The 70,653-nt window shown below is 38.7% G+C and overlaps 7 protein-coding genes across 19 annotated transcripts in view; 2 read left to right on the forward strand and 5 right to left on the reverse strand.

Moving 5' to 3' along the window:
• Positions 1–404: 404 nt before the first annotated feature.
• IVD (isovaleryl-CoA-dehydrogenase) lies at positions 405–16,887 on the forward strand. Of its 3 annotated transcripts, XR_005514569.3 has the most exons (16): positions 411–634; positions 1,858–1,941; positions 2,014–2,071; positions 2,893–3,017; positions 3,109–3,153; positions 5,015–5,063; positions 5,188–5,297; positions 7,658–7,734; positions 8,031–8,081; positions 8,173–8,237; positions 9,387–9,541; positions 9,662–9,702; positions 9,797–9,851; positions 12,594–12,650; positions 15,747–16,053; positions 16,157–16,887. XR_005514569.3 is itself a non-coding variant. In XM_008790848.6 (15 exons), the coding sequence occupies exons 1-15, from the start codon at positions 527–529 to the stop codon at positions 15,891–15,893; spliced, it is 1,227 nt and encodes a 408-aa protein (XP_008789070.4). In that variant the 5' UTR covers positions 405–526; the 3' UTR covers positions 15,894–16,077. The 3 variants fall into 3 exon arrangements, 1 of the variants encoding a protein (XP_008789070.4); XM_008790848.6 differs by lacking the exon at positions 16,157–16,887 and having other exon boundaries at positions 405–634; positions 15,747–16,077; XR_604006.6 differs by lacking the exon at positions 16,157–16,887 and having other exon boundaries at positions 12,585–12,650; positions 15,747–16,077.
• A 4,391-nt stretch (positions 16,888–21,278) lies between these two features.
• On the reverse strand, positions 21,279–26,844 carry LOC103706664 (L-type lectin-domain containing receptor kinase VIII.1-like). Its single transcript, XM_088713822.2, has 2 exons — positions 24,475–26,844; positions 21,279–21,939 (listed from the first exon to the last, which is right to left on the reverse strand). Exon 1 carries the CDS (start codon positions 26,694–26,696, stop codon positions 24,495–24,497), a length of 2,202 nt encoding a protein of 733 aa, XP_088569948.2. The 5' UTR covers positions 26,697–26,844; the 3' UTR covers positions 21,279–21,939; positions 24,475–24,494.
• Positions 26,845–28,740: 1,896 nt separating this feature from the next.
• Positions 28,741–40,634, reverse strand: LOC103706663 (Pseudouridine synthase family protein). Of its 9 annotated transcripts, none has more exons than XR_015974494.2 (16): positions 40,305–40,614; positions 40,105–40,162; positions 39,977–40,004; positions 39,838–39,884; positions 39,315–39,405; positions 38,221–38,401; positions 36,633–36,720; positions 36,439–36,517; positions 35,462–35,537; positions 35,230–35,297; positions 34,625–34,694; positions 32,149–32,227; positions 30,755–30,848; positions 29,417–29,586; positions 29,070–29,158; positions 28,741–28,954 (listed from the first exon to the last, which is right to left on the reverse strand). XR_015974494.2 is itself a non-coding variant. In XM_026804502.4 (14 exons), exons 1-14 carry the CDS (start codon positions 40,609–40,611, stop codon positions 29,683–29,685), a joined length of 1,353 nt encoding a protein of 450 aa, XP_026660303.4. In that variant the 5' UTR covers positions 40,612–40,634; the 3' UTR covers positions 29,221–29,682. The 9 variants fall into 9 exon arrangements, 2 of the variants coding, with proteins under 2 accessions (XP_026660303.4, XP_008789068.4); XR_016398810.1 differs by having other exon boundaries at positions 28,741–29,185; positions 40,305–40,391; positions 40,425–40,613; XR_015974493.2 differs by having other exon boundaries at positions 29,070–29,185; positions 40,305–40,613.
• A 4,644-nt stretch (positions 40,635–45,278) lies between these two features.
• Positions 45,279–46,694, forward strand: LOC103706736 (uncharacterized). Its single transcript, XM_017842689.4, has one exon. The coding sequence runs from the start codon at positions 45,419–45,421 to the stop codon at positions 46,511–46,513; it is 1,095 nt and encodes a 364-aa protein (XP_017698178.4). The 5' UTR covers positions 45,279–45,418; the 3' UTR covers positions 46,514–46,694.
• A 1,932-nt stretch (positions 46,695–48,626) lies between these two features.
• LOC103706662 (small ribosomal subunit protein eS26-like) lies at positions 48,627–53,776 on the reverse strand. Its single transcript, XM_008790844.6, has 5 exons — positions 53,636–53,776; positions 53,457–53,549; positions 53,046–53,130; positions 52,808–52,938; positions 48,627–48,910 (listed from the first exon to the last, which is right to left on the reverse strand). The coding sequence occupies exons 1-5, from the start codon at positions 53,636–53,638 to the stop codon at positions 48,845–48,847; spliced, it is 378 nt and encodes a 125-aa protein (XP_008789066.1). The 5' UTR covers positions 53,639–53,776; the 3' UTR covers positions 48,627–48,844.
• Positions 53,777–55,306: 1,530 nt separating this feature from the next.
• LOC103706661 (PLAC8 family protein) lies at positions 55,307–57,388 on the reverse strand. Its single transcript, XM_008790843.6, has 3 exons — positions 57,093–57,388; positions 56,295–56,497; positions 55,307–55,825 (listed from the first exon to the last, which is right to left on the reverse strand). Exons 1-3 carry the CDS (start codon positions 57,340–57,342, stop codon positions 55,586–55,588), a joined length of 693 nt encoding a protein of 230 aa, XP_008789065.3. The 5' UTR covers positions 57,343–57,388; the 3' UTR covers positions 55,307–55,585.
• A 1,923-nt stretch (positions 57,389–59,311) lies between these two features.
• The window catches only part of SIZ1 (DNA-binding protein with MIZ/SP-RING zinc finger, PHD-finger and SAP domain-containing protein), a 20,321-nt gene continuing 8,979 nt past the window's right edge, over positions 59,312–70,653 (reverse strand). The window contains exons 7-17 of one of the 3 annotated variants that reach the window (XR_005514572.3): positions 69,715–69,783; positions 68,881–68,968; positions 67,025–67,100; positions 66,723–66,796; positions 66,378–66,485; positions 63,553–63,714; positions 62,683–62,787; positions 62,524–62,604; positions 61,228–62,431; positions 59,741–60,039; positions 59,312–59,661 (exon numbers count right to left, since the gene is read on the reverse strand). Coding sequence is in view for 2 of the 3 variants with exons in the window: in XM_008790842.6 (XP_008789064.4) it covers positions 59,900–60,039; positions 61,228–62,431; positions 62,524–62,604; positions 62,683–62,787; positions 63,553–63,714; positions 66,378–66,485; positions 66,723–66,796; positions 67,025–67,100; positions 68,881–68,968; positions 69,715–69,783 (2,107 nt within the window). In the remaining variant the exon portion in view is untranslated. Of the gene's footprint in view, positions 60,040–61,192; positions 62,432–62,523; positions 62,605–62,682; positions 62,788–63,552; positions 63,715–66,377; positions 66,486–66,722; positions 66,797–67,024; positions 67,101–68,880; positions 68,969–69,714; positions 69,784–70,653 lie in introns of all 3 variants that reach the window. The other 2 variants (XM_008790842.6, XM_088713821.2) reach the window with 2 other exon arrangements.

The raw sequence follows: 70,653 nt of genomic DNA on the forward strand, positions 1-70,653 counted from the left end.
CAGATTAGTGGGTGTAAATTTGGGCCCGCATCTGGCATACTGGTGTAGGTCCGACTGTTTAATCACACCAATCATTGGTGCTCAGCGGATTCCGGACACCCGTTGCCGTGGGATCCTAATCCAACGGTTCAACACGTCCGACTGATCAACTGGACTCGGAGCTTAGCGTCCACAGCTGCGTTTCTCAGTCCCGCACGTCACCCCAAGCTCTCGGAACTCAAAAATCGACTGAATTAATCGCGCGGTTACCTACGCGGACACGTCGATGCTTAATATCCACGCGCGACTCGAGATATAACCGTTGGATCCCTAACAGCGTAGAATGTACGGTGCCTGCATTAGCTGGCACCCGCGAGGTAAAGCTCCTAAAAATAAAGTTATAAATAACCTTGTCCTGTTGTCCGTTCCGACGTCACTTCGTTGTTATCCACTGAAGATTCGGCAACTCCTGTATGCTCCTTCAAAACAGCGACGAAATAATTCCCAAATCTCTCCGCTTCTCTTGGGTCCTCTACGTCGTTCAGATATGCAGAGGTTTTCCGCTGCGAGACGCGTCGTAGCTCTTCTCCAGAATCGGAGCCGGCAAAGGGCTTCGTTCTCCACCTCGCTCCTCTTCGATGATACCCAGAAACAGGTCGTCTTCTTTACTAGTTATTAGTTTTTTTTTTTCTTTCATTCCATTCATCTAAATGATCTTGGAGGTTTATGGAAATCTAGGAGTAGGTTTTCGTTAATAGATTACGAATTAGGTAGTGCATTCTTGATTTAGTGGTATTCTTTATTTGTTATTGTTTTTTTTCCTTTTTAATGCCTCTTAATTCGAATCTTTTTTGGCTATTAAGGAAAGTAGGAGTAGGGTTTCATCAATGGATTAAGAGTTAGGTGGTTGGTTCTTGATCTGAGGGAGATTGGTGCAATTCTTGCTAATATTATTTTCGGGTGTTATATTGCCGGTTGCTCACTATTCAGCCCTCGAATTTAAAGTGTTCTCGCTTCTGGGATTATGGTTGCTATGATCGCCGGCTTTTATTCTTGGCGAGGGAAGGAATTGAGGATTGAAGTGATTTTATATATTCTTGATAAATATATTGAGCAGGGAGTTGATAAATGTCGTCCTATTTGCAGACAGATTAACTGACTTGTATCCAGTGATTTGATCACATACTTTAACTACTCTAGTGCTGGAATACAGAAACTAGTATCTGGTGTTGATTTTAAGATTCAGGATGAAATATAGTGACACATCGTTGTCCAACTTTTAATATTCTTGTTGCAATTTTTCAAGAGCTGATATGGATAAAGATATCTTGTAATGCACTTTGTCTTTAAAAAGAAAGAAAGAGGCATCTCTCGCTGAAAAACATGAAAACGTGCTACTAATATTAGTTTCTGAAATATGTGTCATAGATTTTTGATAGGTGCTAGTTCAGAAACCCTATATTTGAATGTAATGTTATTTCAATCTGAAATCCAAGACCTGCAGCTTCAAGAATGATGCAGATTCTGTTAGGAAACCTAGAACAGTTATGTTTACTTATTAAACCTTAGCAAGCAACAATCTGACTTGGTATCAGTGATATATTTTTGTACATTATTTTGGCAACATGCAACAAAATTTCTTATATTTCTCACTGTAACTTCATAATATTTTTTTCACAGCTTTCTTTGTACATTGATAATCTGGCTCAATATAAGCACTAACCTGCTTTAATAAAATGGAAGTATCCATTTATGTGATTATTGCTATTGTAGATCCTTTCTATGCTCTAGCAAGGTCTATCAGCAAATGTGAAAAGTTTCTCCTGTTTATTTGTTGCATGACTGTCCTTTGACAACTTTTTGTTGTGATTTTCATAGTTTAAGGAGAGCGTCTATCAATTTGCACAAGAAACCATTGCCCCACATGCCGCAACCATTGATGCAACAAACTGCTTTCCGAAGGTCACAAGATTTATCAGCTATTTGATTCATTGAAAGCTTATATTATGGCATCTAACCTTTGTTATGTTCTAGGATGTTAACTTGTGGAAACTCATGGGAGATTTCAATCTCCATGGCATCACTGCACCAGGTAAAACCACAAGGATAACTAGGATCAAATAATTTCTTTTGTATGTGCATTCGATTTCATATTAAATTATGAGATTATAAGCCATTATTTTTCCCGTTTAAATAAACTTTATATAATTAGAAAGATGGGTATCTGCTAATAGCAAGTTTGTATTTCTCATAATCGCATGTTGAACAAACTAATATCTATAAAAAGGAAACACATTCTGTTTATTCAATGAAAAAAATGGGAATGCTGAAAAGTCTGACTAATAGGTTAAGGTAAAGAACAAAAATAAATGGTGATAAAGTTGACTCTTGTTGACTGTGCTATGTTTAACAAACTAGACTAATAGACTAGGTTTTGGCTAAAGCACAAGCAAATGGTTTTTGCATGAAGTCCTTTTACAGCTTGAAGTAGACTGGGGAGAGCCTATTGGGTGAAGCACTTGCATTAATGTAGCAGGCATTATGTTTGATCCCTTAAGGTTCAAGCCATCATATGGATGATGGCACACAGAATAATTGGTACTTTCTTGTCCTTTCTTTCTTTTTTTGTGTTAACATGAGTGCTGCCTTCTAAAGGATTAATAGATTTATATTTTTCCTTTCCAAGAATGTATAACCTCTTTTCTCTTCATACGTTATCTTATCCCTAAACATGACTGTTTATGCTTCTTAACTTTTAATAATATCTTCCTTGCCAGTTTCTCCGGTGATGATGATTCTTTGCAATACTGAGATGTTTCATGAGCATTGAGCACCTGCTGTTTCATTTTATATTTTGGAAATAAAAATCAGTCTATTTTTTCTGATGTGCCATAACTCATTATTTCATTGTAGAGGAATATGGAGGACTTGGTATTGGTTACTTATACCACTGTATAGCAATGGAGGAAATAAGTCGTGCTTCTGGATCTGTTGGCCTTTCTTATGGTGCTCATTCAAACCTTTGCATTAATCAATTGGTACATGGGCATGCTGTGACTATGAATTGTACTATTGTGTGCCAAATATCTAAAACAAATATGTAAAATGAATATCATAACCTTTTTGTAGGTGCGACATGGGAGCTCTGCACAAAAGCAGAAGTATTTGCCAAAGGTTTTTCTTTATCCCCTCTTGTAGTTAGTATTCTCCTTCATGGAAACCTAGGTTTTTTCTTAACATTTGGTCAAAACATTTTATTTAAATGGAGATCACTAAGAGTAGAACTAGATTTGTCATGTTATCATATTTGCTCTAATTGCAGCAAGTTTTGCAAACAAAGCTACTACTAGTTGCAGGCACTGCATCAACACAGTTTAGTTATTTGATAATGCTTTCTCTCTTTCTTGGAGTTTTGCCCTTTTTGCTGTCTTTCAAGTAGTTTGACTGTAGTTTATCTCATGATATGCCATACCGGCCTGAACTGGACGATACAGGGCGTACCGTACCATATCAATTTGGTATCGGTATCTGGTACAAGTGGCGAACCGATACTTGGCACGAAAAAAAATTTTGTACTGTACCAACCAAGGTACACAGAATCGACCGAACTGACGTACTAGTGAAGACTGGTACCGGTTGGAACCGATACCGAACCGGTTCCATTTTATTAAAAAAAAGGCGCAGATGCACGTGCGTCCATGTTCAGCCACAGAGTGGCATGAAAAGCGGGGCTCGCTGCCCCGCGCGAAAAGCCCGTGCGGGGAACCGCATGCGTGGTCAGCGGTTTGCACCGCGCGGACGTGCACAGGCGCGAGTCAAGGACGTGTTTCGCGCTGCCTCGCGCGCGGGCCTCTTTCCGTTTTTTTTCCCTTCTCTTGTTCTCCTTCCCAACCCTTCTCCTCCTCTCCTTTCTTCCCCTCTCTTCTCTTCTCTTCTCCTCTCTTTCTCCCTTTCTCCCGCGAGCAAAGAAGAGGCCGGAACCGCACCGGAGAATGGGCGATCCTCGTCAGCCCGAGGGAGGAGGTAAGCTTCTTCTTCTTCTCCTCTCTCTTCTTCTTTCTCTTCTTCTTCCTCTTTTTTCCTCTTCTTCCTCTTTTTCTTCCCCGGTGTCGGTACCGGTACTGGGAAGGAGCTGTTCAAAGGGGACGGAACCGAATTCTGTGGCTGTACCATATCGGTGCTAGCCGGCACCTGTACGGTATAGGCTAAACCGGTCGGTTCCGACCGATTCAGCAGACCTTGCAACACTGTGCTAGTGTGATACCGGTATGAGGTCCGGTACCGAGACGGCAAATCTTAGTCTATCCTTTATATGCAATGATTATCATAAGCTTATTAGGCTACATGTATTGGTAGGTTTCCAGTTTGGTGCTTCATGCTGGTTGTTTTCCACTTAGTGCTTGAGAATTTTTCTTTCTGGCTCATTATTCCATTTATAAAATCAACTCATGAGCTGAGTTATGAGTTTATGATGGTATGACCTTTAAGAAGTGAAATGAGTTCTCAGAAAAGTTGAAGGTGAACATAAGCTTCTATAAATTCAACCTGAACTCCAATGTAAAAGATGCTAGCTTACTAGCTTAGAATTGGAAATAGAAATTTAATTTTTCATGCACAGTGTACAGCTGCTGTTTGCAATGGCATCATTGCACCCTCATCCTAATATATATTGTTTTGTATCATAAATTATTGGTACTAATGCATGTATGACTATAACATTTGATTTTACTTACTTTCATGAATCAACTTAAATATGAACATCATCAAGAATTTCTTCTAAGAGTTTTTTTGTTAGAATATATCAACATGTATTCTGTAGTTGCCTATTGTTGTATTCGTTGGTCTCATTCTATAGTGGTTCTTCTGCCGGTTTTTGCTTTACATGATACTGAAAAAAAAAAACAGTTGTTGATATCTTTTCATCAATTGTGTGATGGATAATATTCAGTTGCATTTAGCCTATTATAAGGCTCCTTTGAGGTCCTTTCTTTCCTATTCTCGCTGTGCTAATTATGTTTTCGGCTTTTATATGAAGCTAATCAGTGGGGAGCATGTAGGGGCATTGGCTATGAGTGAATCCAATGGTAAATAAAACTGAATTGGTGCTTCAATTTTTCATTTCTGCCTGGTCTTTGAGACTAGTGAAAATTTCACATGATGTCTTCTCATGTTCTGTACATTATTTATTGTGTCTGTCCAATGCTTCAGCTGGTTCCGATGTTGTCAGTATGAAATGCAAAGCTGATCGAGTTGATGGTGGTTATGTCATAAACGGGAATAAGATGTGGTGTACAAATGGGCCGGTTGCTCAAACTTTGGTATTCTCTTGTTAATTATGTTTCTTTTCTACATTGTATCTATCTGCATCATCAATCTTCTCCTGTGAACTTTGTTTTTTTATTCTAAGTTATATGCTATTGCAGTTATTTTCGCATTATGTAAATAACTTTGGGGTGATAATGGTTAACCAACCTCATCAAAACAAAATGTTAGTCGAAATGGCAGTTTTTTTCCATGGGTAAAGATAAGTTCCTAACTTCCTATCCATAATTAACGTTTGACATATGAACTGCAGAAATGTTCTTGTACCTGAACAATAATGAACAACAATCCAGTTCAAACACATTGAGGAGCTTCTCCCTTGATATCCATCAAATGTTTAGAAGTAACATGGTATTTGCATTAGGGTTTTCCTTTTTGAGGGATTACCATTGAAAGAGGTGGAAGAAATAAATTATATTCCTGAAATTAAGTCTGCCTATTCCTTATAGACCATGAAATGCTCTTTCTACATTTGGTGGTCTCTATTCACCAAGGTGTTTTTCAATTTTTTCACCTATACAAAACAATTGTGAAAATTCATACTTTGACGCATGCATCTAAATTTTTAGGGTTACTCTGTAGCTAGCATTCTGCATTCTGCAAATGATATACATTATACAGTATTTTGGATTACTATAATATATAAATCCATCCCTTTCATTCATGTGCTGAAAGATTACCCGTCAGAATATTATCAGTTTGCGATGTTGAAGGATAAAGCATCATGATTTGATGATGGAAGGAGCTGTAGGGACCGGTAGAATAGTTACCATTTCCATGGCATGCAGGGTGGCATCCCCAAGGAGTTTTGAACTCTGGGGAGGAAGTAGGGCAAGAGTTATTATACAGGATACGGCTAAATACTCATATGCTTATAATGACAGTGATCGACTATTTAAGAATACAAGAGTATGGATATTTCCATTTTCTTGAGGACTTCCAGAGTTTGCAAGCAAAGAGGACAAGCATTGTTTTTAATGAACATGGTCAGGCTTTGCCAAACCTTTCTTCAAAAAAAAAGAAGGAAAAAAGATGACAGCCATTCTTTGTCTTCTTGAGAAATTTTTGCACCCCCTTAGAATGATCTGCATAGAGAATGCTTGACCCTTCTTAAATCTTCCTATATATAATGACTTCAAAATCCTTGAGAGGCCAACACTTGAAAAGCACCATTGGTTGAGCGTGGAGTGGTCAAGTTCCAAGCGGAGTTGCTTTTCTTTGTTGATTAGCATTATTTATGAAGAACTTCATGAGTGTATGTTTGAAGCTGCAATTGACATCAAGTATTTACCCTACAATCCATGTGATGTATAGACTATAGAATGTAGATCTGGCAATCATCTAATTAATCTAAAAGTGGCAAGCACTATGTACTATGATATGCTACTTTTAAAAGGTGCGAATTTAGAACATTGCATATGCTATTATCCATATGTTATGTCAATTACAAACAGTCAGACCTGGATCTTTCTGGAAGAGGGGGTACATAACCTCCAGGATCTTGATTTGTACTAGCAGGGGCAATTAAGATTAAGGTTCTTTTCTTGGATGCAAGGTTTCACATTGTTATGTTGGGTTGAGTTATCCTCTTCATGCATCAATTTATATTGGGCCTATTGGTTCTATGAACTTTTATTTTCTCAATCAAAGATTTGTTTCATTGTATGGCCTCCTATTTACCATCATTTGGCATCTACCCTTCACATAAGATGTAAAACTAGTAACCCTATTGGATTTCACTGCCTTTTGTGATTTTGAAATTAAACCATGTTATTTGGTATTCTGGAATCTGGACCCATGGGTATTCATATATAGGTTAGTGATGCTGAAATTGTGATTAAATTTTTGCTTTTGAGCCAGATAAGGTTGACCTTAAATAAATGGAGGAAAAGCTCAGAAATTAAATTCTGTGAAGAATTCTCATGAATGTTTCAGAAGTCTGAGGAATTCTATTACTTTGGACTAGAAGCAGGTACTGTGAGTATTCGCTTCTCATTTTCTCATAGGTGTTGAAGATTTGGCATTACAGTTAGTTGCATCTAGTGGGCAGCCCATGAATTTGCTGGTGAACTTACCGAAGGAGCTGGGTGAGAGAGCCGTCCCTAGTAATTCCCTAACTTAATGGATAACAATGTTTCGGGATATGATTCACGATTTCTGTGTGGGTCCTAGCAAGTCTTGGTTTTTCATGTTCTTTGCCTGCAAGAAAATATACCGTTTAATGGTCATTCTGAGGTAGAGCAAGGCACTGACAATCTATTATTTTTCTTTAAGTTCTTCTTTACTTGTCTGGATTCAATCCAGCATGATTCTCTGATCATCTTTAACTCATTACTGAAACGTGATTTTGCAACAGGTAGTGTATGCAAAAACAGATGTCCATGCTGGATCAAAAGGAATTACTGCATTTATAATTGAGAAAGGGATGCCGGGGTATTTATATTTTATTCACTTCTATTTTACTTATACATGTCAATCTAGGCTTTTGCAAAATTCTTCTCGATCTTTCCATGCAAACTTCAGAGCACAATATGTTACTTATTTATCAGATTTAATTGCTATCATGGGTAATAGAGAATCTTTTACCATATTTTGAATCATAGAATAATTTTGTACTTTTTGAAATTGAGAATCAAAATTCTAGTATAGTGTGCTATCATCTTCAAATTTTAAACATGCTGCAATTCTTTGAAGGTCTCTGTAGTTATGGCTGTTTTTGCTTCTTGCAGTTTCAGTATTGCGCAGAAATTGGACAAACTTGGCATGAGAGGAAGTGATACGTATGCTGTTCTTGTTTATCAGGATGTTCTATCAAAAGCTTAACCATTGGAAACAAGCTTTTTATAACTAACTGAAGGAATATTTTTTCAGATGTGAGCTTGTGTTTGACAATTGCTTTATTCCTGAAGAAAATATACTTGGTCAAGTGGGAAAAGGTATATAAACATCCCTAAACTTTACTAAGGATACAAAGAATTTTTGCCGAGGGAAATTTATTTTTTGAGAAAGAGGAGAAAAGTTTATTTGTCTAGTCATATTTGCTTCTCTTTATTTAGGCTTTAACTTCAGAAATATGCTGCTAAAAGAGTAGCCACATTTTTCTCTGGAAGTTTATACATCATTCTTTTTCATTATGGCTAACACACTAGGAATTTGTGGTCTTCAACCAGGAAGTCAAACTTTTCTTACTTATCAACATGGCTTTCTTAGAAAACTATGAAGTTTAAACAGAAATTATATTTAACATATATATACATACATATATTACACACACACACATATAGTTGGACTTCTTGGAAAAGGGGTTAACAATTCAAAATCAATGATAGACTATCTAAATTTAACATAAAAGAGGGCAGCCTAGTGCATGAGGTTCTGGCCATTGTAAAGTTTAGGGATGATCTAGGAGGATCATCGACTCGATGTGGATCACCATGACGCCTGAATGAGAACTTTTTTTCTTTTAAATTGGGTAACTTTTCGAGATCTATAACAAAGCTCTAGCTCCTAAAAGATGCGGCACAACTAGCCATTAGGCCCGAATTCCATCGTTTGAGCCTTAAAATGGGTTGGTTAAACCAAAAATTTTCTTTTTGGGAAAGACTTTAACTGAGCATATTGCACAATCTATGAAGAATTAGGTAAAGTGACAAAAGGCAAAGTCGATGCAGGAGTTGAGATCTACCCCCTTTGGAAATTAACTAGTGTCAATTGGTAAATGGGTTCAAGTATTTGTCGAACTGTATATTTTATAAGACATGTTTGTTTGAGATAGGAAATGTTTTAGAGTTTTTTTTCTTTTGCATTCTCTTCCTTGAGTTAATTATATATTTTTCTGATTTTTTGTAAATGAGAATCTCTTCTCATGTACCTCTTAGAAACTTGTCTTGTTGGAAATCTTCTTTGTCATTTGTTATAAAATTTCATCTTCTTTTCTTCTTTTTAGAAAGCGTGCATATTCTGTATGACATGAAAGAATAATATTTGGCTGTCTTAATATTTGATAAGGTTCATAAATCTCTTAACAATCTTAAAACTTGAAATGATACCGCACTGTGTTTATTTATTTACTTATTTGTTAACAGGAGTCTATGTCATGATGTCTGGGCTAGATTTGGAAAGGCTTGTTTTAGCTGCTGGTCCCCTTGGTCTTATGCAGGCATGCCTTGATGCAGCTATTCCTTATGTTCGCCAGCGGGAACAGTTTGGCCATCCGATTGGGGAATTTCAATTTATACAGGTTTGGATTTACAACTGAAATATGTACATAACATCTCTCACCCTTCCTAAATATGTACATAATAAAGATGCATTCTAAAAATTCTTGCTACTTACATCATGAATTGTCACCAAATTTCAGGGAAAGTTGGCTGACATGTATACATCTGTGCAGTCATCAAGGTTAGGAGAACTCATAAGACTGTACTTTGAATTTTGCCTACAATTTTATTGGACAACAGCTGATCTCCTTTTTACTTTTTTTTTTTTTTTCAAGAGCATTTGTGTATTCTGTTGCTAGGGACTGTGATAATGGAAAAATTGACCGGAAGGTATTCCTCCCAACATTAGTCTTTGTTTATGTTGTGCACCATCCTGTTATATTGTTCCATATATTTTATATATTAAATGTTCATTCTAATTCTATATCCATTTGTTATGGAGGCGTGTTTCATATGCACATGTTTGCAGGTTTTTGTCATGACTGCATGAATTGCATTATTCTCCTATTCATGAGTGTGGCATATTAATTGTCAGTTTAATATTTAAAAAAACCATATCTTGAAATTGTCTACAGGTGGATATTTAAGAGAAGACTTAAAATTCGTTGGCTCATCTCTTATTATAATTATGCTTTTAGGTACGAATGTCGATCGTGCTATAGTCACGAAAGGATTCCACTTGAACATAGTTGTCAAGTCAAAAATATGGTACTGGATGACCATTTTCTGATTTGTCAAGTTTTTAGCCAATTAGGATTTTTGAGTCTATTGGGGATTGCTTCTAAGGTGAGTTTTCATAAACCTTTTAATTACCAGGATCTAACATTGTTTCTGATTTGAAGACTGATTATTAAGATTGTGGATTTGACAGTGGTTAGCGAACCTTAGTGACTGGCAGTGAGTTAGAAGATTTCAATCTTAACATAAGCCAAACATCTCTTATACCAATGCTTACGCTTTTGTATTCCAACCATTCTCAATTATCATGCATGACATCCAATAGTGGGATCATATTATAAAATAGTCTTATATTGACAAAATATTGCATACTAAAGACCCTAAACTTGAGATCATATTTGAAGTGCCAGCTTACCAAGCTGGTGAAGTCTTTGGTAGGTATACCAAGTGACTCAGAATTATATATGTGCCTATTGAATACTGCCTTCACTCAGTATCGGGGGGTTAGGGGTATTGAGGAAGGGCTATCGTTGTTGTGTAGCCCATTGCCATCTATCAAAAAAAAAAAGAAGAAAAAATTACTGTTCATCTTCATTTTTTTTGGGGGAATTACTTATTTGGGCTTAACCAGAGTTGTTTAGACTAATGGTTATCTTTAGGATCAATTAGGTGTCTGAAGGAGTTAGGTGCTAGCAAACTGAAGAGCTGAGAATACCAAGTGATATATGTTACTAGATTGAGAAATGACACATGGCACCCAAAGGCACTGGTTCGTGATTGAACTTCACCAAACCACCCTTGTCATGCTGCCCAATAACACTCAAAATGGCTAAGTGCACCTTTTTTTAATCAATAGGTACCAACTGTGCCCCATGCTGGTACAGCATGCGCTAGCTGATGACTGTTAAGGGTATAGGTGCCATTATTTAAATCCTAGGTGCCATTATTTAAATCCTGGGCAGTATTGATATATTTACTACAGAAAACTGCATGTCTATAGTTTGGAAATCCAAGTTGTGTAGCTCAGATCCTTCTTTTTTGGGTATTTAAGAGGCAAATTTTGGGCATGTTAAAATTACTGAAGCAGTCTGTCTTCAAAGAGTTGTTAGGCTTGTAGTGCTTGTACATTGAAGTGGGCTTATCCTAGCAATTTTGTTAGTTTGTTCTAGATATCTTTGATTCTTTTGCATGTTCCTATGGCCAAGATTTCTAATAATCTGGTCGCTGTAAAATCTACGGTTATGCACTATGAAGGAATGAAGTTTGATCAATGAATGACTTGTTCTCCTTGCAAGCATGGGTGGTACATCTTCAAATCTGTCAGTGGTGCTACTCCATTATCCTTGATTAGTCCAATCTTAGTCATGTTGGTGTTGAAATTTCATCTTTAGGCTCGGTCAGGAATATGGTGATTGGTGAGACTCTCTCTCTCTTAAGGAATAAGGAGGTAAATTTTCCTAGTCATCCCTATAGTGCAGGATACCTGTGACCATGACAATGAGTGCAATTTTCTAAAGGTTCTTTAATAAAAACAAAGGGCTTAAGATGGATTGGATACAGACTATTGGTGTATCTGTATCTGTATCTGTTTTCTATTCAGCAGATATGAATACAAATATGGATATTAAATGTATACTAGAACTCGTATCTGTAATTGTTTTAAGGGGAAATGGACATGAGTTGGATGATAATTATATTGACAATTATAATGAACGGATTCTTTGGATACAAATCAAATTCATTGCACTATGGCCTGGAAGTTTTGCATTTTGTGGTAGCCCCGATAACTCCAAAGTCATTTATGGTGGAGATAAAAAAACATGGAACTGGCAAAATACGTTACAAGCTCATGTTTTCTATGAACTGCAGATGAACGCTAAAAAAATTACATTTTTTTTTTGCTAGTCTGTATTAGATTTATTTATATTTGGTTACTCAATTGTAATTCTTGCCTGTTTAAGTGCATCATCAGTTAAAGCTGATGAATGCTTCGGTTTCATGCATATCCCAGCGACACCAATTGAAGATTTTATTGACAATTAAACGTCTCTAAGCTGGGTTTGTTTGAAAAATATTTAAGGTTCATCTTGTACAATAGCTCCGCCATTCTAAAATTGGATTAAAAATCACTACCTGAATTTTCTTCATGGATCTTTGTTATTCATTGAAAATTATTTGAGCTGGATGGAAACATAATATGGTAAGCTCCTGCTTGTATGATGAGTTGTGCATCCCAAAGTATGACCTCAATGATCATTATGTTATTTTGTCCCTTGTAATAATTCATCTTTATGGTGAATTATGCCACTGGGATCAGATGTTCTTTTTTTTATTATTTATTTTGTAACTACGCTTTTGATGCATCTTGACCTGTATGAATGCTAGTTGTTATAGGATTGTGCGGGAGTAATTCTTCTAGCTGCTGAGAAGGCCACCCAAGTTGCTCTTCAGGTAAAATCTCACTCTTAATTTCACTTTCCTGTATTGTAGTTATTGTGGAACATGTATCCCACCCAACTTAGAGGTCCTTAGAAAATGCGTGAAATGAGTTCAACTCTGTTTTTCAAGATTGGAAAGATGCTGGAATGTGAATGAAAATGCAAGTAAAACTAGCATTGAAACTTTGTTGATGCTTAGAAAATGACTAAGAAACAGTGGGGAAACCATCGCTGACCAGTTTTTAAGCAGCTTTCACTCTTTCCTGTATTTTTCCCATTTGAACTTGTTATTTTCTGTTTCTTGCTTCTGGGAATTTTCTAGTTTTTATGCAGCTTTCCCATATCTTTCCTGCATGTTTGCCCGTGTTTCTCCTTATTTTCTCTTTCTTGCTTCTGGAAATTTTTCTGGCCAGTCCCCTACTTCTTGCTTGCTGCTTACCACATCTTTATATTTCTTGGTTTTAACCTGATTCAAATAAGTTTCTTGCGTTCAGTGATCTTAGTAGATAAGATTTCTGTTTAAAGTAAATGAAACTAGTGTTGCTGTCTCCTGCTGAAGATTTAGGGATCAATCTTTCTAAAGGTGAAATGTGAAATTCTTGTCTGATAACAAAGCTGGTACAAAAATACAAAAGTAGTGCTGGACTAACTGATGTAGCCTATAGGGTAGATTGCAGAAATTGGGTCCCAAAAAACCCAGTTCGGAAAGGTGGGTCAGCCACCCAGAGAGCAGGATACCTGCAGATTTGAATTTAAAACCTGGAACAGGATTAATTTTTCTAGATATTGGGTGGTGGGAAGATTCTTTCATATGGTTGGCAAGGTGAATAAGCTTAGGGCTAAGGTGTAGGATTAAGTTAAATGAACTGATGATCTTAGGCTGATATCTGTAGCAAACAGCAAGACCTCTGAACTGATCTGATTAATTTGGGTTCAGATCTGTACACTTTTTTTTTTTTTTATTTTAGGGTTGGAGGGTGTGGGAAGGTGGGGGGAGAGCGCTGTAGTTTTTTCTTCATCCATCAATCTCCTCTATTGTAAATACTATGGCTTGTCTCCTTCTCCTTAGTTGCACCAAATCAGATAGCATTCAAATAAAACTACAATAGGTATTCCTCTCTGTCGGGCCTAAACCTGGAATATGTATATATATAGAAAGATGACTTCTCTGATTTTTCTCCGAAAATCATTGCCATTTTGCTCTTGTTGGGCTGTTAGCCAGAATCAAAAGGCAATGATCTCGTATTTTCAACGTAGGGCCCATAATAGGTTGAAGCCAAGACCTTCTTGCCTTCCCCAACAGCTAGCTTCAATCACCATGACACAAAAATCCACTTCGGATATTCGCTTCATCACCCATGACTTAAAAATCCACTTCGGATATTCTAATGTTTCAGGGCCATCACCTCTGCACTGCAAGACTGATATTCAATACTGTTACAGAACGAAAATATGTAAGGCTAGATATGTTCTTTGTTGACTTCCCTTAAATGTTCTGGATCATGCATTTGTTAGAGAAACATAATCCATTGTGTGTGTGTGTGTGTGTGTGTGTTTGTGCAGTGTGCCCAACAACTAGAAGTCACACATGGACATACATGCCATATTTTAAAATTTAGAATTTCATTCTTGTTCTTTTTATTTTTCTTTATACTAAATAATTTTAAGTTTCTATATTTGATTTTTTTGAAGTAATGGTTTGCAGCTCCTTTATCAGATCTTGAAGTGACTTTTCTTTTTGATTGGCTTTTCAAGTAGTGCACTTATTTCCTTGTATGTGTGGATGCACTTTTTTTTATCGCTTTCAATATCATATCAAAAACTGTCGATCTCAAATTACAGTTTTCTACCCCTGCTAATGCTTCAGAAATTTCTTAGTTGCTTTCCCGTTAAATTCTACATCTTTTGCTTAATTCTCTCCATATTATTTACTGCATTTTGCATGAGCTCCCAAGGATAATGTCACAATCCATGCTGTTTGTTCTTGCCTTCTTTAGAAAACTATCCACTTTTGACGAAACTTTATGTTCCTTTAATGCAATCACAATCAAGGTATGCTGAATCAATATTGGGGCTTGTATTGGCCAGCAACCTGTTTGGATGGTATTGATCTGTATCATACCGCTCCAGGGCATGTCGAAATAGGGAGAGTTGAAGAGGGAGGGGAAGAGGGAGAAGGAGAGAGAGGAAGAGAGACGGAGGGAGAAGGGCAGGGAGAGAAAGGGAGAGGGATGAAGTAGTTGAGAGAGGTTCAAGCCTTCACGGGGGAGCTTCGAGAGCTTTGGATCCGGCAATGTGGACCGAGAGAGGGTGGAGGTAGAAGGAGATTGGTTTGAGCCATTATGGGGGAGCTTCGAAAGCTCCAGATCCAACTATGGGGATTGAGAGATAGAGAGAGAGACTTACCTGGTTGGAGACCTCATCAACATCGTCGTTGTGCGGCGTTGTCATTGATTCGACGGGGATGAAGGGCTCGATGGATTAGGGCTTCAAAACTGACCGAGGGAGAGAAGCTCGAATAGGGGAGGGGAAGCCTTTATATCCCAAATTGATAGGCTGAATTGAGTTGGTAACCCACTGGTCCGGTTCAGCACGTCCCAAGCTGGTTGGTTTGGCCATGGTTTGGCTAACCTCGATCACAATGCTAATTTCCTTTTCAAAAAAAATATTGGCTATATCAGAAGCCACCATCCTTAAGATTCATACCTTGCAGTCCAGCACGCACTTTAAGGCATCATGTTCCTTCCTGACATTCATGGTTCATGCCTCCAACTAATGCTCCCTGCATTGCCCAAAATTGCATTTTTGCTTTTCATCTAGTCCTAGTGTTGCATTTGCAGTAACAACATCAGTACTCTCTAGATCTAGTGTTTCCATTATGTCTAATTCATAATCGTAAGTGTCAACCCTTTGGTGAAAGAAGGCACATAAAGCGGACTACAAATAGTTAGGAAAAGGCTAAATAGTAATGGTTATGGTTATTGTTAACCCGCCTTTTTTCTAAAACTGACAATCTCCTCGGCTTTACTCTAGTGCAACTTATCCAAGTGACTGATTGTTTCTGCTGCATTGCAAGACTTTGAATCACCCTACATGTTTGACACTGCAGGCAATTCAATGTCTTGGTGGCAATGGGTACGTGAATGAGTACCCAACAGGTCGTCTTCTGAGAGATGCAAAACTATTTGAGATTGGTGCTGGGACTAGCGAAATCAGACGAATGATCATTGGTCGTGAACTTTTCAAACAAGGCTAAGAAGAAGATGATTTCCATATGATTATTATGAACGTACTCTGTAGAATCACTGCTTGGAGCAGCAGGTGACAAGGGAGATGCAATGCAGGGTATTGTTGATCAAAATCAGTTGATCTGTCCACCAGCCTGACTTGTATCAACACATTATCTCTTCTACATAGTAATAAAGAAGTTTGATTTGACATTTACTTTCTAGAAATGCTATTGGTGAGTTATTGTACAAGATGTACAATTGCAAAGAACTAACTTGGCTTGGGCTGCAGATTGGGCGGCCACCCACGTGGCTAACCACGCCGGCAGTATTGTGTGGATAAGGGATGAGGAGCTGCCTCGGGAGCTCTATGATATTTTGGTTTTTGACTTTATTGAGTATATTTGTACACGTGTTGTATGAATTACCTGTCGTAGTGGGAAAAAAAAAAATAACTTGACTTGCAACAATTTGGCATGGGACCTGAGTGGCAGTGGCCGGTGCTGGTGGAACAATAATCTCCTGCTGGAGCCCAGTAATTTTTGGTGAGAGATTGGCTGTGGTGCTTCCCACCTTAGGCTGGGATGGATGTTCATTGTCCGGGATGTCTGTTGAATTGCAGGCTGAAACTCTTATGCTTTGTTCGATTGGTTGCTGGGCGACTAATCCAAATTCAGTGTATATGGTATTACAGAAAGTATCGTGCCTGTCGTTAGCAGAAGACAACAACAGGCAGCGGAATAAATTTAAAAAGCTGTTAGTGGATAAATTATGGGAATGATTGGACCAAAAAGCTGTTAGTGGATAAATTATGGGAATGATGCCCTTGGCTCTCTCACAAATTTGATAATTGGAGCTGAAGCATTCTTCACTCGGAGCATCTCTAAATGTATTTTACTGATCAAATAAAAGCTAGCAACTGGTTTCATGGAGTAGCCTTGGACATGGAGTAGCCTCGGACATTCTCAATTCAACTAAATGTGTTCTTGAAATAAAAGTTTTGACCCTTTTGAAATGGCTAACTATACATGTGTCACACCCCTAACCTGGGATCGCGAGTTGAGAGTCACGGCCATATACTTATAGAAAACTCTCCTATAAGTATGTAAGGCACCTCATCTCGATAGTATAAACAAGCAGCGGAATAAATTTAAATAACTAGTGTTCAAATCTTCATTTAAATAACGAGAATCAAATTTTAATATCTCATAGAACCAATAAAATGTATCAAACTCTAGTTAAATTTTGATCTAAATTAAAGGTTAAATTCAGCTCAGTTACTTTTTTGATTATAACTCCGTACCATCTTAGTTCTCAGAATTTATAAAAACAGTAAGATATGGAATATAGAGACAGACAACTTAATAAGCAATGAACACTTTAGCTAGATAAATTAGGCAATAAATTAAATAATTATTTTAAAAAATGAATATATGAAACTTATCAATCTAAAACCAAATCTAGATATGCAGCATTATCGAAATATTACGCATGCCAAACTTAATTTTTTCAAAATCTAAATGCCGTTCATAAATCCATTTTTTTTCAAATCATTAAATTTAACTCGATAGCTAAGAACTATGACCACATCAAAGTACCATCGCATAACCCTTAGTAGCAGGATATCAAAGTGCCAACGTACAACCCCCATTAGCAGGATATTGGAATGCGAATGTACAACCTCCACGGCTAGGGTATTGAAATACCAACATACAACTCTCACTGGCAGGATATCGAAATGCCAACGTACAACCCCTACTAGCAGGGGTATCGAAGTATAATTTGGCTGCGAGTCCAAATCTATTTCGAATCAAAACTTTTTTTCTTAAAAGTATGTTCAATGCTTCAAATTGTAAGATATATAAAATCATACGACATCGAAATCAATCGAGTATGATCCATATTAAAACCAATACGTTCGATCAAACATCATACAATATTCTAAAAAAAGACATATAATAATATACTATGCATCAAGTTCATAAATCAAGAATAATTCGATTCAAATAATATTTATAATTTATCAATAAATTTTAAAATGAGTTACATTATTTATCTTATGAGCGAAATCAAACTACGGATCCACATAATTTTGACAATTCCTCTTAAAATCTAAGACTTTAACGAACGCTCACTGAAATCTCCAGTGAGCACGATGAGCCGATACTGTTGAAAGTTGGAAGTCAAAAAGAGAAAAAGGAACTAACGATGGTCTAGCGGTGGTGATCGGCAAAATAATGAGGCAAAAGGAAGTATGGATCTTTAAATAGCTGATGGAGGCTAGGTTTCGTATCTCCTATAGAAAACCGAAATTGAGTAAGAATTCGCCTCCTACCTCAAGTCGAACAGTACTCTTATCTTTTTTCTTTTTCAATCTCCTACTCCAAATCGAGCAAAGCTCTATTTTTTTTTCTCCGTCTCCTAATCCAACTCCTATATCTAGGTCAGTTAAGTAAATTAAGCCCAATTCCTTATTAGCTAAACGGATGTTATAACATGAATGATGGACGGAAAGGGCCGAATCATCTCTTATAGGTTACCAGCCTATATCTATGATTACCACTTTTGATTTCCTAATGTATTGGTAATCTCATTCAATACTTTACAGTGAATTGCATGGCCTGTAACTTTTACCTATGATGCATCTCCTGATGACAGAATTCTATATATCAAATCATTAAGCCATATACGTGCATGGTGCTTGTTACAGAAAAATGGATTACATTTAAAAAAAAAAATGTTACCCCGTTGTTTTGCATGAAAAAAATGCTGAGAATTTGAAAAGAATGAGCATTATGAAATTACAATATCAAATTCGGATGATCTATATTCCAACAAACCAGTTTCTTGCTGGGCACCCAGGGTAATATGAACACCATCGGATGGCGTGCCATTGAAAGCGCTCTCCACATCTTGCATTTCACAAGGTCCACTATCCTTTTCAAATAATAAAAATAAGACTGAATGGTTATGGTTATAATAAAAAGTATTATAACTACCGCTAATTTATCCGCAGATGCTAATATAAGTTGCTTGCCCATGTCATAAGCTTATTTCGAAAAATAACTGCCTCTTAATTAAGCCTGCACCACGTCATAAAACTACATTTGCTTGGGTAAGGTGAGGCTCTTCCTAGGTCTTCCTACTCCAATTTTAAATGCCAATGCATCATTCTACAAACTTATATTACTTGTCGATGTATTTTACATTGAAAATTATGAAAAAATTATGTTTATTTCATCAATAAATACTAGACATGAGTATGAAAATGTAACAATCCAAGACCTCATCCAAAATAGCTAGCTGGAAGGTATTATTTGGGTTCCTTGATCCTGTATAAGTATCCAAGATCTACTCAGCGAATAACCAATGTAGGATTAAATACACGTCCGCACGGATCCTCACATACTCCCTCCATTCAAGCCCTGACGTTCTCCTCAGGCTAAGGGTTTAAATCTATTCAAATCTAATCACAAACACCACGATTGGCCCGGGGTCAGCTCCAATAGATCCGTGCTGCAGTGTCCCCTAGTCCACATAGGTTATGGGCCAGGTTCGCTCTGATACCATTTGTAACAACCCAAGACCTCATCCAAAATAGCTAGCAGGAAGGTATTATTTGGGTTTCTTAATTCTGTATAAGTACCCAAAATCTACCCTGCGAATAACCGATGTGGGACTAAACACATGCCTGCATGGGTCCTCACAAAAAACATACAACCACCTATGCTTGCAACATGAAGCCTGACTCATGAAAGTTCGAATCCTCTTTATTCATGTCATGAAATGGATGGTCCAAATTCAGTTATCCACCACCATCCATTCATCAATTAGTAACAGAAGCTTGAACAGAGATACCATATATGGCCTACCTTCATTAATCCGTGATTGAACCCGACAATTTGGATTGAATCTGCAGTGAATGAATTGGGCAGTGGTCCACACTAGACCTTCATTTTCATAGTTGCAGCCACCCTACTGAGCCTTAATCATATTGCTGCTACATTATTATGGTCATCCTTCCATCCGATTCTTAAAGCTAGCCAGACTAGGTGGAGGGTCGATCCTAGATCCTTGTAGTCTGATTGGCCCATGATGGGTTTATAATGGCCACAAGATGAATGTGGAGTCAAATTTTCAATAGGAGATCACTTACAAAGCAACATACATCCTAAAGCTAATATGAGATTGCCTTTGAAGATCAAGCATATGGATGACTATAATATGGCTGGTTTGCCTTGCATTGGTTGATTTATTTTTCACTTGCACACTATTCTTCATCTATTGCATGTGCTACGATTGTATAAAAGGAGTGCTGAGAGAGTTTTCAATCTAAATCAAGTTGTTGCATAACCAAATCAATAGAATAAATACCCATGCGAACATGTAAGATTAAGTTTATCCGGTATGAATTTCTTTTGATGGCCAAATTTTAGCAGTCAGTGCTATACGAGGTGTTCCTACCTTAAAGGTTGTGTTGATTTTTCTATGGAGGTTTCTACTACATGCTATATGTAAACCTTACTTATATTCTGATACTACTTCCTGTCCTAATTCTATTAGAGACTATAGAAACTACAGCATGATGGAATTTCTCTTTCATGGACAAGAAAAGCAGGCAGTTTCCCCTCACTCCTCTGCCTTTTGCTTCTGATTGCTCGAGAACAAGGTTTGTTATGATTACTGAGATGAGAATGCTAAGTGAAAATGGCATCATTCCATCGCAAGGATGTGAGAGCTAACTTGAAGATATTAACATGTAATAATAAGCCAGAAATAGACTGCCCTAATGCACACCTGCTAACAAACGCGCTGTAAGCATGCAAGTACGAACACTGTTTTGGGTTAGCGATACCAAGTTAGCAAGTTTAAATGGAGAAACTACTGGGGAAAATGGAAGGATAAATCAAAGCATCTTTTTGATGGAATAGTATCATCCATGTTTATCTCAGTTAATTGGGTTAATAAAATAAAAAGTGGGCACTGACTACTGCCAAGTTTTGTGAATCACTGGTGCACTCCCTCAAACTTCTCGAACGCATGCACGAAAAAATTATAAAAAGGTTCATCTAATTAAGCAGAGTTAAAGGGGTTTATAGTGCGTAAACCTCAAGCGAGTTAGCCTAAATGTAATTAAACTTTCTTCATTGGTATAACTGTGCACCATCCTCTTGCCATCACATTACCACTGTCTCGTTCAATCAACTTACATTAAGTTGATTGCGTAACCATCATCGATTCTACTACATGTTTTGGCATGCAGAAATCACGAAATCTCTCACGCTCACCATGGACTTCGATGTATGACAAGGCAGCAACCCCACCACCCTTATCTTATCATCCACTGTCGGCAATAACACCACTTTGGTACTTACAACCCCACCACCTTTCCATGCATGACAAGACATCCCATTTTAACACCATTATTTGGAGACTGCCAAATACCAGAAAAGCTGAAGATCTTCAGCTGGCTGTGTTACTACAACAAAATTGCCACTGCTGAAAAAGAAGCCAAGGGACCTGACTCATGTCCGCTCTGCTGTAACCGTAATGAAACAGTAGATCATTTGCTGCTGGGGTGTAAGTACTCAAAGCAACTCCGGCAGCTCCAGCTTCATTATTAAGACCTATGGAATGATCGGAGATCGTCCAACCCCACGAAGGAGATGATACTAGCAGTGGACTGCTTGATATTCATAGGCTCTTGGTGTATCTGGATGGAATGGAAACAACAGTGTTTTGATTGAAGTAGCTTTCAGGAGAAGTAGGGAAACTGGTGGCATTCCTACTTAGAGAGTAGAGACTAACTGAAAATTAAAGGACAGTTCACAGTTGATATGAGAAGCCATCGCCTAATTGTAGCAAGAAGGGTGGAAAGCAAAGAAGGAACATCAAGGCACTGAAGGACATGTCTTCATCAGTCGCTTTTCTCTACGTAATCAGGGTGTTGGTTTAGTCTCGCGAGGAGCCTCTCCCTCCAACGAAGGGACGGAGCCATGCACCATGCCGCCTAAAACCCGTCATCTAATTACGATGACGTGCAGAAGGAGAAGCGGACAAACTTGCTTTCTAGGCCTGTAAATACCCAGTGACATACCTCTCGATGTAAGATTAACTGATTAATAAATATAATGTGGGAGAAGTATGCTCCTTAATTCCTCCATTCTAGATCAGAAAAAAAAAAAAAAATCCATCCAACGTAGGTGGCTGCGTGCTGCATGCGAGTGGAGAATAGATGAGATTGCAGAAATTTCTGGAGCTTTGGTTACAAGAAAAACAGAGTTTGATAAATAGTATTTTTACGGAATGCATATGTCACAATGTTTATTTAGCAAGTGCGTGATGAATATGAGAAATCCTTTTTGAATCTCAAAAGGGAAAAAATCTTTTGTTTTCTTGGAAAAAAAATTGGAAAACAAAATTTCTTCCAATTAAACTAGCAGAGTTGTCAAAGTTGGTAGGGTTCGAGTTCCATCTTCACCTCAATAAAGATGGATGGAGATCTAATTCTCTAAAAATGTTTTCCCTTCTTTCCCTGGCTTGCCTTGCAACCAGAGGATGGAGACCTTGGGTTTATTAGAATCTGCGACTTGGGCTTTAAGCTTAGCAAAATCCATAAGCTGGATTGCTTGGTTAGCGATGCAAAGGAGACTTTGGCTTGGCACCCTTCCAAGGCCACAACTCTCTCCGTGAACATCTTCAATTGTCCTATAACAAAAATCATATGGGATGGGCACTATAAAATATCATATAAAGCAGGGCTTCTATTTTGCCATATTTCCTCTAGCACCCATCTTAAACAGGAAACCCAAAAGCAAATAGAAATATAACTTTTCTTACTAATTGAGTCCATCAATTCCATAAATTAAAAGAAAAAAAAAATGCACATGCCAAGAGAGATCGTCCATGAAGAGACCATCTGCATCTCTTTTTTCTTTTTTTGTCAAGCCTCTTTATCTATCATCTTCCTTATCAAGTTGTCTATTATATTCATAAGGTCTTCCTGTCTCCTCCCAATTTTTTTTTCCTCTCTCTTTTCTCAGATCTTTGCATCTAAAAATTCATGGAGTCTAAAGAATTGTATATATATAATATCTTATGTCAGATAAAGCTAGAAAACTGCATACCGTTATTAATAAATACTATGTTCTGAAAACTATGCATCGATTTATCTAAATATATGTATTAACTAGATAACTAATTTATTTGGTATGTATTATTTGGTCGAGTAGTTTGTATTAGTAAAAAACATATTCTGAAAACTATATATCAATTTACCTAAAGCCGTGTATTGGATTACTGCTGGATGTGTAATAAATAAACTTGTAGTATATATCAGAAATTTAATGAGTGTGTATCACCGGCCATGTAGTACGTATTGGTATATATTAGGTTGCTCGATGACTAATTTACTAAGTGTGTATCATCTTTTCATGTACTATGTACTACTAAGCATCATATTGTAAAAACTGCATATTGATTTATCTTAATGTATGCATTGGCTTACTAAATAATTAATTTGCTTGGTGTATATTACTTGGCTATGCATTATATACTGATAAAAAGTATGTTTTAAAAATAAAGAAGACAGAGGATGTCACGCACGAGCACGTTCTATCTTCTTTTTTTTTTTTAATCACGTAACTGATGATTTCGTAAAAGTCTAGGACTTTTGAATAAGATGGGCTGAAAAAAATAGGACAAAATTGGCCTTACATTATTTTTGTTCATTGTCCGGTATCCAATCCATTCTAAGACTGAGTTGGACTTATACTCCACTCACCTCCTCTTTCCCCATCGAAAAAGATAACGAAGATGACTCAGCCCTGTATCTTTCTTGAGAAAGTAGGATTCACCTTCCTTCGCGCGAATCCACCTGCTCTCATTTTGCAGTGGGCGATCCAACGGTGGCTTCGCACGAAGCATCGTGAATCCTAACCCTTCGGCCGAGGGAACAAGCAACATCGTGAGACGTGACATCACCTCCGTTTATTCCCATCACTTTCCCCTCCATTCCAATATACCAATGACAAAACCAGCACCAGATTTCCACGCCCGCCCTCTCCTTTTCCACGAGCAACTCCTTAGTTTGTCCCAAAGACGCTCCTCTTCCCTCCACGCCTCCTCCCATCGCCTTTTCCATGCTCGCCCTCGTGACACCACCATTCTTCCCTCACTCCCACCACATCATGAACCAATAAATTTTTTTTAAAAAAAAGACGTACAAGCAAATATATTTAAGAAACACATAATTAATACCTGATAACTAGGTAAAAAAATATGATAATATTATCTCTGTGTCCCCCAACTAAATTCCAAGCGTAGACCAACGTGCACCAACGTCAAATAGAGCAAGTCATGATACTTTTAATTACTAACAAAATAGTTCCTCTGGATATCACCAACTTATGAAATGAAATAAATAATAATAATAAAAATACTTATTGAATGTTATATACCCATAAATAAATGTTGAATGTAAAATATATAATTAAAATGTATTGATATAAATAAATAAATGGGACGGACTTAAAACATGCCAACAAAAATAATAGTTAGACGTATATATACTGCATTTAACAAATCAGAGGTGGAATGGAATCCAATCACCTTCCGGGGAACAGAGGTTATCACCCTCCGCCGCCACCTCTGAGTGTACTTCGAAGAGAGGAAGAGGAGGAGGACGACGAGAGGTTGAGCCCCACGGCGTTGTAGTCGGAGACGCTGTCCTGGAGACTGAGGAGGAGGTGGTGGTTGACACTGAAGCTCATGGACGGCTTCGAGACCGGCACGAATGGCGGGTCGGCCTCGCCGCTCAGCATCTGGACGACACTCCTCATTCCCGGCCGCAATTCCGGATCCGGGCTCGAACACGCCAATCCCACCAACAAAACCCTACTCATTTCCCCTTCGTCGAACTCCCCCTCCAGCCGCCGGTCGGCCGCCTCCAGAATTCTTCCCTCGCCGTGCAATCCCCACACCCATTCGACCAAATTGCTGCACCACCGGGTGCTGCTGCAGGCGGCGGCGGCATGGTCGACGCCGTCGATGGGGCGGCGGCCGCAGGCGACCTCGAGGACTAATGCACCGAAGCTGAAGACGTCGGTCCTCTCGGTGGCTCGCCCGGTGAGGAGGTATTCGGGGGCGAAGTAGCCCATGGTACCGGCGGCGACGGTGGCGTCTGGGGACTTGTCGTGCTCCACCTGGCGGGCGAGGCCGAAGTCGCCGAGCCGGGCGTTGTAGCCCTCGTCGAGCATGACGTTGCTGGATTTGACGTCGCGGTGGATCACTTGGCGCTCGCACTCCCGGTGGAGGTAGGCGAGCGCAGAGGCGACACCGATCAGGATCTTTTTCCGGTGGCGCCATGCCAAAGGCGGCGCCTTTAGCTCGAACAAGACCTTGTCGAGGCTCCCGTTGAGCATGTAGTCGTAGACGAGGAGGATCTCCCCCTTCTCGTGGCACCACCCCTGGAGGCGGACCAAATTCCGGTGCCGGAGGCTGGCAATGATGGAGAGCTCTTGGAGAAACTCCGCTCTCGCCTGTGCTCCGCCGTTATCGCCGCCGGCCCCCCGGATGCATCGCTTGACAGCCACCATCGCGCCGGTCTCCGGGATGATGCCCTTGTATACGGTCCCGAAGGCGCCGTGGCCGATGATTCGAGACTGGTCGAATCCTCGGGTGGCAATGCTCAACTCCCGGTAGCTGAACTCCCTTGGGGTCTTCACGATCTCCGACGCCGCCGCCAAGTTGTCCCATTTCTTGAGGGCTTTTGACCGCCGTGCAAAGGCCCAGATGCCGAAGCCGGTGCAGGCCGCGACGACGAAGGCCCCAGCCGTCGCCACCCCGGCTACGGCGGCGGGGCCCTGTTTGCACAGCCCGTTGCTCTGGCACGGCGACGACGAATGGGCGACGGCGCTTTCGTTGCTCGGGCCCTCGGCGGCGGCGATGGAGACGGACGGCGCCGGGGCAGGCGGCGAAGGGGTGGAGACGTTGGGATTGGGGGAGGCACGCTGCGGCGGAGCTGGGGAGGGGACGGCATTGGGAGAGGGAGAGGAGAAGCTCCACCATTCGATGCTGTGGATCTCGGTGCTCCCCTGGGTAGACCCGGAGAAGCCGACGAAAGTGTAGTCGTCGACGAATTGGCCAAGGTCAACGGGGAGGGAGAGGACCGGATCGGCGGGGCGGACGGTGGAGTAGGAGACGAAGACCTGAAGTAGCCCCCCGTCGGCGCCGCCATACTCGATCCAGGCGTTGATGAGGTCCCCGCTCTTCAAGTCGATGCCAGCGGAGTCCAGATTGGCGACCTGGGCGGAGACCATGCTGTTGAGGTCCACCCCGACGTGGTTGCCGTTGATGTCCTGGAATTCCATGTCCATGAGGGTGTCGAACTCGACGGCGACGACGGCGCCGGCGGCCCCGGCCGAGGCATCGAGGAGGCCCAGGAAGCCGCCGGCGTCGCCGACGGCGCTGTCGTCAGAGGTGAGGAGGAAGGCGAGGCCGCCGCCGATGGAGGAGGGGTTGAGATTGATGATGGAGAAGGAGAAGAATGTGGAGAAGGGGAGGGGAAGGCGGGTGGAGGGGTGGCGGAGGCGGACGGGGTCGGCGTAGAGGGCGCGGCCGGCGCCGGAGTTGGGGACCGGTAAATCACGTGAGAGGTAGATGCTGCCGTTCTTGAGATGGGCGTCGCCCAAGAGCTTTAAACTCCCAAGCGGCAGCGTCGCAAAGTCGAACCTCGTGGCATAACCGCCTTCCAGCGAGAGGGACAATAAGAAGAAAATGGAGAACAAAACGGGCCGATGCCGCTGTTGCTGGCTCTGCTGTTCCGGCGGCATTGTTAAGAATTCCGGCGATCCATCAGCCGAAGTTCTGAGCTAGAGAGAGAAAGAATGGGGGAGAAGGTACGATGGAGGATTCTTGGGATTGAAGTTAGGTGAAGTGGAGGCGAGGGGGTTATTTTTGAGATGGGAAAAGGAGAAGGACTGCAAGTGGTGGGTGTTGGTTCGACACTTAAAGAGAGATAATCCAAAGGGACCTGATGGAGACAAGTGGCGATAGGATGCCACGTGTCCGGCTGCAGCGGTAAAACTAGATGGTGATGAGGGCGGTCGGGAGCCACCGGTCCGGTCCAACCTTTAGCGTCGGCTCCGGCGATTAATTAAACCTCGAGCGTGCAACGTTAAGATTTGACAATACGGCAGTGGAGATGACGCCCGTTATAGCAGAAGCTAACATAAATTTCAGCCGGACGTATAACGGCCGTTACTGATACGTGGCGGTTGGGATGTCCGTGATCTTGGAGAAGGTGATGGGAATGGGGACACGGTGGTGTTGATGATTCGTGCGAGCATGTGATGCGAATGGACGGTGGTGGTTTCTGGCAGTCTTTTTCTTGCCCTTCTCCTTTCTTTCTGGCTTTCTGTTGGCTAAGGTAAGTAGTAGCCACACGTCATGCACGTCCGATAGCTGGCAGATGGAGCTCCCCCATCGTGGGGAGTTACGATCCTACGTGGCGCCATTCCACTGGTTTGATCGACCAAGAGGTTGATGCTCTGAAGCCAGAACTCACGGTGCTTCGTGCTCCCTGCTCCTCTCTAGGGCCGCGGTAAAAGCCAGAGCACCACGGCGTCCTTCTCGGCCCGTGAAGGCAGCGGCCGGTCCGAGGCGGGGAAGGCAGTCATAGGCTGGTGTAAAAAAACAAAAAAAACGGGAGGGGGCAAAGTAACGCGGTCTTTTTATCTCTTACATAACATGCACTGACGCACGTACCAAGCTTTGTCCTCATACCAAAATCCAAGTCTCTTTGTTTATTTTCCTCATTTGTTGGTACCGTTGCTTTGTGTCGCCACTACTGTATATTATCTTCTCTGATAAGGTAAAAGAGATTGATATAAAATCTGTCGACAAACTTTACGAATCGATTTACACGCTATGAGTGGTAGCTGAGGACAGGCCATGGAGTGGATTGTACGCATTGGTTGGTCTAACTTAGTTTAACTTTCCAAATAATCCATTGATATGAAACATGTATATATTAGCAGGACCCTTTATATTCCCATTAGCTTTCTTTGTGTGCAATGCACGGTTTGTGTGTGGGAATCTGTGTAGCTTCTAAGGCTTGCCTTTTGTGAGGGATGCTGTCAGCGGCCCACTACCGGGTGCGGGCCGTCCAACCATTGGGGATTTCGTCTGAATCTTATTAAATAATATGACTGACAGCATCCATCATAGGCACCTAAATACTTCTTTTTTATTTTTCTTTTTAGACATGGGACCCGAGGCCGATGGAGTGTGCGAGTTATTCGAGAAACAGCTTTCCCCTTGGGCCATCCACCAACAGGCACGAGTGGAACCTTAACGCGCTTGGAAGAGAGCATCGCCTTTAGGCCCACCAATATGCTCTGTATCTTTGTTCCTTCCGTTCTTCTTTTTTTTTTTTGAACAAACGAATGTGCTCTATATCTTACAAGGATTAGGTGCAATATAATCCAAGAATTATAGCTGCCAAACGAAGGTGGGATCATCAACCTACAATCAGAATGCAGAGTAAGCCAATGTTTTGGCCGGAAGTTCATATTACTGATATTGTTAGGCCCCTAAACAAGCCAAATTAAGCTCTGGCTGCGGTTGTTATAGCAGCTGGACCACGGAAGTAGATAAAACTGATCATAAGCCAGACCCACACAACTTAATTGATCATGAAGCATAATAGTTCAGCCATGCGTGGTGTTTTAAAATTATCAAATCCTTTCTAATTTTATTTACTATTTTGTTGTTTATTTTTTATTATTTTCTTCTTTTTTTTTTGGCTTCCACACATTCTTGGATGCTGATGAAGCCATTGATCAACACAAGCAGTACCCCAATCAATGGTTAGCCTCACATGTAAATGAATAATATCGCTTGCAACCTTGAAGCTCCTTGGCTCAACGAGAAAGGTGAAAAAATTTGAAATGATACAGTAGCAGCAAGACAAACGACACAGATGGTGAAGAACATGGTGTTCTGTGAATGATGGAATTTTCTTCCAACAAAATGAGAACGGAATCTATGACATTGATGGAGCCCTTCACGATAGCTGTTCCTAATATACCTGGAAAGCGTAGGATGGTAGGTGAATATCGCTGACTAAAATAACATTAAAATATATATCATCCCTTGAGACAGATATTGATGGCAAACCAAAACAAGCAACAATATGACTTAACTTTCGGTAGAACAACTTGATGTCACCGCACATAATTTGGCAAAGACAGCATCACGGTGAAAAATCGTGGAAGTAGTTGATTTAGTTAGCCTGTGATAGAGCCTCAAGGGGTCAAGCCTGCGGGGAACCACCCAAGCAGCAAAGGATCAAAATATTCTGCCACTCAAGAAGGCAGCCAATTTTACTTTGAACCCGACATGCTATAAGCATGTCAAATAACCCAATAAATAAAACTTTGTGGCTGCAATTCATATATCTAGTAAGTAACCTAAGCAATGCCACAATTAATTATCTGTGACACCTTTTGCAAATAGTACTGCTGTATAATTATCTACAAGCTGGGCAAACCTGTTCAAAATATGAGGGCCCACTGGACATTGTTTATCCTTCTGCCCTGGCAACTGCAGTGGCATCAACAACAACTACCTGCCATCATTGCCATTTTCTGCTGGTCTTGTTCGATCTAGTTCTTCCCGTGTTTGGAGGATGGGTGGCAGCGGAGCAGTGATTCCTACCATCTGTGAGGACAATATGTCGAGGGAAGCATAAGCATAGTTAACCCCATTCTGATTGTAGAGAGGTTTGGCAATGGAAATTTTATTAAACATTCCATTTTAGAATCTTTGGTCATCAATTCGACACTTTCTTGGATGTTCCTTTAAAGATTTACAGGCAACAAGCTTCACCCATGTTTGGGTTTCCTGAGATTTAGGTATACACCAAGAGGAGATGATAGTATGACCGGCAATAAATAGGGATATTAGATAAAATGATCATCAGATGAAGAATTGCCAAGCAAATTTTAAATGGTGATGGAGCCACTGACATACTTGAACAGAATCTTCCTTTTAATGGTAAGAAAATAAAGAGAAAATTAAGACAATTATTTAAGTAAATATAAGCGTATATATGCCCATTGATAACAAGACAAATAATGGCTTCTGATGTAATTCTGATGAAAATTTATTCCTTGGGTATACAGTAAAAATGTTAAACTAACAAAACCTATCCAGCTGGTAATGATAACCAAGTTTTGCCTTTAAAAGTATTAATTATGACTATGATTCAATAGTAATTCAACCAGTTGTTTCAATATTTAAATACCCATTATTTTCATTAAACACGCATACATAGACACATATAAAGACTAAAGAGACTAAGAAATATTTTCCATATGTGGCATCTTTGGTGAGAAACACTAGTCAGAATTCAGCTTATGCCAAAGATTTTATCAGTGAATTAGACAGTTCCACTCCAATCTTATTATTATCCTTCAATTTAGCAAATAATTAATGTTTTTTCTATACATAGGAAAGTTTTTCTACTAAACCATAAAGATAATAAATTGCATGAAAAGAACATATCGAGCTGATGGTTTCTAGATCATTATATAGTCATTATGTAACCTAAACTTCCACTAAAATATAGAAACCAGTTTGAAATTGTCTCCATACTATCTACCTACTTTTACAATACAAACTCTTGCGGTATGGATTTACCCATAAACCACTGCAACTCTCAAACAAATTATGCACAACAAGTACTGTATACTAAGTTTCTGATGCACTATATTTTGAATCTATTTAATTCTGCTAACAGTATGTTTCAGCAAATGCTATATAATCCTCAATGTGCTTGTCTTGGACTCAATGTACTCAAGAGATGCATATATAATTTTACACTTACCTCATGTATGGTTGGGTGATGAAGAACAAGTTGATGTGCATGCAAGAAATAGCCACAGTCTCCAGGTACAGAGTGCACTGGTTTTTGATAACCACTAACAAGAGGGTAACAACAGTAAAAGCAAAGCTAATGAGCTAAATATAGAAAATTACAGGAGGAAGCAAATCTAAAATCAAATACTTTTAACATAAATGATCATATGCTTGTCATTAATCTAATGCTGGCATATATATAATTAGAAAGAGCCAAGGGAATTTCCACAACTGAAGCTGTTATTCACACAAGCAGTTTGCAGCATAGCTGCCAGAATAGGGAGCGGGCTGCAGGAGCAGTTACAGTCCTAGTGTAGGTGCAGGGAAGCGAATAATTTAAGAACAGTTGAAGGAAGCGCTTAGGAAGCAGGTGGGAATTTGAGTTTCTTAAGAGTTTCTAAAGCAAGGACGTTACCCAAGGTAGAAGTTTCTGGCTACCAAGGTTTGCGGTGACCTAAAAGGAGGTTCCACTAGAACAGTGACACAAGCCAACCCATCCATATTCCTACCTACTCATCATAATATAAAAGATATAGAAAGTTGAAATTGATTAGCAAGCCCTGATATGGGTTATAAATCAGACTCAATAATTGATTATCAGCTGAGGTGATTTGCGAGGTGAATCAAAGGACTGTTGGCAACAATGCAATTTCTCCTGTTATCTGGTTCAAGATTGCAATGTGAAATAATGATCACAAGATTAATCAAACTTGATGTAATATTACATGGTGAAATAGTTATTATGATTAAAACATTAACTTGATATCTTTGCTGCTTGGAAGATGGGAATGTATTCAAGGATAAAAGCAATCAAAGAAGAAAATTGAAGAAATCAAAGAAGAAATCATAAGATCATTAAAACAAGTTGAAGAGAACAGAAGAGATAATGGATATGGTTCTCTTAAAATATTCAGTACAGTTCAGAATATACATCATAATTATCAAACTGCAATTCTCCTTTTTTCCACATATCATTTTTTACATGAAATTCCCATTCAGTATCATATACGAACAAAGTAATGTTTAAATATGTTAGAGTTTTATGAATTCAGTGATGTGTCTGTTTTAGATGCTCCTTTTGATGCCGAAGCACCAATGAAAAATCCGCAAGCAGAAAAAAAAAACCAACTTATTTTATTCCAGAGTTATGGGGTTGTTATTTTTTTTCTCAAAGTGGCATATAACAAGCTGATAAAGCTGGGGCCCAGAAAAATGAAATTGACAGATTGATTATACAGAAAGAGCACTACATAGAAGCCCCTAAAGTTTTGGATATCGCATTGAAAATTAAGGAACTTGAATATTGGTTACGGAAGAGATTCTAGTTATTATGTCAGGCTATTACGAAGCAAGATGACATACCCATCTTCTGCAAAACCATCATCTATAGGATCTGGCTCAAAGGGTTTAGGACACCCACCAATACCATAAAGAGGATCACCTGTTTGAAGGAAAAATAAATAAATAAACCCAATTATTCACAAGCTTTGTCCATTAACATGCTTTGGAAAAGTGAGCTGACAACAGTTAAACAACTTATGTAATACCCAGCCCTTCAAATACTGACAAAAAAGTAGAGATTCATCCACCCCTGTGGAGAGGATAGCGACTATAAATAAATGTCTAATCATAATATAGCTGATATATAACAAAAGGTGAAAATGTTAAAAACACGACATTATAATAAACATCAAATCCATGGTAAGCAGTATCACCATCAGGGCAGTATATGGTAAAAAGCCCAACCATGAAAGTAAATTTTTAGCCAGCAGTTTCCAAATAAGTCCAGGGAATGCATGTATACGAAGAAGTTGAATTCTTTATCTGTTAACATAGATAGTTATGGTTTTTTTGTCTAGCATCTAATAACTGGTGCAAATCCTATTTAACTATGACTCTTGAGCAAAATCAAAGATGAAAAATTAAAATCTGTGATATATAATACAAGCTCTCTCCATTGCAACTCTTATGACATATTCTTACAAATGGTAACAAAGATCAATGTAGCATGTGTCTGATGTGCCATACTGTCTATTAATTTTATTAAGATATCATGTCGTTAGGACATTTCTGTACTGAGTATCCAATATGAGCATATCATGCTTGAACTAGAATGCTACATATGAACTGAATTAGAAAGTCATTCAGTGCTGATCTTTCAGCAATATTGTTTACATAAAGATCACTGTAGCATATGTTGGAAAATGTTCTCATAGTACCATATCGTCTATTAATTTTATTAAAATATTGTGTCTTTAGGACATTTCTATACAGAATACCTTATATATGCATATCATGTCTGAATTAGCATGCTGCATATAAATTGAATTAGAACGACAATCAGTGCTAATCTTAGGGCAATCTTGTTTACATAAAATAATAAGATCCAAATAAATGCTGAGAGCCTCACAAAAGTAGTTCCTTTCAAGATGCTTTATCGCAAATTACCTAATAATCAACTTCATACGGACTTTATAGAAGACTCAATATTCAAATTGTCACTTAGTATCCAAATTCTTGTTGTTAAAGCTCATGTATTTTGTACAGAAGAGCTATCAGTCATACACACAATAATTAAACTGAGAATCATGTGCTAGTCTTTTTGTACCAAAAGAATCTTACTGTGTCGTGGTGATTCTAAATTAACAAATACACCACCAGATTTAGTGAAACATGTTAAATCCAACATATCAAAAGATCATGCGATGATAGTCTTTTGTGTGCCTATTATCAGGGGTGAATGCTCAAAATCAGCACTTGGTACCATAATTGAAACTTAAACAGTTTCATGATAATTATTTCCCTTCATGACATCTACATTCAATTATGGAGATCTAGTCAATACATCTCAATGTTTTTTTTTTTAATGTCAACACCCCCAAAAACATATCTTGGAATTCTATTTCAAACTATTTCATATCACCTTACTGGCTGATATGAAGCTGATAACTGGTTCTAAAATAGGACTTCAACATAATGAAATGAATCATAATTCAATTACCACTACTAAGGTTAGTGCACTACCTGTAAGTGGCATCCCAGAACTTAACCAGGTTATGATGGGAATGAATAACAGCTATCTAGTGCAACTGATGTAAGTAAAACATGCTCCACGCATTTTTTAAACTAGTACTACTTTACTCTAAAATTTTATTAGATATTCTTGTGAAAAGATATTTTATATTTTCATAACTGTTCTTATTCCCCAAAGTTACTGTGATTTATATCTGCAGATATTTTAGCTGTTGATTTAACTTGCAAATACTGTCAACAAATAGAATCATCACTACGTTACTGGTTTTGAAATGCATGACATCTCAGATCCATTGTATACGGCACTAAAAATCAATATTTCAATGCTCTGATCATATCTAATAACTACCATAAGGATGGGCTAAGAGAAAATATTTTATAACCAAATGAAAGTGTCACTGAAGTTGAAGTACAACATGGTAATTAAAAAAAAAAAAAAAGAGGGCCCAGAATTAAGAAATACATGATCACTAGAAGCAACTGCAGGAAAATGTACTTTGACATAGATGGCTATGTAATAGCATTTTCATTTAGCAAAGTAGCTATGCAGAGGCTCGAAAATTAAGAAATACATGATCGCCAGTAGCAACTGCAGGAAGAAGTACATTGACCCAATGGCTATGTAATAGCATTTTCATTTAGCAAAGTCCCATACAATTTAATATTTTTGTCAGTTTTTTCCCTGTCCAGTGAATGTTCACACTCCTATTAAATTGGCTCACTACAAAATATCTTAGGAATTAGGACAGGAATAAGGACTGCATAAATCACATATCAAACCATACAAGTGTATATAAAATTTCACCTAAAAGTGGATGACCAATGGATGCAAGGTGAATGCGAATTTGATGCGGTCGTCCGGAGTGAATCTCAACCTATAGAAAATCAATATTAAATCACAATACATAATTAGCAAGTAAACTAGAGCACTGTAGTTCATTTCGAAAATCATTGTTAGAATCAAACATACGATGCCTTCTAATGTATCTCAGATATAATTAGCATATAATGGCCAAGATCAAGAATTAACTACTTCATGACAGACTCAACATGTCCTACATTAATTAGATAAAGACAAGTCTATCATTTATACCACCTTCAGATTTTGAAGACCATTTAAAGGAACCCAACTACTTTTTTGCATAAGTGATATCAAAAAAACTGAATTTCAAGATGTTCCATGACATACAACGAAGTTTCCTAATCTGCCAGAAATAGGTGATGCTAATATTAGTTGAAAGAAAGAAACGGGATAAGAAATAATGATCCTAAAAGTAGAAAAACATGATTAGAACTTCACATAAGCTACTCTAGCAAACAATGATGTTGGAAAATAATAGAATATGATGAAAGCAATAAATACGTAGGAAGAAATCAATGATGCATCAAAAAACTAGCCAATAAGAATACCTGAACCAATGTTTGGTTTCTTTGGAGATCTCTTTCGAGAACATAAACCTTGCTCATAGCTGGCTTCCCTGGTTAACATCAGATATAGTATAAAAAATAAGTTATAAGAAACAAGAGGTAAGCATCGAGAATGGAAGCAGTTAGAGATATTCCAGTTGACATAGACTGTAGATAACCATGTGTACAAAAGATATATAACCCAGTCCAAAAGATAATGGTAAGAAGACAGAACCTGATAAAGATGCAACATAAAGCCCATTCGCTACCCCTGGATAGTGCATCACTCCAATAGGCTGTTTAATTAAAACCTGCAGGTTCAAGCAACCTCAAAACTTCATAAGAAAAACCTTGAAATACTTTACAATGTTGAAATTTTCAAGTCTAGAAATGGTAGTTTACTCTAAATTGTAGTCAAAGGACTATATGATAGGTTAATTGAAGCAGAGCCTTGTCTTGACCTCAGTTTGTAGAGGGGCAAAGTCTGTTTGAAATGTGCAAGAATACAAGGCAGAACAAACAGAACATCCTCATCATAGATGGACATGGTAAAAAGGAATTAAGGATCACTCTACCAACTGGTATATCAATCATAGGAAAAAATAAATTAGAGAAATAGCCAGCAAAATCCATAAGGCAACACCAGATAGCTGGACAGCTCATGTTACTAACTGTTATTTTTTCTTAATTAAAACAAAGTTATGTATCAAACTTAGTCATTATCATCCATCATCCAAATGTTCTTCCCACGAAAATGGGTCAATAACGAGGCATACATCTAAGTTAAGACTCTGCGGAAGAATTGAGTAGACTCCACGACTGGCTGCTATTCTGATATCAACTTTCCAAAATGCATGCATATTTATGTCATAATTCCTAGACTCACCAATGACAGAACTATAGGTGTCTCAACATTATTTAGTTATTCAAAGATATCTTAGTCCACCAAGCAATTCATGTCCAAACTGGAGACATAGAAGCATCAAGATTGAGCTACATAAACATAGGAGTAAGAATTTTCTCAAAAAAAAAAAAACATAAGAGTAAGAAAGAAAATGTAAAAATTGAAATCAGCTGCTTAAGCTCCACACAGATAAGTAACCAAATTAACTAATACTTAAACAAAAAAAAAACCTTTAGTGGTTTTGCATGTGCATTCTGTTACCACTGTGCCATTCAAGAATAATATGTGTTGTCTATGAAAAACTTTACCTCATTGTTTACAATTACCCCAGTGACCAATGATCGATAGAATTTCGAAATTCTTCGCATTCCAGGCTTTCCTTCACATCTACAAGTTCAGAATGTGATGTAAGAATAGGGAGTAACAGCGTAAACACTATGCTCCAAGAAGACAACCAACATTTCATAAACAAAAAGAAGCCATTGAATCAAATCTGCTGAACCTGTTTTCTCCAATATTTTCAGTGCCCTTGGCAAAATAAGCCGCAAGGCAACTTTTTGCGAGCTTTGTCTTGGCGCAAAGCAATATACCTAGCAGACAGCATTAATACATATGAAATTACATAGCAAGCCTTCATAGAAAAGGTAATACATGAAAGAAAATACTGTAACTTAATGAGAAGTTACTGAAGAACTAACCATCTCTAACAAAGCCAGACAAGCAAACAATAACAAACACAACCACAACAATAACAATAATAATAATAATTTAGCAGTATATAAGCCAAGAAGGGTAAACTCTAGTGGAAAAACATGTAGAGGCACACGACCAAAGCTGCCATTGGAATGGAAAAACCTTTTACCCCATTTCTTGGACAATCCTAGTCAAGGTTCGCCGTTTTGGTACCAGACCTCATACTCGTGCCACGCTAGTACCGTGTCAGTACAGTACGAAATTTTTTCAGCGCACTGAGTGTCGGTACAACACTCATACGGGATATTGATACGAAACCGGTACCGCCTAGTTCAGGCCGGTACGACAAACCATGATCCCATTTCTTTTCTTTCCTATGTAACTGAAATAACAGCAAATATCAATTTAAATCAATGAAGAATCTACTACCATTTCCCCCATCATATCAGGTTTACATATCCATACCAATTTTTATCTCTAGCTACAACATGTTGCCCTTTTATTCCTAAAACCACTCTTCCAAACTCATGTTCAATAACCTAGATTCTATGTAAACAACTACACATTATAAAAAGTAAAATCAGTAAAGTGAACAAAGAAAAAAAGACGAGATATATCCTTTATGCTTGGCATGTAGCACAGATATGGCTCTCTTCAAAAGGATTTTGAGTATATCATTTTGTCAAATAAGATATACGCTATTACATCTCAGAAGCACATGTGGCCCTTCTTAAGAAAAAAGGCATCAAAGATAGAAGCCATTGACGAAAATGATAGAACAATGGTCACTTGGTAAGTATACAATCGAGGATGGGGTGGAGGGAGGGAAGGAGGGAGGAGGAGAGAGGGAGAGAGAGAGAGGGACCTGAGGCAGGTCTTGCTAATGATGACTTGTTTGAGGGCATTGTGTTAAGCACCTGGGAAATGTGATGGTATGTTGGATTCGGATAACAACGGAACACTCACCTGGAAAGTGGTAAGAACAAGTAATATCAGGAGTAAGTCTCTTAATTTTCTCTTTGTTGTTGGGATTTTACAAACTTCTCCCTAAACACTAGTTAATTATGTAAATTGTACTGAATACATGAAAAATTCATTAGTTGGGCTATATTTTCATTTTTCCCCTTCAAAAAGAAGTTTGGAATAGCTGTTTATTATCCTAGTATGAAGTCAAGGATGGTCATAAAAATGAGGATCCAGACAAGATATATACATGGAAGATAAGATGGAGGACCCAATATACCTCAAAAGGTCAAAATGATTGCAAGAATTGTTTCTGTTTTGACATTGCCTCATTACCCTATGACTCCTATGACTAGAGTGCAAAGAGTTTATACACAAATAATAATCTTGGAAGAGGCAAGGCTACATCTTGCATGGATAAAGTTAAAATGAACCTGATGTTCCCCTTCCCAAGCGATGAACAGGTACAGGATGTGCTTCTTGGGTACTATCTTGTTTAGAATAACCCAACGTATTTTTTCTCCATTCTTTCCATTGAAGTTGCATTAAAACAGTTCGTTGTTGGAAGAGTCCTCCAGGTAAAACTTGCAGACCAGAAGGTTTATTTAAAGCAACCTGACACAATAATAAACGAGAAGAAGAAGAATCTAGTGAAATTCCGTGCAATTAAAAAAGTTCAACCAGGTAGTTATTAGATGTGTTGACAATCGATTAAATGGTTTAGTCTTAGTGTAATGTAATGGACTTACCCAAGTGATTTGGAGGCCTATACTTGTCCATTATAGAATTCTTCATGTAAACCTGTTGTAGCTTATTAGTGAAAAGTTACTAGTCAACTCCCACCCCAAACCTCGCTGACCCTTCGCAATGGCAAGAGAGGTATTGCACGGATGTAGAATAATCATGTGGCATCTCTTCCTCTTTCCCTTCTTTTATTTATCCTTTCTTTGGTTTCTTCTTAGTCCATAGGTCTGGTTATGTAGCATAGAGCTCTGATGAAGAGGCCTGCTTCTTCTTTTTTCGGGCTTCATTTTTCAAAATAAAGGTTAAAAACCCTAGAATAGCTGTTGAATGTGATTTTAGCTTCTCTGAATCCCTTATTTATTAAGGGAGAGTGTTGAAGGTGTTAGATGATCAAATGTAACAATCAAAAAAAAAAAAAAGGAACTTGTGAGATTTTCATTATTGTGACAGACCTAAACTAAACTAGAAGTCCGTAGTTGTACTTGATATAATATCTCCTATACCTTTTTGTTCTCTTTTATCTTTTCTTTTATTTCACCTTTACTTTTACCTTCTTTTCATTTTTTGCCTCCACACTTGCCAGACCATTATGTCATTTTTTTTTTGATAATTCAACATACCAGGGAGCTTTTTCAGCTTCACAAATAACAGTAACTGTACAAGAAAATATTCACCTAGAAATTTCAAATTTATGAAGAATTTACCTAGCCAACACAAAAAAATGAACAGGACTATTCTAGCCAATTTACCAAATGTGAACCATTGTACACTGCAGATAACTCACCATATCATCATCTTCATAAAGAACTTCAAGCAGGTATGGTGCAGATGGCTCTTTCCAAGGCAGACGATAATAAACCACTTTAGAACCATCCCTATAAGAAGTTTAACATTGTAGCTCATTTAATAAAAAAAAACAAAGTTGAGATTCAGAAGTAACAAAATCTATCTTTCGGCCAACAAAATTAGGATCTAGCCACATAAAAAGAAGAAACAAAATTAATAAAAGAAACAAAGTTGAGAGTCAGAAGTAACAAAATCTATCTTTCGACCAGCAAAATTAGGATATAGCCACATAAAAAGACAGAGAAGAATAATTCTGAAATGCTATTTGATTACGTGAGATTATACCAATTCCAAGAGAATCAAAAAAAAGAAGAGCACATTGCAGTAACAGTCAAGGTTTACAGCATGGTATAGTATCTTCTCGCGAGAAAATAAATTCTACCAATGAAGGATCGTTACGTAGAAATTATATGCATCACGAAGTAAAGTGAGCAAGAAAAGCAAGAAGTTCACATAAAAACCTGAGAACCATGGAAGGATCGGTTATCATTTCTCCATCGACAGTAATCTGCAAGGTAGAAAAATGAAAAAAGAAAAATGTCACCATAACACGAAAAAAGAAAAATAAATCAGTTGGATCATCGTAAAAAGGAAGCAGACCTGGCCATTCTTGATTCTGTGAAGCCAACTGTTATACAGGTCCGAGGACCAAAAAAACCAACGCTTAGCCATCAATCCAAGAAATAGAAAGAGATGAGAGAGAATTGGGGATCGAAGCGCTTGCTTACCCTTCCAACGGCGCCGAGTGCTTGTACTTAGAGGAGTAGAAATCGATTAGGGTTAGAGCTGTTCGAATTGAGAAAGAACGAGAAGAAAGAACTTAGAAGACAGCAAGAAAAAACAAAAAACAAAAAAGAAAAAGAAAAAAACCGGGCAAAGAGGAGGGATGACGAAAAGGTCAAAAAAAGAGAGAGAGAAGAAAGGAAACCGGAGCTCCGGGATCGGACTACGTCGGTGTAGGACAAGCCTTCGTTGAACTCAGGCCACGGGACGCCGAAAGAGTAAAGTGGTGGCTGTGGCGACGGCGTCGGTGGCGGCTGTGGCGACGGTGGCGACGGCGTCGGTGGCGGCCATTGCTTCGACGACGTGGCGGCCGCGGCGGCGGCCATCGAAAAGATCAGGCAGCGGGAGCAGAGGATCTTGAAATCAAGACGGACCCTGACCGAAACCAGAACCCATACCATCTTCGGGTCAAGAACTTGGAGACTAATATCTGTAACGCATTTGCCGGCCATGGTTGGATAGGTCTGGGCCGAGTCCAAAATCTTGTGGGTGTTCGGTTTCGCTGTCTTGAATCTTGGAATGGGTTTGGCCAAGGTGGTGCTGCCATCATAATTCTGAAATATTAACGCTGCGTTTGGTTCACAAACTGAATTAGAAAGCAAAATGGATTGAAATAAAATTGGAATCATATCTCTCGATGCATTTGGTTTGTGACTAAAAGTGAAATCGGAATTAGAATGAAATTTGAATACTAGAAGAAAGTAGGGATTCGATTTTGAAGAATTGAAGCATCCTATTCTCCCATCAGAATGAGAATAGGACTCTCTCTAACCAAATAGCTGGAAAGAAAGTCGCTCATTCCAAATTCCATTTAAAATCCAACCCTCCCAAACCAAACATGCTCTAATAACGGTCAATGAAAGATGATTGATGCTAACCATTGGATATGATATAATGTTAAGCCACACTTGTTGCATACTTGCATGGAGAGCCTAGTTGAAGCCTACTTAAGGATTTGGCTATAAGGTTAGGTCCTAGACAATCATTGCCCTAAAGGGTACATATTACTGAACCAATCTTTTTTACTTTCCCTTTTTTTTTGGGAAACCATGCTAGATACGTGAATCCAATGGTATCCCTAATATCAAAATCCCAAAATTCGGGGTTATGAAATGATCTAAGGTTATTGTCAATATTGATTTTGCTAACCTAATTTTGCAAGTTTAGTTGAGTCGAGAATATCAATTTAGCCCGTGCATGATATTTTGTATATCACTTACATGAGGCTTCGGCCACTACAAGATCTAGAACGCGTCAGATGCAATCTTACTACATTGTATCATAAAAATTGTTTCTATATTTTAAATCCATAGCACCTAAAATACCATAGAACAAACTTACAGTTGTCCCCAAAACTTTTTTTTATTAAAAAATATTAATTATGTTCAGAAGATGTAAATTTTAGGATCACTTATGGGCATAATTAATTGCATGCTAACTAAAGAAGGCATGCCACATGATTGTCATGTCAAAACCATCTCGTAGGATGGGCCAGAAAATAAATTTCCACACACTTTTATGTATGAGATAGTGAGGGGGGTACTCTGAATGTTACGCCTATCATGGTGTGACTTCTTTGTTTGACATTTTTATATGTTCTGATAAAAAGAGACCATATACTAATACAATGGAGATATTCATATGTATCTAAAGCATTTTCATTAGAATAATCAATAACATCTGAGAGCTAGACAAATTTTTCAAAAAACATTTGAGAGTTAGACCTACTGCACATCCTCTCTGATGGGCGACATGCATATATATCGCCTTATCGGAGTGCAAGCTAATTCCAAGTCTACTCATCTAGTAGAATATCAATTATTGAGCAGAGGAAGAGAAGGAAAAGAAGGTGTAGAGAGATGCACCAGACATTCAACCAATCACTATTCACATTTCCTCAAAAAAATTTGTGACACATATTAGGTGTTGAACTATGGGAAATGTATTTTTTAGGTGTGATATAGAATGTGCAGCAACATTGGAAGCAGTTATATGTAACAGATTTTCTAGTGTAACATTAAAGACATTAAGCACAATCAGAAAAGCAATGTATAAGGGACACCAAAGGGAAAGAGTTCGGCCAGGCACATTCAATGTTGCCTAACAGAATTCCTTTTTGCAATTATTGAAACAAAAAAAAGAAAAAGAAAAAAAGACATTCTGAAGAATATTTGATGACACCATCCAATAAAAATTTCTAGAGAAGCAGAAGTCAAAAAAAGAAAGGGAAAAAGAAACCAAAAATAGCTCCTAATTTATTCCTTTATGATTTAGCTCCTAATAAAAACGTTGGTAGCCTATTAGCAAATTTCATACATCTTAGTTTGCTATCTCTCAGTGTAAAATCTTCAGTCTCTGAGCTTCTTCTGCCCCGAGCAGGTAATTTATGAACTCAACGGTGAGAATTTTCAGTTATAACTCTTATATACTTTAAAGATGTTTCTCCACAAATAGAACACAAGAGCAGGATTGAATATTGTATGGACGCAAAACAAAAAAAACAGCAATGATTCAGGTGCACAATTGTATATTATATATACCATACAATCCAAATTTGGTTAGCATCACTATATTAATGCAAATGAATTATTCTGCGGAAAGATCACCACAGTCTGATGAAGCTTATGTTATTATCAAAAAACAAAAAAAAAAAATTGTAGAATCAAGAGGCATATAGCATGACAATGGATCAAATTATAGGAACCAAAATTTTGAGATAAAAGAGTGTCCTGCTCTGAGACCAACGCCACCAAGCCAATCACCGGCTATAATGCCGAACCTAAACACATCAGCCAACAGACTCCGACGCAACTCAATTTCTCAGATAGAGCAGATCCAATCCATTTTTCAGACTTGGATCCAACCAAGCCATTGCTGGTTATCAGCAGTTAACGTGGAACAGAGGCTGCCAACTGATTGTGTTAGTAAAGCCACTCAATGATGAATTATACTATATTGATAAACTGAGACATTTCCTGGTCTACAATTATCTAAATCCATATAACTAATCAAAAAAAAAAAACAGCGAAATAAAGAAGAAGAAAGAAGGGATCCAAAGTTTTTGACTTCGTTCGGATGCATGGATTCTGATGTCCTTGGTTGCCGCTGAATGATATTGGTCAAAGCTGACGTGGGAGAGCATAAGCATTGTGCAATTAGGTCCTTATTTCTAACGCCAGATCATGTGCTTCACTTACCAAGAGCATGGGACATCAGGGAAAGGAAAAGACAGGAAATAATAAACAAAGATAGCAGCAGCACGTTGCTGAAAGAGTTTGAGTGCTTTTTGTTTTCATTTTTTAAAAGGAAATGTTAATTTATTATATATATCTATACGTGAGATAACCGCAGCTAGATTGAATCTTTCCTTAAATTTAATCAACTCCAACCTTCATACAGTGCGAGCTAAGCTAGCTAGAAATACGAATCCAACCCAATTTTGACTCGCATATGAATCCTTAATGCACAAGATTAGGTACAGCACTAGAACTTGCGCTAAATATCAAGAGTGCGGTGAAAGTTCAATGGATTTAGAGAATAACTCCGAATATTCATGCCCGTCCTTAGAACAAATTATGTTTGAATATATTTAGAGCCATTTTGCGCTGAATTTAATATAATACAGCTCTACTTGGGTAGCCGATACGTCGCCCATAATGCATGCATAGCTAGCATACACTCTGAAATTAAAAAAATTTGATCACATACTTCATACATTGGTACAGTGAGAATGAAACAACTATGAATTCGCAAATTATTATGATACTTATTTGTAACAATATCTTGGTGGGACACACAATTACAAACAAGTTGGCACCATCCAACCATTTGCTCTTTTTTTTAAAAAAAAACTCATTTTATTGCTACCAGATGCAAACAGGTGCACAATAGTGAGGACATGAGATAAATATAACGATTTTTGCATAATATCGAATTTTATATGAATATCCTCCAAAAATTAATATTTGCACGTATACCCCGGTAAAACACTTGTTTTGCTATTCCATCCCTCTTTTTTAAACCTTATTTTTGCATATGTACCCGCGCCATCTAACGTCGTTGAAAAATTAATGATTTCAAATTAAAATAACTAAAATACGCTTAATGGATAGATGTGCAAAAAAGAAACATTTATAAACCAATCGCGATGGAGGACAAAAAAATTAATTTTAAAATTTTATTTTATTTTTAATTAAAATAAATATGGTTTTTATTAATGTTGTTAGAAAAATCGTTGTATTAGGGATATTTGTGCAAAAATAGTGTTTTTATGAGAATACATAAATAAATATAAATTTTAAGAAAGTAATCACGTAAATTTAAATTTTTATAAAAGTATTTATGGAAAAAAAAATGAATATAAATAACTGACCCACAAGCATTATTATGAGTGCAGACTATGTCCATCACCATACCAAATGATTTTGCCCTTTCACTCGGCATGACATCATTTTGTATGATGGCATATGTATGCGTGTTTAGAGGGGCAACCACCCGTTTTTTTTTTGTTTTTTTTTCACATGATTGATTTGAAAAGACAAAAAAGCATAGATGATAAACCAAAAGAAGGATGAGATGCAGAATGATTGGAGCTAGAAGCTGAAACTCGAAAAAGATAATTCCACTTTCTACGTGCCATATCCTGAAGCAGCTCTCTTTTACTTGGAAATTGGGAATGCATCGCAAGGTTAATGAATGATGGCCGCTTCCATTAGATTTACCTGACGATCTTTTGCCTCCAGAGTACAGGACACAGCAAAGACCCCCGCAACAGAGGAGGACTACGCCTTTCCTTGCTTTTCCTCCCCAGGAAGTAAGAGGAAATCACTTCCATATACCATGCTTCGAACTGATCCCTGTAAAACAAAACAAAGACGCAAACAAAACTGGATGAGAAGTAAACGGTAACGGAAATCTCAAGAAGAAAGATTGAAAAGTAGAATACATTAAAAAGTAATGCACACACTCGTGCAGTTCCCCTACATTGTATCACAATAAATTAATAGTCTCGTTCGTATTGTTAATTTTTTAAGGAGAAGGAAAAGAGGAAACGAGAAAACCACCTATGGATGTATCTTTATCTTAGTGTTACCGTGAGTACAGGGTGCAGTCCATAGGAAGTGAGAGAGAGAGAGAGAGAGAGAGAGAGAGAGGGAGGGAGGTACAAGCGACCACCATTCATGAAGTCCCATTTGGTGTCGGTCGCTGCCACTCCCACCCCACTCTCCACCGTCTGATGCCAGAATCGGAACAGGAGGTATGATGAAGTCGGCGGCAGCGGGGAAGGGGATGATGGTGGGGTCGAGCCCGGGGAGAGCGGAGAAGCTGCCGGCGCCGGGGCTGGCGAGGCTGCTGGGGGGCGGGGGGAGGAGCAGGGGGCGGAGCGGGGTGGCGCGGACGAGCCCGATGTTCGGGACGCGGAGCCGGAGCGTGGGGCGGCAGGCGGGGGCGGAGGCCCGGGCGGGGGAGGAAGGGGAGCCGTCGTCCCCCAAGGTGACGTGCATCGGCCAGGTCCGGATCAGGAACAAGAACAAGAAGAAGAGCGACACGAGGACGTCCAAGTCCAGGGAGAGGCTGCCGACGGCGGCGAAGCGGTTCCCGTGCCCCCAGAGGTCGCTGCTCTGCTGCGTGTTCGTCTGCCGGCAAAAGGGCTCCGGCGGGCAGCCGTGGTGGTCGCTGTGGTGGCGGCAGCGGTGGTCGAGCCTCCGATCTGGAAAAAGCGGGAGGTACCAGCAGAGGAAATCAATCGAGAGAAACGAGGTAGATCTCATGAAACCACCGATCGAAATGGTAGGCGGCGGCGGCGGCGGCGGAGGAAGGGGAGGAGGATATTTCGAATCGGATCGAGAAGGATATAGAGATGATGACGAAGATGAGGAGGAGGAAATGGAGAACGAGGAGGAGGAAGAGACTAGGGTTTTCATGTCGTCGGCGACCACGACGCCACCGAAGAACGCGCTCCTGCTGATGAGATGCCGATCGGCGCCGCACAACCGGTCGTCCTCCCTCGCCGCAAACCGGTTCCCGGTCTCTCCGCTTCCGCCATCGGAATCAGGATCTTCTCCGGCGGAGAAGGAAGCCGGGAAGAAGATCGAAGAACGAGAAGAGGAGGAAGAGGAGGGGGGAAGGTCGAGCAATGGGAGCTCGAGGGATGGAGAGGAGGGGTCGCGGCCGCTGGTGCTGACGCGATGCAAGTCGGAGCCGGCGAGGAGGGTGGCCGTCCGGGATGCGTCTTACTGTTTTCGGGCCAACAACGACGGCGGCGGCGGCGGCGACGACGGCGGCAGCAGGCAGCGACGGTTGGCCCTCGTTCACGAGGAGCGGCCCCCACCACCACTCTCTCCCCCGCGGTAAACCCACGTCCGGTCCAAATATTTCTGCTGGTGTCCGATTAAAATTTTGTGATTAACGTTGTCATTTGTTTGTTAAGTGAGTGGTTTTATGGATGTACAAAGTTATGTGGAGGGACTTGGTAATAAAACTCGTATGCATCACCCTCTCTACTCTATCTGACACGAGCGAGGGTAGTTTAATATTTTTTTCTCGAGATCTATTATTTTTGTGGGAATCCGAGAGTGGGGAGAATCTCCATTCGCATCACTTTGCGGAACGGAAATGGAAGAGACGAGATCATAGTTCTATGTGGAGGAGGAGCAACTAGTATCCGTACGCCTCAAAAGGAGTAAATTAACGTCATGCTCAAATGCCTTCATGTATAAGTTTTTTTTTCTCACCCTACTTTAGTGTATGTGCAACTAATCAAAAGCTACAATCTGGTACAAATGTTCGTCTCTCAATTCAGATGTAAGTTTTTGAGTTGTTTTTGGTAAACAACTGGTTTGATGCTTCTCCTTCGCTCTATTTGTGACTTTGTGGTTAAGATCTTGATCTATTATGGGTGGTTGGTGGACGACGATGGACCACCATAATTGGTACCTGGAGGTTGAGTGCTGAGAGGGGTAAAACTGCGCACAGCGTCGCAGTTTTGCCTGGAAATGGTCCTGGCCCAGCTGATTTGATTTGTCATTCAATTTAAATCTCAACAATGGCTGGATGACTCTGAATATACTAGCTACTGCCTTGTGGTCCTGCCTATATATATAGGATGGTCTACTAAAAATATATTTCTGCTTCCACTAGTGCACGAAAGGCTATCGAATCAACGGTAGATAGCTTTCTAAGGTTTTTTTTTTTTTTTTCTTTTCCACTTTTTTTAAAGCTAGACTCGTACTCGAACTCCCTGACATTACCTCCTCCGCTGAAAGTAACAAACATCTGACGGTCATTACTTATGTATAATCAGCTTTCAAGAATCTATTTAGCCATTAGAAAAGCTAGTTAATCTTTTACGTTTATAAAATTACATGAATATTCTCATAAAATTTCTAATTATATATATACACACACACATTATAAAAACAGACACATAAATATTGACATATTTATAAAAATATTTATACAATTTTGCATATCTAAAGAAATATACATGCAAAAAATTCTAAAAGAAAACAGGATATTAGGACCAGCTGCTTATCACACTTTCAGGCTGCTGTTGCCTGCTAGTGACCAATAATGCAACCATTTACCAGGTAAGAAACAAGTATCCCTAGTACATATTGTAATATCAGCAAGCAACCGAGTATTTTGTGTTTTTTAAACTCCTACCATAGAGGTGGATCCAAAATGGACCCCGTTCTTGGTCACAAAACATTCGTCATTTAACAAACAACACCAAAAGTCACACGCTTAAGTTTTCAAAGTCTAATAACGGCCTGCTCCCAGAACTTATTTTTGGTGACAGGTCAGAATTCTAAACAGAGCTTTAGTCAAAACCCACACAGCCAACTAGTTTAATGATGCTATTTATAAAAGAAAGGTGAAGCAAAGTTGACAACAAAAATTACCTACGTCGAAGGTAGAGATTACCGACGTCGGAGCCGGTTGGTGACTGCTCGGGTAACACAGATGTCACACGAAAAAGTTACACAGCTCATAGGGCCACTGAGTCACTAACTGACCTGTATTTCAAATTGTACTACCTACCCAGCGAAATCACCGAATAAAAAAGTTACACATCAGCTGCGTGACTTACTCAATTTCAGATCTCTGATCCACTGACACTGCCCTACATGTGCCCAAGCATCAAACCTACACCGGTTCAAAAGAAAAACAATAAAAGCAAGAGCCAAAGATAAAGATACAAATATAACTCTTCCATAGCAAATCATAGAAACCCGATCACAGAAAGTAATCACCAACACTTAACAATCTCAACATATAATGATGAAACTAATTGTTCTTAACCTTCCTAACTAACTAGTCTTGCAGTCATTCAGTGTCCAAAATCCCCATAAGATACCACTAAACAATTTTCAAGCTCGAAAAATGTTCCGCTGACACTGCTCAATATGTGCACAAGCATCAAAGCTACACCAGTACAAAAAACAAGAAAGGCAAGAGCCAAAGATAAAGATCCAAATATAACTCTTTCCATAGCAAATCATAGAAATCCAATCACAAAGCAACAGACCAATTGACCAATTCCACAGGAATCACCAAAACTTAACAATCTCAACATATAATGATGAAAGTAACAGTTCTAAACTACTCTTGCAATAATCTGCAAAATAGTCCAGAAAATAATATTCAGTGTCCAAAATTTCCATCAGAGAACGGGAGAGAACTTCAGGGGCGACCAGGATTTCCAGCTCCAACAGGGCGAGGTCCTTGCCCAGGCCTTGCCACATCATCCTGCAAGAAATGCAGGCCAGAAAGCAGTCAATATTTTTACTATATCATAACAAGATCTTGCAAATCTTAGTCATAATTGCTGTTTCATGATGGGACCAGTTAGCAGAGCTATTATGCGCAGCAGTATAACATTTCAGATATAAAGACCAGCGCCTGCTAATATCAGTACAAAAAGAAAAACAGTAATGCCTGATCACGAAGCATTAAAACAATATCCTCCGTGGGGCCTATTCCAACGTTGTTGCACATGGCCATACAGGATTAACTATTCATATTCCACTGACAATAATAATTGCAAAATGCTCGTAGCAACCCCTTTTTTTATTTAAAAAAAATCAAGATTCAGACCACAGCTAATTAGTTATTGCTGAAATTTTAATCCATACACTATTCATAGCAATAAAACTACTTTTTCCTTTATTATCTTGACCAAAACCTCTTTAACCACACCAAACGTTTAGTTGAATGAAAACAATCACAGCAAACTTAACCAAGAAATAGGCAAATTGACAGGGAGATTGCGACTATATAATAGTTAGATACATCTTTGGCCAAAGCACAAAACATGACCACCCATATGTTGGTATATTCCTTCTCTCTGGTAAAACATGCTCAATACAAGTAGCACTTAAATAAGCAAAACAAAGAAGTAAACACTTTATGGCTTTTGGTCTAATGCAGTTTATACATCAAGAAGCTGCTTTCATTTCGAACTCACACAACACAGATATATTGCATTCAAAAAAGGTAAAGACTATAACTTTTTTTAAGATAAGATGTTTCAAATGGAAATAATTTTTCCTTTTTTGGGTGACTAAATGATTTCACATTCAGAACAGAAGACCTAGTTCCAGACAGGTCAGCCAAATTTCCTTGGAAACTGGATAGCTCAAAATTCATAGCTAACATAAAAAATCACTTTCATGTGCTCTTAACATTTTCAGCCTCTTCTATCTCATTCTTATGCTGTGCATCTCCTTATACAATTACATACTAGGAAAATGTTATACGTAATGTCTGCTTAAACTTTTCTAACATAAATGAGATCGGAACTAGGGCATGCTCTTAAAAATCCTACAGCTTAAAAGATGCTGAAAGGTAAAGCCAGTACATTAAGGCCAGCTTGAATGCTATTAGGATTATTTTTCAAGTCACCAGTTCCTTAAACAGCTTTGAATAGGTATCAGCCTTTACCAGCCTCGGCATAAGTATGCCAGTTCAGAAGGAACGAATACTTGGTAAAAGGTTGAAGGTGATTTCTTGTGAGCTGCCCACATTTTTCTACGCCCAAGGCTCACATTTTGCAGACCTCGCTTCGAGTTTTCCCTATTCCTTCCCTGCATCAACACTTCTTGAGCTCCCCTTCGCTAAGCTCCACATCCTCCAACCCATCTACACCCCATTCTCCTGGATTTCAGCTTTTGTGCAACTCTCTAAACATCCTTAATGCAATGCCATCATTTTTGTTTTGTGGCAACATTATGAGGATGTAGTTGTGTTCTTGGTGCTGCAGCCTTTAAAGCTGCTGTTCTTCATGTTGACATTGATGAAGTTGATGTTAATGCTACAATGAAATTAATGGTGATGCTACAGAAAGAGACAGCTTCAAAATCCAAGCAGTCATTCCCATCCTCCAAGGCAAGGAGTTTTATGTTCTGGACAGAGGAAGAAGGCTATAGTAGCCTTCATTTCATAAGGGTAACTACAACACACCGAGCCAGAAAGGCTCAATCTGTGCACATTGGCAAACTGGAACTTTGTCTTCGGCTAATAATATATAAATTACGACCCCTCTTTGCAAATGCCCTACACATATCAAATAGCTTGTGATAAATGTAAATGCTATATCTGTTGTTCATGAGTGAACAAAAATGACCTTTTTGTGTTTGACCTGCATGGTAAAATATAGAAGGGCAGAGAGGACTCTTAGAGAACTTTAGGCTGTGCTGCATAAATCAAGTATTCCCCTCCCAACCAACAGGGACTTCAGCTTTGTCATGAGAACCAACAAAGTAGAACTGTATGGCTTGGCTGCCACATTCCATAAATGACATATTAATATTCCAAGATGTCCAAAGCTTCCACTGAGCAAGATGGTGGTCATATGAGTCTCAAAGGCAAAAAATGTTCCTCAATAAGCAAATCTACAAATGTTCTAGATCTGAGAAGAGGTGCTAGATGAATGCAAGTACTGCCAGAATTTAAGGCGGTGTAATATGTACTCTGCATGTTCATTAGAACTACTAAGGGAGCTTGAAGGAAAGTTACCTGGGATACCACATTCCTACTCTCAATCATGGATGAGGATGCATTTTCTATGATTTCTATTACCAACTATAACTCCAAAAGAAATTTGTAGTCATCCAAATGATTAGCTATGACTTTCAGACCATCATAGTTCATCTCTCAACTGATGTATTTCAATTGACTCCAAAACACATCAATATTGGCAGGTGCCAGCATTGGACCAATACAGGCTAACAAAGATCCTTTTGGCCTAGCACAGGAAAACAGAGTGCCATGCCATGCCATCTCACAGCCAGCACAACAATAAAATAACCTTCAATCTTTCCTGCTTCTTCACCTAAACTAATGACCACTGCTTCCATGAATATCAGCAGCCTTGGGCACTCGATCAACAACCTTCCATATACAAAGGAATTCGTTGCTGGCATGTTCTTAACCATGTTTATGACTATAAATAGCATTACAAGACCCCACCACCTCATTCTATTAAATGATAAATAATGCCAAGTTGCTGACTAGCCTCAAATCCGACACCGAATAAAAGCCAATAAAGCATATAAAGTTATAAGATCCTTTACCAATAAACTAGCATTCATCCACTCAAGGCAATCTTCACAATATACCTTTAAGGTCCATTATGTCAAGCAATGCACAATGCCAGGATTATGTAAACACTACTGCAATAAAGAAGAAAAGAAGAGATGAATTAAGGCAGAATTCAAAAAGAGACATATGATCAATATTTGCTCATTTTGTTTTGTCTTTGATGGGTAAAACCAGACTGCACTGTGGCCTTGGGTTAAGCAATAAGCCGTCTAATCAAACAAAATCAGGAAAAATAAAGCCTCGAAAGGTTGGATAGGCTGGAGCGAGGGTAAAGGTTAACTTTGGCAATAACTTCTGAACACATCATAATGTTAGTAGAACAAGACTCATTAGTGAATACATAATTGGAAGAAAAGATTCAAAAGCCAAAACCATCCAATTCATACATCTAGACCACAAAGGAACTATTATAATTTAGCTAGTGAATGACGTATAAAAAAAAATGCCTACGATATGTATAAGACTGCCTCAGTTTAATGTGTTTTCCACCTCCTGAAGCAACATTTCCTCCTTTTCAGTGTTGCAGTGCTTCTAGCTTAAAATTTTACAAAGCAACCATGTAAGTTAGTACTAAATTTAGATCCTCTAAATTAACTACAATCAATACTACAGCAAATATGTGTTGCTAGAGTTCCATGCAATGAGCAACACGTGCACAAATGCACAAAACTTTCTTAAATACTTTCATGACTGCCCCTTAAAAAGGGAGGGAAGGCCAAACAGGTAGCAACCAATTGATGACCTTTTCATTTAAAATTAGAGAGAGAGAGAGAGAGAGAGAGAGAGAGAGAGAGAGAACTAGTATATTATAAGATAACCTCAAATCAATCCCACTGACTAATAAAGTCTGGGTTCAACTGAAAATTGCCATCATGTACAGTTTATCTCTAGTGATCAGCAAATAACTTTTAAATGAAAAGCACGAAGCAAAACCGCTGTAGTTGCAAGAACATGTAATCAAGCATTAAAGGAGGTATCAATAAGCCTGGCAGAATTATACTAAGAAATTAGAAAATAAAGCTATTAAAATCTCGAGAGTAATACCCGGCGTCTGAAACGCTGTGGAGGCTCCCGATTCCTCCTAGCCTCGCGAGACCTGACCCTGACCACATGCGAGTGAATCGCACAAGAGACGCAGTATTGATTCTTCGCATACAGCTTCGGAAGAGTGTACCCTAGAGGATTCAATAACATTTCAGCAAAAACAAAAAAACAAAAGAAAGAAAAACAAGAAATAGAGAGAACATCTAAGAGAAGAAACTACGAATAAGATCAAACTCACCATCATAGACACAGGCCTCCTGTACATCCCTCACAGCAGCCTGCTCAACAATGTTTCTCACTTGGAACCTCTTGATAGCCTTGTCCTTTTGGGAAAACCAAAGAGGCCAAACATTTTTTTTAACGATAGTTCGAGTTATTCTCTAAATATTAGTATAATTCATGAACAAATTTGAAGCATCCAAGCTCAAAATCAGAAAGAAAACCTAAAAAAGCATAAAATCTAGGTTTTTACAGTCGACTCATCCGTATGATAGTGATCAGATCAGAAAGGGAACAGGATCCATCGTTTATCTCAATTCCATCCGAAAAATTCTTCTAGAACAACAAAGATCGACAAAAACGATGGGATTGAGCTAGCCATTACTCGATCAAAGAATCGAATTGGAGAGGAGAGATCGGGACGAGGTACCTTGGGGCAGCACTTGCCGCAGTTGGAGCAGCGGATGAATTTGACGTGGCCGCGGCCGTGCTTGTTCCGGCCGCCATTCCTCCGCTTGAAAGTCTGCGGCCAAAAACCAGACGGATTAGATCCCGAGAGGAGAGGAAAGCTGGAAAGAAGGCCGAAGGCCAGAGGTTTCGATCTCTCACCATCGCCGCCCGATTCCTCACGACACTCGCCCGAGCTTCTCGTAATCTAGGGTTTCTGAGAGTGCGGCAAGGAGAAGGAGGTCACGACGTGAAGATTATATATAGTCAGGATGATGCCTGTCCAGATCCATCTCGGCCGTCCATCTCTATTGGGTCATCAAATCCAGTAGTCCCCATAAAAAGTGCATTGTCAAAAAAGGGTGATTCATCCTCCTCGAGAAGGAAGACTCTGCTTCGGTGATTGCCTTAAGAAAGTGCAACTTTCATCAGGCCACGCATGTATACACAGCAGTAAACGGTGATTGTCTTAAGAAAGTGCAACTTTCATCAGGCAACGCATGTATACACAGCGGTAAACGGTGCCGCTGATTGGATAGTCTCCTTTGCGGCTCACCACTCAGGCGGCTTTGTCTGAGTGGACCACGCAACGTTGCCAAAGAACTAATGCAGTATTTTGTTGGTCGCATTTATACTCATCAAATGTGAGCCGCCGAAAAAAAGAAAAAAAGGAGGAACAATTAGAACAAGTTTGATTTAGGTTCGGCCGCCGGGACTCACCATGGTGATGGTTCCATTGTGTTAGTTGGGCGTGGGTTGAACCGATTTGTTCATTCGGTTTGTATTAATGATCCTGTGAAGAAGGGGATTTGGGTCAGATTGGAAGGATTTGTGACCATTGAAATGGAGTAGAGGGTAATGAGCACAAAATCTAGGTGACATTTTGGAACATGTTGAGCTAGATTAGCTCAAGTTGGATCATCACTTAGTAATTAGCCGGCAATAAACAAACCAACAATATGCCTGGAAGTACAATGTGAAGGGTCATCATATTGGATCATGTTAAGATGGATATCCAGTTGGATCATATAGTAATTGGCCCCTTTTGACCCATAAGTTCAGTTTTTTGTATAAATGTTGCCCACTTGTGGAGGTGTCCTTCAATTTTATCTTATATTTTTTTAGATTTTGTTACATAAATATCCTTATAAATATCAAATTTTGCATTAATATTTTTTCTAAATTAATATTTGTATATATACCTTCATGAAACACTTGGTTTGCTATTTTATCAATTTTTTTTATTCTTAATTTTGAATATATACTCATGCCATCTAACACCGTTAAAAAATTAAAAATTTCAAATTAAAATGACTAAAATATATTTAATAGGTAGACATGCACAAAAAAAAAACAAAAATATTTATAAGCCGATCATAATAAAGAGCAAAAAAAAAAATAATATTAAAATTCTATTTCATTCTTAATTAAAATAAATATGATTTTATTAACCTACTTATATTGCTTGATGCATGGTAAAATTGCACAACACGCGCATCTGCAATCCAAGGACAAAGTTTATCCAGGTACCGACATATTTGCCAGGTATAATTTACCATGACTCATTTTGTTTAAAATAATCTTCATATGCTTCTCAATGAGCAACCAAGACAAACAGAAGGCAATCAAAACCCCCAAACTCCGTGCTATTAAATCCAGCAAGCCTCCTCCCCTTCCCCAATTCTCACAGGCAAACCATCAATGGTATACAGACGGTACTGTATATACCTGCCCCTTATTCCAGGTTTTCATTTTCAACTTTACTGATAACCAATTTAACAAAATAAAGCAACTTGGCGAACAAAGAAGACACAACCCGAGAACATCATCTCATATAGCGATTTTGAGACTATAGATTATATGCTGAAATAGTAGTTACTAGTGTCGCTGCTGCAGCAGATACCTAGTAATTCAGACAAAATAGCAACCCAACGAACATAGGCAACACATACAAGCACGGCACTTTATATCCAGTGACAGACACATTACCAGGTCTACAACCAGCAACCTGAGTTGATACCATGACTCAGTGCACCACAGATTGATATCTACCAAGTAACCTAGTTCAGAATGCCTGCAACTCTGTTCGCCAACCTCGAAATATAGAGATCTTCAGGCACCACGACCCATAGTCTGTTCAATGGGAGGCATCATAACCAAGATAGGTTTCCCAATGAACCCAGGGTGAGGCAGCCTGCGGCGCAGCTCGCGGCCTTCCTGGCAGAGGGAGCATGGGTGGCAGCAGTAATGCGTTGCAAAATCGCAGGCCGTCTCCATCTGCTCCCGATGCTCTTCATCCTCCAAGATACCACGGCAGCATCCACATGATTTGGCGAATGCCTCAAAGCTACCCTGTTTTCACCACACAACAGAAGCTGGCTAAAAATGATTGCACCCTTCACCAGCAAAAAGCTAATAAACGAATACAGCATTTGATCTGGTAATTAAAGACATTGAAGTGAAATATGTCCATAATGCAATCTCTTGATCAATATCTTGCTGTAAAGGTTTCAGCTATATTCATCCAAGGACATATAGAAAGCAAATGAGCATGCAAAATTGTACTGATTAATTTTTAAACAAATCAATGAATAGAAATATAAGGAGCCGGGTATATGTTGGAGGAAGATGAGACAATTAGTGCAGGAAAGATTCTGAAAATCTATAAGAATCTTTTGAATATATCTTTGACAGCATATCTTTTTTAAAAATCTTCTTCGAAGTCCTTCCAGTGGCTGGGCTCTTGCCACAATTTTTTGATTCATCGTGAGATAAATTTCATTCCAGCATAATTTTTTTTTTCAAATGTGGAAATACTTACTTCAAGATTAAATTTGCGGCGAATGGCTGTACGGGTATGATAAGAGAACCACGGTGCCAGGCAGTTCCAGCCAAAGAGAGAATTCCCGAGCATAAAGAGAGTGGTGTAAGGGAAGCAGCTATTTGCAAACCAACCACGCCCTGATCCAAGCCTCTCGACATTGCCTCCATACAGCACACACGGAGCAATGCTTCCAATTAGACCTGAACATTGCCATGGTAGTCAGTAGCAGTATGCCCTTTAATTACAGAGCTGGTGGCACTAACTTTTTTTTTTTATTTGAAGCTTTCTTATAAGAAAACACATCTTGGAAAGAATATAATGGATGGATGTAGAAGAAAAGGAATTTATATGAACTTGCATGGCAGAGTTACGCGCGAAAATATCTGATTAGATGTAACTCAAATCCCTGAATGAGAGATTTCGAATTTAAGATCTAAACTATTTTTACATTACTGCATGTAAGGATCAAAATTGGAGACTATAATCGGAATTCGATGCTGGGTCACGCTAAGAAAATCCTTCGTTTGAAAGGAAAAAAGGGAGAGAGAAAAAAATTGGGGCGATTCATATGGCGCAACCAAACCAACTCGTGAAATTATCGTACCAAGGATGAAACCTGACAAAAAAATATAGGGCGCGCGCTCAAGAGTCAAAAATATCCTAACGTATCTCGAGATTCTAGTTCTGTCTACAAATCAATTAGAAAACCCTAGATCTACGCGATCTAAACGGAAATCAGGAATCGCCGGATAAATAAAAGGGCGAAAATGTAGAGGGGAAAGCGATAGAACGCACAAACTTCGACATCGCTGCTCCAGAACTCGTCGTTGAGGCCGAGGCAGGAGAAAAGGCCGGAGCTCCACTGGTTGCGGGCCACCGGCTCGCCGACGACGTTCCCGTGCCCCACAGGGATCCCGTTCGCCGCGCATTCGGGGGGCATCTTGGCGGCGGCCGGCGGCGCCGCCGGGGGAGCCCCCTCTTCGAGCGTGGGGGCGGCCTCGGGGCGATGCTGGAGGAGGGGGCTGGCTTCCTCGGCGTTGGCCATGGTTGGGATTTGGAGGGGAGCGATGTCAGTGGTGGGGAATAAAAGGGGCTTGGGAGGGACGGAAGCGCGTGGAAAATGCCAAATAGCTGGAAAGCGCGTGACGTGGCTTCGAGCTGTGGACTCAGGACAAACTTGTTAAGCGGTGGGTGCGAGCGCGTAGAAAAACCTTTATGCGAGAATCCCATCCGACGCCACGTAAGGTAGCCGGGACCCAAAACCCTCCAACGCAAGGGTTTGACTCTTTGCGTCGAGCCTGCGTCGGACCACGGTGCTGCAACTTTTGTTATAGCTGAGAAGGCGTCGGCATGCGACATGTGCATGTATGGATTTCGGATCCTCTCCATTTGATAAGAGACATCTATAATTATATTAATCTAATTATAAATTTCTACCGTTTCAGAAATATATGCATTTTTTTATTTGAATTTTGCTATGTGCATAGTATATGACCCCATACCATCACCCTTCTGTTAAATAAGCTAGTATCTTGTCATCATTATTTTTTAACCTATTTAAATTTTGAAATATCTTATACTATTATTATTATTATTATTTTGTTATCTTTTTTTTCTAAACTTTAATTTTTTATGCTTGGCCAAATAAATTCCAACTATGGAACTTGTGACGATAATTAGAATTCAACCAAAGAAGTATGCTTATTAAAAAAATTCAGGATATTTACATGCAATTTACAAGATTTGGACTTGGTTGCTGGTAAAAAAAAATGTCAGTTTTAGCGGCCGGATTTAGATGGATATTACCAGATATTTCTAAATCATATCTAATATCAGTTTTTCTCACCAAATTACAGATCCAGTAAAATATGTTTAAGTATTTTCTAAAAGATATATTTTTCATAAAACTGGCAACCAAACAGCAGCCAAAGCATTTTTTCCAAAATATGCTAAGCTTGAACAAAGGCTTAGCTCCATCTGGGTTGATTTATTTACGGCGTCCCTTCGATAAACCAACGGCTTATTTTTGGCGTAAGTTGCAGATGAAGTGCCAAACGTAGAACAATGCAATGTAGCTGCCGATTTCTTTTATAAACCACAAATTTGGCATTTTTGCTCCTCCCCACCTGATTTTAAGGCCTATCAATTACTTTGACAACAGTAAACTGATTTTGTTGAATTTGAAACTCCCCCCCTTTAGCTTGTCGAAATCAGTCATATGAAAATCTTACCGTAGTTGCGAGAGGACGTCTCATTTCCGGTTCTGTAAATGGGTCAAGGCACTCACCCTCGCATGGGAAATAAGATTTGAAACAAGACTATAAAGATGATATTGCTTCAAGTCCCTCCGATCGTTTTTTCTATTTTTTGGGGAAAAAAAAAAACTGCTCACAACTTTGTTGCTGGTAAAAAGCAAACATGTATATACTCCGAAGTTCCTACAGCAATTCTGACCTATATAAACAAATTCTCATGATTCATTGATAAAGGGAAATCATAGAGAATTATTATTAACATGTTCTGAAAAAATTGAAGCACACCACTAATAAACTCAAATAAAGAAGCTAGGCACGTAATTTCAAATTTTGAGCCATGGTGTTGATCTCTGGCTCCCCGCGGCTGCACCACTCTAGCAGCATAAACAACCTATCTCAGAACCAAGGCACGAAACTGAAGGGTTGTCTCAATGCAAACTCCACTGATAAACTCAAATAAAGAATAATGCCCGCATATCTTTGCCAGGCAAGCTGATAAAATTCTATAATCATAAAGAGAATACTTCAGCTAGACACAATTGCCACATAAGTGGCGACACGTATAAAGAAGGGTTAGGTTAGGGTGTGACAGAACTGACTGCCGTTGGCCAAAAGCAGGGCAACTCATCATCATGAAAACAGAAGAAAATCTAACTTGCATTGCTCATTCTCATTTCAAATGAAACCAGATATAGCATATAAATGGGTCAGTAAAATGTTCCATTGTATAAGAAAACCTTGAGCAATTTAATCAATATATGCATCTGAAAAGCACCAATCATGTAGGCACCATCTGATTTAAAATAGTGGAACTTCAAGCAACAACATTTGTGAAGTTTCAGCTGTGCAGCTAATGCAGCATTTTCACCAACAGCCATCAAAATTCAATTAAGCACTTGAATTTACACCAAATGAACCCAGATGCAATTATATAATACACAAGCCTTCCCAGTAATTTCGCTTATACCTTGGGAAGGCCCCTGTTTCTCATCTCCTATAATGCACTGTACAGCTCGCTGCAAACACATTTGGCCTGCAATTCAAATAAAGAATTTTCTTGCGGACCTAGCCAACATGGAGGAATAAGAGGAGGCTGTCCTCGCAAAGCACTGAACACATGCAAACTATCACAGGTTTAACTCTTTCATCAAGCATGCAATTTGGATATTGCTGAGCCTGAACACCTACCTATACCACTTGCAGTGGTGATCTGTTGCTGCGACTCTTCTTCCTTGCAGCAAGGTAGGACTGTCTGGCCTTTTCTTGTAGAAGAAATGATTACCAAAAGCATACCAAGCAGCATCATAGGCGCATATAGAAAGTCACCATCCCATTAGTTCCCGACGACTAATCAGAATCAGTATCTATTGACAGATACAGACGAGGCCTAACAGACCGTGGGGGATGTGAGAAAGAATTATCAGACCTTTGGGTATTTGAATTTGCTTTGTTTGCTCTGTCATCATTCATGCTCAGAAGTAATGAAGCTGCATCCATAAATTAAACAACAATGAATATAAAGACCCAGCACCAAAGCACAAGACTACTAACAATAAAGTCACAAACAATGTTTTCAGTCAGCAAACTTGCAAATATAGCTTTAGGATCGCAAGAAAGTCAAAACTCATTGAAGCCATGAGCAAGACAGAGGCAGAAAGTTAGGGATTGATAACAATAAAGCAATATATACCATGAAATTGGAAAGCACCAGCACATTTGCAAATAATACATATGAAGAATCCTGGTATAACAGCAGTATATAAGAGATGTAAGTGTTACCTCCAGACCTAAGTTCAGGATTTCGATAGCATTGGAACACTTTTATATACAGCCACACACAACACATCACTTGAAAAAACTGGTTCCTACATGAACTGGACCTTGCTGCAAGAGTTGCTCCTAAGAAGAAGGGGTTCTAGGTTCAAAGTCTTGGGTGGTGCATCCCCAAATATTTGGACCCGTGAAATCCTCACTGAGTGGTTCTCTCTCCCTTTCTTTCAAGGGTAGGAAAGGAAAAGGCAAAAGGGAAAATGCAGTTCCCACTAATGCCAGCCAGAAACATCTGCACTTTGCATGGCCCTTCATATTGCAATTATGACATTTCTAACACCTACTTCAAGTGTCCTAAAAAGTCTAGAAAATTCTAGAGAAGTTTGTTACTTCACTGATGTACTACAGCATTAGGTACAAGCCTTTTAACAAGAACTGTTGACTAATCAGACTAATGTATTGTCTTACATATTTTGATGAAATTATATTAGTAATATCTTAATATAGATTATCAATTTTAAGATATTGTATTGAAAGGAGGTTTTATCTTGTTGATCTTCTTGGTGGTAATGGTCAGACAATTTAGCATGTATCAAGCACCTCTAGCTAACAACATTAAGGTTCCACAATTTAAACATGTCGCTATTGTTCAAAGTTGAGATAGGTCCAGCATCGGTACCAGACCCCGTACTGGTGCCACACTAGCATAGTATCGGTACGGTATGGTACGGTATGATATTTTTGGTACGCCATCGGTACCGGTACCAAACCGGTACGGTATGCCCGGTACCGTCCAATTCGGTAAGGTACAACATACCATGGATAGGTCATAGACTGTTATTGATGTGTTCATCAAGAAACAATACATACAAAATGAAGTGCCTGATAAAGGAAAAGGTGCAAACCAGCATCTTCTAATGGCTCTGTCCTACTTTCCTTTGGTGCCAACTGTTGACCTGGATTCAGCCCATTTGCAGAAGTAGACTCACCATGACCTCCACCAGCAGCAAGTGTAAGGGATATCCAATCATCAGAATGGATCCCATTTGGCATTTCAGTATGATCATGTAAATCAGCCTGCATGGTAACACCAGCTGGTCCGCTAGGAAGAAAAATTTGCAGAGAAGGGTCATCGTTACCAAATGCTCGTGGATTATCGACCAAGCTTCCATTCATATCAGTATTAGAACGACAGTTTGAAAAATCATGGACTCCAGAAGCATCCTCTAAACCACCATCAGATGTCAAACCATAGCCATTCATTGTTGTGCAGCCAAGGGAATTATGTGAATCAACTAAGGCATCTGGAATATCAGCATCAGTTCCGAATAGCTGGAAGCCAGGCCCAGTGTGCGGGCCTGTCTGCATTGGCCAGAGTGGCATCCCAAAATCATCACCATTATTGTTAAATATACCGAGACATGAAGTTCCACTGGTTCCCAGGCCAAGGTCTTCAGGATATCTTTCTGAAACTCCAAGATGGTTGGCAGTAAAAGGTATTGTACTGCCACCAGCTGGACCAGTGTCAAAGGCATTTTCAGGAGAAATTGTTGTAAGATTATCTTCATCAGAGTCACTAAGGACAATGATATCTTGATCCTTCAATGGTGCAGGAGGGATTCTATCCTCAATATTGTATGTTGGATCAAAATTGAGTGAAAGAGAATCAAGCTCATGACCATTGTTCAGAGATAAATCAAAAGGCCCCCCGCCTTCTTGGTTGACGCTCGGATCTTCTCCATCTCTGTAACTTCCAGTGGGACTACTGCTCATAGGTATGATATTCTGGCAGTGATTTTCAAGCTTACCTAGAACATGACTTCCAGAAGATGGAGGTTTCATGTCTTCAGATTTACTTATTTCCCATGTTCCATTGCGATTTCTTTTAATTCCTAATCTCAAACCTGCATGCCCTTCTGATTTACTATCCTGCTTAACCTGCCTCAAGTTCTCCACGTTAGGTTTTATTTCTGAATCTGTTGTGGCACATAGAGTACCGTCAGGCATGTGCCATTGAGCAAGCTCCCTAAATTCACCTTCAATCTTTGTGCGCCAACAACCATCAGGCTTCACATCAATCTCATTTACATCTTCTCCACAAGTTTGCAACTGTATCACCAGAAGAGAACAATAAGAACAGAAGTTCAAGTGTACATCAACAAACTCAGTTGAAACAAGAGAACAATTCCAGGGAAACCTACCCGAGAAGTGATGCGATTGAAATATGGGTCAATGATGATGTTTTCAAGAGAGTAGTTCTTTAGGCATATTGGACATTGCCACTGCATGAAAGCAAAAGAATTTCTGAGAAAGAGGGAAGAAAAAGCACAAAGACAGATTACTACGAAAAAATTGTAAACCTTCCGAGAGCGTTGATTGAGTTCAACAAACGTTTCTAGATCGAAACAGCCCATGTGGACACAAGGCTTGAACCTGCCTGCAATTTTTATTCGAGACCCACTCATCTGAAATCAGTCAGACAACAAGAAAGAAACTGGTTAGGCTTCCTAAAGGTGAACTTGGTCTAAAAAGCAACAAATTCAATTATCAATGTTAATTGGGCAAATGAATTTTCTGTCTCTCTCTCTACCATTAAATGTAGGGGACATCTTATTATTAAGTTTCTTCATACAAGTTATATCAAACAGAATAATCTGTACCGGGTACTATAATGTTCTAGAAGCATGTGGTTAAAGACACAAGTTATGGAAAGTTTCCCTCATGCATTACTGTTTCCAAAACACATGACAGACTGTAGAAATACTGTACAAAGATGCATTCTTTGGTCAAATGTTTGTTAAACTACCTTTCCTTCCAAATGGTCAACATTTTCTGAGCAAAGAGTTTGCACTTACACCAGACCATTTGCATGGAGCAAAAAGACAACAAAAAGAAATTATCTTGGGGCGCCACATATTGCTGCATGCTTTGCAATTCATGTTCTGACCTTAAGTACACACATCATGCAAGGCAAGAACTTATGAGTGCAAAACCTTTGGCAGGCAGTTTAACCCACCAGGGATTGACAGCCTCATCAGCAGAATTGTGAATATAATCCTTTCTTTTCCTTTTTCAGTATGTCATTCCTGGTTACTCGACTTTTCCAGATCAGTAAAAGGGAACATGAGGAAAATGAAAAATGAAAAACAAAAACAACAGTGGTGCAAATGCTGCTCCAAGGTGGTTAAAGAATTACATCTACATTATACAAAATTTAAACTGCCACTTACAGGACAGCGGAGATTAACTGTAACAGAGTCAGCAACCACTTCTAAATCACTGTCACTATCTGCATTCTCTGTATTAGCTCCACCACCAATGCAACGACAAACACGAGCAAGAGCATCCTCAAAATGCTCACCATCTGCTTCCTTTGGTACCAAGTTGAGGACCTAAAACAAGTTCCTTTAATAATAAGCAGCTGATGTATAAAAAGATATGTCCAACGGAAAAGACAAAGCATCCACATTATCTCAATATCAAATATTCAAGGTATTGCTCAAAAAGAATAAGGAAGATGAGGTAGATGGAAAGATAATCCCCATGCTCCCCTTTCAACAAAAAAAAAAGAAGATAATTTATAAAAGTACAAGTGTGGCATGAACATGGACACGAGTTTTCAGATTAGGTGCATGCATCATACTACTACCGCATGTATTAATATCAGTGTTCTATAAAGCATCTTGACATGAAGTGTTGTAGCCTTTACACAAGCTCATGTTAACTAGAGAATCTCAACAACATGATCAACTCTTTTCCATAGTTATAATGCTATGTTTATCCTTGTTATTATCATAAGGGGATTTAAGTGTCAGTTCGCTACTCCTAACATGCAAAAGTAGGTTTTTGACAAATTGTTAAAATACCGGTCATGCAACCACTTGTGGTAAAATAGCAGACAGTAACATGCTATTGCAGGTAAGGGAGTCGAATATCATCAAGAGATTGACAATATAAGGGAATTACAAGCCACACCAAACAATGGAAATAACAGAAGCTGGGGATATATCAATACCCCCAATGAATGAGGGAGTGGCATACGTTGCTTTGCAAATGGAGGAAAAGAAAAGGGGGATGCAACAGAGGCAAGTCCCCCATTACCTCCAGCCACTCCACATCTTATCCTTGTATGGCCTTGGTCATGTTCCAGTTACAGCCAATCAGATAAGTTCTCCTTCCTTTTCTCTTCTTCATCTTTCCATTTTCCATTTCCTCATTTTTCACTTATTTTCTACTTATATTACACCAAGTGAGTGACATTTCTTGCTATAGCTAGTCCAACGCTGCTGCTTTTAAGGACATGTCAAAAAAAATCATATGTTTAACATGTCTGACCCATGTCAAAAGGCATTTTTTTAGGAAATATTCCTCAGAGGCCTCCTTCCTCTTACCTATGAGAGAGCTGCTCGCTGAAACTACTGGTTTCCAGCTTCCTAAAAGAAAAGGCAAAAGAGCAAGAAAAACATACGTTTATCTTCTGTTGGCTGCTGATACCTAGAACCTTCATGGGATACATGAATATTATATCACTTGGTAACTTTTGAAAGCTCACAAAAGGTCAATTTCCAATGGTTTTAAACTCCCCCTTGACATTGAAACAATTAAAGCATGCAACTGTAGGTGATCATCAGCAATAACAAGACATTTACTATTTATAAAAGGTAGCATTGCACTCATTGTTTTGTAATTTATCCATCATTTAGAGAGCTTCTGTGAGGTCTGGAATCAAGAATTCCTCTTCCATTGAGGCTTCCTAATAACATTATCAACTTATGGGGGATCTTGAGCCTTCCTGACCAACAATATGGAGAAACTCCAGAGTATAGAGAAAATATCTATTTATCCCTTTCAATGAAGATACCTTTAGATTCTAAAGAAATTCCATCACTAAGATTCACTGATGGACCCTAAATTGCCTGGGAGATAAATCCTACCTAACTGCATTGGATTTCTCACAACTTCATAAATGGGACCTTAAAAAAATGACATAATAACGTTGGTATATCAAAAAAAAGTCATGATATAAAAGGCACTTGCGTGCATATAATATTACCAATGCAAATCAAACATGATAAATATCTTACACCTATTCTAGTACCAATGCAAATCAAACATGAATTTGCAACTGTAAAGGCCTTGTTTGGAGGTCACTAATTTCAAAATTGTAACTTCATCTTTTCCTAGAATCAAAAGTTATGGAAAAGCCAAAAAGATAACACAAAGGAAAATCCATGAACTTGAAAAGTCCTACACAAAGCAAAATAATAAAAATAATAATATTAACACATTAGTTGTAAATTCTAGACAGCAATATAAAGCACTGCTTGACCTATACACGAACACCAAATGATTAAATATATCAAACTGACTTCAAATAACTGATCCGTTCTAAAAGTAAATATGTAAATTCAAACACAATTATTGACAATGCCAGATAAAATCATCCAATGCTAAGAACCCTCAGCAACCAAGAATTGTATCAAAACATCCAATGCTAAAGCATACGATAAAAAATGCAAGCACAATGCATGTGGCTTATTTAAATGGATGGAGTATCTGATGGTTGCTTATAACAAGGACTGAGGTGCCAGACCTGTGCGAAGCCAAGCACTTACCAACACCTGGTAAGACACGCCAAGTACCAGCACCAGTTTTTTAAACCTTGATTTATAATTCCATCATGAGGTGATATGTGTGGAAATAGAATTTAGCCATGAAACTTCTCATATATGCAAATCAACAAAATATAATAATATACCACTTTTGTGGACGCACTCGTTTTCCTACTCAAATCATTATCTAAATAAAGACAAGTGAAAAAAGGCTGAATTATCAGCAGTGATTGGACAAGGTTGAGTTGCAACAAAGGAGTCCATATTGTAATATAATAAGAATTGAAAGTGATAACTTCCTAACTTCCCTTAGTGACCCACAACCTAACACCAACCTCTCATGTAATGTGTCGAGAGATAAGTAACAGAAGTTTCTAAGTTATCTTTCTATTCATTTCAATATTTTTTGTTGAATATGAAAAGTAAAAATTAATTCAAATCACCTGTTGAACTGTCCTCCTCTTTGCAATTCTGATTCCGAAACAGAATATGCGAGTATCACACCTTGATAAACAAATTTTATTAATTCCTTCCCTGCTGTATGTCGTGATCTGAATAGCAAATAAGATAATATGGAACATTCAGAAAGGAGTGCAACGAATTGTATTGCAGCTGCTACAACTAGAGGATACCTAGTATGAAAAAGAGGAAATACTTTCAAAAGTAAGACAAACTAATTGAAAATGGGTAATAAATTGCAAACAGCCTATAAGGTGTATCACTGCAAGTACCCAATGGTACTGATTGATGGAGAAAGTCATGTTGCATTAAGATAGCAGGGGACTCACCACTGGACCATCATCCCGACCACTGATTCCCAACAACTGTGAGCCTGGTCTACCAACTACTCGCATCATAGCACCTATTGACAGATTCAAAAAAGATAATTAACGAGAAAATTGAGCAACTGGATATCTTCAATCTTTATTGAAGCAGAAATAGTATATCTAGATAAACATGTATATGAATAGAAATCAGGGGGGAAGGAGAAGATTTAGGTCAATGATTTACTTATTCTATCAAACAAATTCTAAAATGGCATTCCAAATAATGTGACATCAAATGTTTAAACTACAGAGGCCTTCCATACCATTGACTTGCAAATCTGCATGCTGCGGCCATTGCATCCTAAATGGAACTTTATCATTAAGAAGTATACACCAAACCTGCAAAACAACAGACAATTACAATATAGATCCGGTTATTTTTGTGCAACACTTGCATGTCTACAGTTTTCCCCCCCTACTAAAGGAGCTTTATCAGGTTGCCAATATAAAATCAACAAATATACATTTTATTCTTTAGTTATGCTATGGTTACCTTTAGTTTCTAGATAAAAAAAGGATAAAAAAGTCATTTGGTGTCACATAAGTGAAATTGACTTTAAACAATCTCAGTAGGATCTGGATCACATCATATAAATCATATCACAAGCAGATAGTTATGTGGATAGAACTACAGATAGATAGATCCTTTCTGATATGTATTAAACATCAGAAAAAAGGGTAAAGAAATATGAAACAAGATTACATTGTAATTCAGACTAATAACAAGTAAGAAACCATCATATACAAACTTCACTTTCCAGTAACAATAGGCCCATGTATATCCGAACACCATGTTGAATTATTCAGTATAGATAAATAACATAATTCCATAAGACATTTTAGTCCAATACAAAGAAAAAAGAAATACACACATCTGACAGCAAAACAAAGAAGTAGATAACCAATATGTTATTATCATCATCAAAGCATCATTACTGGATTTGACAAACAAAGTCACCTCTTTTCTTCCTTTTGGCTCTCGAGGAACAAAGTTTTCTCCCCCATCCACTAGTTAAATATTATACAACATCCCGATACTGAAATTTCTTGATCGCAAAGAAACATAATTCAATTTTGAAGAAAACTAACAAAATGTGTTTTGTCCCTTAAATAGATAACTCAATTCTTCTTTAAAGTTGAAGAATAAAGAAAAAAGGAATCTGATATCGAAAAGTGGTTGCACAAATATGGGATATACCTCAAGGTATTAACTCTGAAAACAAAATGAAGCTTCTCTTCTTCAAACAGGGATTGTTAATTTTATGTTTTGAAAGCTTATTAGTGGTAGAGAGGTCATTCTAAAAGTCCAAGAAATGAAATGGATCATAACACATGGCTGTTGTGATAGCTTTAACATCTGACTCTTATCCGAATTTAGATTTTATGATCAAGGTTTGGATTTTATGATCCAAAATGATTCCAGGCTAGAAATCTGATCTGTATTGTTGAAGGCCATTTTGATCCCAAATGCATGAGGACAGTGAATCACAATGACCTTGGGCATCTAAATATAGGCATTTTAGGATTGTCTCTTCATATTAGGCAATTAATACAAGAAACTTTAATTTTGCCCCCCCCTGATGTACATAATCAAAGACACTATAGATACAAAGTCACGGCTCTCATTCACACTCAAAAAAAAAGAGAAAAATCAAAGATACATGACTAAGAGACATCTCGCAGAGATCTAAACAAATACACCATCATAACCCCAAAGATAATGCCAGTAGAGTAGATTGTCAACTCAAAAATGAAACTATTAGCTAAACTTTCTCATGCAACTATCAGATAATAAGAGGTTTTGAATTTGCAATTTTATCGATAAATGTTCGTGGTCCAAGATATGAGAAGTTCTGACAAAAGAAGACAAACAATACTTCAATTTAGTTATTAATTTATAATTAAAAGAACAGAAATTGATCGACCATATGGATATTAGATAGCAATCCATAATTTTTGACTACTAGAGCTTAATCATTCTTCAAGAAAAATTTAACCCAGAATTGTACAAATGAACAGGTACCATCAAATTGTTGTAATTGCTTTAATGCCTTGCCACAAAGAACCAACAAAAACGTAGAAGCAATCCAGAGGGGAAAGAATGAATACAGAAACCAACCTGAAGATCATATTCAGTTTTTTGCAACATTTCTCTATCTGCTCTTGACAATTGAAATGTTCTCTCCACATTTTGCATAGTGTTCGTTCTGTAATCCATGCAATCCAACCATAAAAAAAAAACAAATAAATAACCTTCATCTTAATACAATGTACAAGATGAAATAAACACAATATACACTACCAGTTGGCAGAGACTCAACAATCTAAGCATAAATACAATTAATTTTTCCACAATCTCACAGTCAAATCAGGACAAAGTCATCAATATATTAATAGTCTACAACACAGACTGTATAACAGATAACACACACCGAGAAAAAAAACCCTTCAGTACACAAACATTGACATTCCATGTTTATGAATACAAACTTAACTGAATCAAAAGGTGACTCTGAAATCGAGTTTACAAATTCTCCCAGTCAACAAACAATTTTTATTATCTTTTTGTTCACCAAACAGTATTCCAAATAATTTTCCCAATCAATTTGTATATAAATCAAAATTGACTCTTAGAGAATTAGTCACACCTTATTCATGAAACTCAAGCAAAGTTTATCATAAAAAACTCATCTAATGATGTTATTTCTTGTTGTTGCATTTTCATTGCCTTTTGCCACATGCACTGGCATGCAAGTAAGTAAATAAATAAATAAACATGTTTACCCATTTTTAATTTTAAACCACAGTCTAATCATGAATTCTCAGCCAAAGTGATACAGAATTGGAGAATAGATATTGATTAAAAACACATGATATCTTGGCAAATGTTGCCCATACACCAACATACTTACAAACTAGAACTCATACAGTAAGTCATGTATTCAGTACTCACCCTTCTGCCGTGATGCCAGAAGATGTCAACTTTACAGGAGGTAACGGATGCCGTATTGTCACCCAGAATCTGCATTTTAAATCAACAAATTATCCACTTGTATTAAAACATAAAAACATTTAACAAAATTAAACTGCATCATAATTAAATGTGCGCGTCTACAGATGCCTCATAGATAACTTTGTCCATATTCTTACTCGTCATATCTGATCACACTCCTGTCAAATTCTTCCATGTATTTTCTTAATCAGTGCACAAACATTCAGTGATCAAACTTTAAAAGATTCTACATCCTTTTCTAACTGCAGTGGTCAAATTCATTTAATTTCTCAGTTAAATAAACAGTGATCAATTTAGTCTGAAAATTTAGACCATGCCGAATGCTGAAAACCTCAATTTCAACTAATTTAAGATCCATATATCAGAACTCTGGGATGGCCAACACTAGAACTAGATAAACATGATTCATGATTTTATTCCTAATAAAACAAATATATCTAAAAATAGAATAGGCCTTTCATGAAGTTGCTAAGAATGTTCCCAACCATGCCCAAGCAAACCCACCAGCATCAAATATCAAAGCTCTCCATGCATACTTCTTCAGGCCAACTCATCTCTTTTGTGCCATAATTACCATCCCAAGAACATTACACTAAAGGACACCTCAGCTAGACAAGGCAGATAATGTCAAGCTCTAACATGCTCTTGATAAAACCAAAGTTAAAATAAGCACCATAAACAGAGAAAGAAAGAATAGCCACACTTCCTATAGAGCTAGAGTACAAGGCTGAGAGAAAAAATACTAGCTTAGCTCCAATGTAGATTGAGAAAAAAGAATCATGGAGAACACATGGATGAATAACTTCGTAATGAAAGGGACTTGCTTTGAACAAGGAAATATCACTTCTCGCCCGTCTGAACCAAACTAGTGTCCAAAAT

The sequence above is a fragment of the Phoenix dactylifera genome, chromosome 17, assembly GCF_051530095.1.
Source record: "Phoenix dactylifera cultivar Ajwa chromosome 17, Ajwa_hap1_PhDact_Kaust_v1.1, whole genome shotgun sequence".
NCBI classification, from domain to species: Eukaryota; Viridiplantae; Streptophyta; class Magnoliopsida; order Arecales; family Arecaceae; genus Phoenix; species Phoenix dactylifera.

Coding starts and splice junctions, on each gene's coding strand:
- LOC103706664 (XM_088713822.2), bottom strand. CDS start 26,696: ATGCCGCCGGAACAGCAGAGCCAGCAACAGCGGCATCGGCCCGTTTTG.
- LOC103706661 (XM_008790843.6), bottom strand. CDS start 57,342: ATGGCCAACGCCGAGGAAGCCAGCCCCCTCCTCCAGCATCGCCCCGAG. Junction 56,498..57,092: donor GAGCAGCGATGTCGAAGTTT/GTGCGTTCTATC, acceptor GGCAATGTTCAG/GTCTAATTGGAAGCATTGCT. Junction 55,826..56,294: donor GCCGCAAATTTAATCTTGAA/GTAAGTATTTCC, acceptor TGGTGAAAACAG/GGTAGCTTTGAGGCATTCGC.
- IVD (XM_008790848.6), top strand. CDS start 527: ATGCAGAGGTTTTCCGCTGCGAGACGCGTCGTAGCTCTTCTCCAGAAT. Junction 635..1,857: donor TCGATGATACCCAGAAACAG/GTCGTCTTCTTT, acceptor TGATTTTCATAG/TTTAAGGAGAGCGTCTATCA. Junction 3,154..5,014: donor AGCAGAAGTATTTGCCAAAG/GTTTTTCTTTAT, acceptor TTTTATATGAAG/CTAATCAGTGGGGAGCATGT.
- LOC103706662 (XM_008790844.6), bottom strand. Junction 52,939..53,045: donor GGAGGCCTGTGTCTATGATG/GTGAGTTTGATC, acceptor TGAATCCTCTAG/GGTACACTCTTCCGAAGCTG. Junction 48,911..52,807: donor CACAGCGTTTCAGACGCCGG/GTATTACTCTCG, acceptor CATTTCTTGCAG/GATGATGTGGCAAGGCCTGG.
- LOC103706736 (XM_017842689.4), top strand. CDS start 45,419: ATGATGAAGTCGGCGGCAGCGGGGAAGGGGATGATGGTGGGGTCGAGC.
- LOC103706663 (XM_008790846.6), bottom strand. CDS start 40,611: ATGGCCGGCAAATGCGTTACAGATATTAGTCTCCAAGTTCTTGACCCG. Junction 39,885..39,976: donor ACAGAATCAAGAATGGCCAG/GTCTGCTTCCTT, acceptor TCTACCTTGCAG/ATTACTGTCGATGGAGAAAT. Junction 36,518..36,632: donor GAAAATATTGGAGAAAACAG/GTTCAGCAGATT, acceptor CTGAACTTGTAG/ATGTGAAGGAAAGCCTGGAA.